Source organism: Oncorhynchus keta, unplaced genomic scaffold, assembly GCF_023373465.1.
Source record: "Oncorhynchus keta strain PuntledgeMale-10-30-2019 unplaced genomic scaffold, Oket_V2 Un_contig_1700_pilon_pilon, whole genome shotgun sequence".
Lineage (NCBI taxonomy): Eukaryota > Metazoa > Chordata > Actinopteri > Salmoniformes > Salmonidae > Oncorhynchus > Oncorhynchus keta.
In genome coordinates, this window is record NW_026280232.1 from 44625 (window position 1) to 112471 (window position 67847).

Here is a 67847-nt window from a genome sequence, read left to right on the forward strand (position 1 = left end):
CACTAAGACAGAGAGACAGTAAGGCTGGGGACAGAGGTCCACTAAGACAGAGAGATGCAGGCTGGGGACAGAGGTCCACTAAGACAGAGAGACAGTAAGGCTGGGGACAGAGGTCCACTAAGACAGAGAGACAGTAAGGCTGGGGACAGAGGTCCACTAAGACAGAGAGATGCAGGCTGGGGACAGAGGTCCACTAAGACAGAGAGACAGTAAGGCTGGGGACAGAGGTCCACTAAGACAGAGAGACAGTAAGGCTGGGGACAGAGGTCCACTAAGACAGAGAGACAGTAAGGCTGGGGACAGAGGTCCACTAAGACAGAGAGACAGTAAGGCTGGGGACAGAGGTCCACTAAGACAGAGAGACAGTAAGGCTGGGGACGGAGGTCCACTAAGACAGAGAGACAGTAAGGCTGGGGACAGAGGTCCACTAAGACAGAGAGACAGTAAGGCTGGGGACAGAGGTCCACTAAGACAGAGAGATGCAGGCTGGGGACAGAGGTCCACTAAGACAGAGAGACAGTAAGGCTGGGGACAGAGGTCCACTAAGACAGAGAGACAGTAAGGCTGGGGACAGAGGTCCACTAAGACAGAGAGACAGTAAGGCTGGGGACAGAGGTCCACTAAGACAGAGAGATGCAGGCTGGGGACAGAGGTCCACTAAGACAGAGAGACAGTAAGGCTGGGGACAGAGGTCCACTAACACAGAGAGACAGTAAGGCTGGGGACAGAGGGTCCACTAAGACAGAGAGACAGTAAGGCTGGGGACAGAGGGTCCACTAAGACAGAGAGACAGTAAGGCTGGGGACAGAGGTCCACTAAGACAGAGAGACAGTAAGGCTGGGGACAGAGGTCCACTAAGACAGAGAGGCAGTAAGGCTGGGGACAGAGGTCCACTAAGACAGAGAGATGCAGGCTGGGGACAGAGGTCCACTAAGACAGAGAGACAGTAAGGCTGGGGACAGAGGTCCACTAAGACAGAGAGACAGTAAGGCTGGGGACAGAGGTCCACTAAGACAGAGAGATGCAGGCTGGGGACAGAGGTCCACTAAGACAGAGAGATGCAGGCTGGGGACAGAGGTCCACTAAGACAGAGAGACAGTAAGGCTGGGGACAGAGGTCCACTAAGACAGAGAGATGCAGGCTGGGGACAGAGGTCCACTAAGACAGAGAGACAGTAAGGCTGGGGACAGAGGTCCACTAAGACAGAGAGACAGTAAGGCTGGGGACAGAGGTCCACTAAGACAGAGAGACAGTAAGGCTGGGGACAGAGGTCCACTAAGACAGAGAGATGCAGGCTGGGGACAGAGGTCCACTAAGACAGAGAGACAGTAAGGCTGGGGACAGAGGTCCACTAAGACAGAGAGACAGTAAGGCTGGGGACAGAGGTCCACTAAGACAGAGAGACAGTAAGGCTGGGGACGGAGGTCCACTAAGACAGAGAGACAGTAAGGCTGGGGACAGAGGTCCACTAAGACAGAGAGACAGTAAGGCTGGGGACAGAGGTCCACTAAGACAGAGAGATGCAGGCTGGGGACAGAGGTCCACTCAGACAGAGAGACAGTAAGGCTGGGGACAGAGGTCCACTAAGACAGAGAGATGCAGGCTGGGGACAGAGGTCTACTAAGACAGAGAGACAGTAATGCTGGGGACAGAGGTCCACTAAGACAGAGAGATGCAGGCTGGGGACAGAGGTCCACTAAGACAAAGAGGCAGTAAGGCTGGGGACAGAGGTCCACTAAGACAGAGAGACAGTAAGGCTGGGGACAGAGGTTCACTAAGACAGAGAGGCAGTAAGGCTGGGGACAGAGGTCCACTAAGACAGAGAGATGCAGGCTGGGGACAGAGGTCCACTAAGACAGAGAGATGCAGGCTGGGGACAGAGGTCCACTAAGACAGAGAGACAGTAAGGCTGGGGACAGAGGTCCACTAAGGCAGAGAGATGCAGGCTGGGGACAGAGGTCCACTAACACAGAGAGATGCAGGCTGGGGACAGAGGTCCACTAAGACAGAGAGACAGTAAGGCTGGGGACAGAGGTTCACTAAGACAGAGAGGCAGTAAGGCTGGGGACAGAGGTCCACTAAGACAGAGAGACAGTAAGGCTGGGGACAGAGGTCCACTAAGACAGAGAGATGCAGGCTGGGGACAGAGGTCCACTAAGACAGAGAGACAGTAAGGCTGGGGACAGAGGTCCACTAAGACAGAGAGACAGTAAGGCTGGGGACAGAGGTCCACTAAGACAGAGAGATGCAGGCTGGGGACAGAGGTCCACTAAGACAGAGAGATGCAGGCTGGGTACAGAGGTCCACTAAGACAGAGAGATGCAGGCTGGGGACAGAGGTACACTAAGACAGAGAGACAGTAAGGCTGGGGACAGAGGTCCACTAAGGCAGACAGATGCAGGCTGGGGACAGAGGTCCACTAACACAGAGAGATGCAGGCTGGGGACAGAGGTCCACTAAGACAGAGAGATGCAGGCTGGGGACAGAGGTCCACTAAGACAGAGAGACAGTAAGGCTGGGGACAGAGGTCCACTAACACAGAGAGATGCAGGCTGGGGACAGAGGTCCACTAAGACAGAGAGACAGTAAGGCTGGGGACAGAGGTCCACTAACACAGAGAGATGCAGGCTGGGGACAGAGGTCCACTAAGACAGAGAGACAGTAAGGCTGGGGACAGAGGTCCACTAAGACAGAGAGACAGTAAGGCTGGGGACAGAGGTCCACTAAGACAGAGAGACAGTAAGGCTGGGGACAGAGGTCCACTAAGACAGAGAGGCAGTAAGGCTGGGGACAGAGGTCCACTAAGACAGAGAGGCAGTAAGGCTGGGGACAGAGGTCCACTAACACAGAGAGATGCAGGCTGGGGACAGAGGTCCACTAAGACAGAGAGACAGTAAGGCTGGGGACAGAGGTCCACTAAGACAGAGAGACAGTAAGGCTGGGGACAGAGGTCCACTAAGACAGAGAGACAGTAAGGCTGGGGACAGAGGTCCACTAACACAGAGAGATGCAGGCTGGGGACAGAGGTCCACTAAGACAGAGAGACAGTAAGGCTGGGGACAGAGGTCCACTAACACAGAGAGATGCAGGCTGGGGACAGAGGTCCACTAAGACAGAGAGACAGTAAGGCTGGGGACAGAGGTCCACTAAGACAGAGAGATGCAGGCTGGGGACAGAGGTCCACTAAGACAGAGAGACAGTAAGGCTGGGGACAGAGGTCCACTAAGACAGAGAGACAGTAAGGCTGGGGACAGAGGTCCACTAAGACAGAGAGACAGTAAGGCTGGGGACAGAGGTCCACTAAGACAGAGAGATGCAGGCTGGGGACAGAGGTCCACTAAGACAGAGAGACAGTAAGGCTGGGGACAGAGGTCCACTAAGACAGAGAGACAGTAAGGCTGGGGACAGAGGTCCACTAAGACAGAGAGACAGTAAGGCTGGGGAGGTCCACTAAGACAGAGAGGGACAGAGGTCCACTAAGACAGAGAGGTCCACTAAGACAGAGAGACAGTAAGGCTGGGGACAGAGGTCCACTAAGACAGAGAGACAGTAAGGCTGGGGACAGGCTGGGGAGGTCCACTAAGACAGAGAGATGCAGGCTGGGGACAGAGGTCCACTAAGACAGAGAGACAGTAAGGCTGGGGACAGAGGTCCACTAAGACAGAGCAGTAAGGCTGGGGACAGAGGTCCACTAAGACAGAGAGACAGTAAGGCTGGGGACAGAGGTCCACTAAGACAGAGAGACAGTAAGGCTGGGGACAGAGGTCCACTAAGACAGAGAGATGCAGGCTGGGGACAGAGGTCCACTAAGACAGAGAGATGCAGGCTGGGGACAGAGGTCCACTAAGACAGAGAGACAGTAAGGCTGGGGACAGAGGTCCACTAAGACAGAGAGCAGGCTGGGGACAGGTCCACTAAGACAGAGAGACAGTAAGGCTGGGGACAGAGGTCCACTAAGACAGAGAGACAGTAAGGCTGGGGACAGAGGTCCACTAAGACAGAGAGACAGTAAGGCTGGGGACAGAGGTCCACTAAGACAGAGAGATGCAGGCTGGGGACAGAGGTCCACTAAGACAGAGAGATGCAGGCTGGGGACAGAGGTCCACTAAGACAGAGAGACAGAATAAGGCTGAAGGGCAGAGATGGTGTCACTAAGACAGAGACAGAAGGCTGGGGACAGAGGTCCACTGGTGTGGGGACAGAGGTAGCAGTGGGGGACAGAGGTCCACTAACACAGGTGAGACAGTAAGGCTGGGGACAGAGGTTCACTAAGACAGAGAGGGTAAGGTGGGGACAGAGGTCCACTAACACAGGGACAGTAAGGCTGGGGACAGAGGTGTAAGACAGAGAGACAGTAAGGCTGGGGACAGAGGTCCACTAAGACAGAGATGGCTGGGGACAGAGGTCCACTAAGACAGAGAGATGCAGGCTGGGGACAGAGGTCCACTAACACAGAGAGACAGTGGCTGCAGGGGACAGAGTGGGGTCCACTAACACAGAGAGATGCAGGCTGGGGACAGAGGTCCACTAAGGCAGAGATGGTGTAGGGGTAGGTGGGGGCAGAGGTCCAGGGGGTAAGACAGAGATGGTGCAGGGGTAGCTGGGGACAGAGGTCCACTAAGACAGGAGACAGAGATGGTGTGGGGTAGACTGAGGTCCACTAAGATGGTGTAGGGGTAGGTGGGGCAGAGGTGCACTACAAGTGGGGGCAGAGATGGTGTAGGGGGTAGACTGGGGACAGATGGTCCAGGAAGACAGTGAGGGCAGAGATGGTGTAGGGGGTAGAGTGGGGGCAGAGATGGTGTAGGGGTAGACTGGGGGCAGAGATGGTGTAGGGGGTAGAGTGGGGGCAGAGATGGTGTAGGGGGTAGAGTGGGGGCAGAGATGGTGTAGGGGGTAGAGTGGGGGCAGAGATGGTGTAGGGGGTAGAGTGGGGCAGAGATGGTGTAGGGGGTAGAGTGGGGGTAGGGGGTAGAGTGGGGGCAGAGATGGTGTAGGGGGTAGAGTGGGGGCAGAGATGGTGTAGGGGGTAGAGTGGGGGCAGAGATGGTGTAGGGTGGTAGAGTGGGGGCAGAGATGGTGTAGGGGGAGAGTGGGGGCAGAGATGGTGTAGGGGGAGAGTGGGGGCAGAGATGGTGTAGGGGAGAGTGGGGGCAGAGATGGTGTAGGGGAGAGTGGGGGCAGAGATGGTGTAGGGGGAGAGTGGGGGCAGAGATGGTGTAGGGGAGAGTGGGGGCAGAGATGGTGTAGGGGCAGAGATGGTGGGGGCAGAGATGGTGTAGGGGGAGAGTGGGGGCAGAGATGGTGTAGGGGTAGAGTGGGGGCAGAGATGGTGTAGGGGGTAGAGTGGGGGCAGAGATGGTGTAGGGGGTAGAGTGGGGGGCAGAGATGGTGTAGGGGTAGAGTGGGGGCAGAGATGGTGTAGGGGGTAGAGTGGGGGCAGAGATGGTGTAGGGTGGTAGAGTGGGGGCAGAGATGGTGTAGGGGGAGAGTGGGGGCAGAGATGGTGTAGGGGGAGAGTGGGGGCAGAGATGGTGTAGGGGGAGAGTGGGGGCAGAGATGTTGTAGGGGGTAGAGTGGGGGCAGAGATGGTGGGGAGAGTGGGGGCAGAGATGGTGTAGGGGGAGAGTGGGGGCAGAGATGGTGTAGGGGAGAGTGGGGGCAGAGATGGTGTAGGGGAGAGTGGGGGCAGAGATGTTGTAGGGGGTAGAGTGGGGGCAGAGATGGTGTAGGGGAGAGTGGGGGCAGAGATGGTGTAGGGGGAGAGTGGGGGCAGAGATGGTGTAGGGAGAAGTGGGGGCAGAGATGGTGTAGGGGAGAGTGGGGGCAGAGATGGTGTAGGGGGGGAGAGTGGGGGCAGAGATGGTGTAGGGGGTAGAGTAGGGGGAGGGGGCAGAGATGGTGTAGGGGGAGAGTGGGGGCAGAGATGGTGTAGGGGGTAGAGTGGGGGCAGAGATGGTGTAGGGGTAGAGTGGGGGCAGAGATGGTGTAGGGGGAGAGTGGGGCAGAGATGGTGTAGCAGGGGGAGAGTGGGGGCAGAGATGGTGTAGGGGAGAGTGGGGGCAGAGATGGTGTAGGGGGAGAGTGGGGGCAGAGATGTTGTAGGGGGAGAGTGGGGGCAGAGATGGTGTAGGGGGAGAGTGGGGGCAGCAGAGATGGTGTAGGGGGTAGAGTGGGGGCAGAGATGTTGTAGGGGGTAGAGTGGGGGCAGAGATGGTGTAGGGGGAGAGTGGGGGCAGAGATGGTGTAGGGGAGAGTGGGGGCAGAGATGGTGTAGGGGATAGAGTGGGGGCAGAGATGGTGTAGGGGTAGAGTGGGGGCAGAGATGTTGTAGGGGGTAAAGAGAGTGGGGGCAGAGATGTTGTAGGGGGTAGACTGGGGGCAGAGATGGTGTAGGGGGTAGAGTGGGGGCAGAGATGGTGTAGGGGGTAGAGTGGGGGCAGAGATGGTGTAGGGGGAGAGTGGGGCAGAGATGGTGCAGGGGGGTAGAGTGGGGCAGAGATGGTGTAGGGGGTAGAGTGGGGGCAGAGATGGTGTAGGGGGTAGAGTGGGGGCAGAGATGGTGTAGGGGGCAGAGTGGGGGCAGAGATGGTGTAGGGGGAAGAGTGGGGGGCAGAGATGGTGTAGGGGGTAGAGTGCAGGGGGCAGAGATGGTGTAGGGGTAGAGTGGGGGCAGAGATGGTGTAGGGGGTAGAGTGGGGGCAGAGATGGTGTAGGGGGGGTAGAGTGGGGGCAGAGATGGTGTAGGGGGGTAGAGTGGGGGCAGAGATGGTGTAGGGGGTAGAGTGGGGGCAGAGATGGTGTAGGGGGGTAGACTGGGGGCAGAGATGGTGTAGGGGGTAGAGTGGGGGCAGAGATGGTGTAGGGGGGTAGAGTGGGGCAGAGATGGTGTAGGGGGTAGACTGGGGGCAGAGATGGTGTAGGGGGTAGAGTGGGGGCAGAGATGGTGTAGGGGTAGAGTGGGGCAGAGATGGTGTAGGGGGGTAGAGTGGGGGCAGAGATGGTGTAGGGGAAGAGTGGGGGCAGAGATGGTGTAGGGGGTAGAGTGGGGGCAGAGATGTTGTAGGGGGTAGAGTGGGGGCAGAGATGGTGTAGGGGAGAGTGGGGGCAGAGATGTTGTAGGGGAGAGTGGGGTAGAGATGGTGTAGGGGGCAGAGTGGGGCAGAGATGGTGTAGGGGGTAGAGTGGGGGCAGAGATGTTGTAGGGGGGAGAGTGGGGGTAGAGATGGTGTAGGGGAGAGAGTGGGGGCAGAGATGGTGTAGGGGTAGAGTGGGGGCAGAGATGGTGTAGGGGAGAGAGTGGGGGCAGAGATGGTGTAGGGGTAGAGTGGGGGCAGAGATGGTGTAGGGGGTAGAGTGGGGGCAGAGATGTTGTAGGGGGAGAGTGGGGGCAGAGATGGTGTAGGGGGGTAGAGTGGGGGCAGAGATGGTGTAGGGGGGTAGAGTGGGGGCAGAGATGGTGTAGGGGGTAGAGTGGGGGCAGAGATGGTGTAGGGGTAGGTGGGGGCAGAGATGGTGTAGGGAGAGAGTGGGGGCAGAGATGGTGTAGGGGGTAGAGTGGGGGCAGAGATGGTGTAGGGGGTAGAGTGGGGGCAGAGATGGTGTAGGGGGTAGAGTGGGGGCAGAGATGGTGTAGGGGGGAGAGTGGGGGCAGAGATGGTGTAGGGGGGAGAGTGGGGGCAGAGATGGTGTAGGGGGTAGAGTGGGGGCAGAGATGGTGTAGGGGGGAGAGTGGGGGCAGAGATGGTGTAGGGGGTAGAGTGGGGGCAGAGATGGTGTAGGGGGGAGAGTGGGGGCAGAGATGGTGTAGGGGGTAGAGTGGGGGCAGAGATGTTGTAGGGGGTAGACTGGGGCAGAGATGGTGTAGGGGGGTAGAGTGGGGGCAGAGATGGTGTAGGGGTAGAGTGGGGGCAGAGATGGTGTAGGGGGTAGAGTGGGGGCAGAGATGGTGTAGGGGGTAGAGTGGGGGCAGAGATGTTGTAGGGGGGAGAGTGGGGGCAGAGATGGTGTAGGGGGTAGAGTGGGGGCAGAGATGGTGTAGGGGGTAGAGTGGGGGCAGAGATGTTGTAGGGGAGAGAGTGGGGGCAGAGATGGTGTAGGGGGTAGAGTGGGGGCAGAGATGGTGTAGGGGAGAGAGTGGGGGCAGAGATGGTGTAGGGGAGAGAGTGGGGGCAGAGATGGTGTAGGGGTAGAGTGGGGGCAGAGATGGTGTAGGGGAGAGTGGGGGCAGAGATGTTGTAGGGGTAGAGTGGGGGCAGAGATGGTGTAGGGGAGAGAGTGGGGGCAGAGATGGTGTAGGGGGTAGAGTGGGGGCAGAGATGGTGTAGGGGAGAGAGTGGGGGCAGAGATGTTGTAGGGGGTAGAGTGGGGGCAGAGATGTTGTAGGGGGGAGAGTGGGGGCAGAGATGGTGTAGGGGGTAGAGTGGGGGCAGAGATGTTGTAGGGGGTAGAGTGGGGGCAGAGATGTTGTAGGGGGTAGAGTGGGGGCAGAGATGTTGTAGGGGGTAGAGTGGGGGCAGAGATGTTGTAGGGGGTAGAGTGGGGGCAGAGATGGTGTAGGGGGTAGAGTGGGGGCAGAGATGTTGTAGGGGGGAGAGTGGGGCAGAGATGGTGTAGGGGTAGAGTGGGGGCAGAGATGTTGTAGGGGGTAGAGTGGGGGCAGAGATGTTGTAGGGGAGAGTGGGGGCAGAGATGGTGTAGGGGGTAGAGTGGGGGCAGAGATGTTGTAGGGGTAGAGTGGGGGCAGAGATGGTGTAGGGGGTAGAGTGGGGGCAGAGATGTTGTAGGGGGTAGAGTGGGGGCAGAGATGGTGTAGGGGGTAGAGTGGGGGCAGAGATGGTGTAGGGGGTAGAGTGGGGGCAGAGATGGTGTAGGGGGTAGAGTGGGGGCAGAGATGGTGTAGGGGGTAGAGTGGGGGCAGAGATGGTGTAGGGGGTAGAGTGGGGGCAGAGATGGTGTAGGGGGTAGAGTGGGGGCAGAGATGGTGTAGGGGGGAGAGTGGGGGCAGAGATGTTGTAGGGGGTAGAGTGGGGGCAGAGATGGTGTAGGGGGTAGAGTGGGGGCAGAGATGGTGTAGGGGGTAGAGTGGGGGCAGAGATGTTGTAGGGGGTAGAGTGGGGGCAGAGATGGTGTAGGGGGGAGAGTGGGGGCAGAGATGTTGTAGGGGGAGAGATGGGTGGCAGAGATGGTGTAGGGGAGAGTGGGGGCAGAGATGTTGTAGGGGGAGAGTGGGGGCAGAGATGGTGTAGGGGGAGAGTGGGGGCAGAGATGTTGTAGGGGGTAGAGTGGGGGCAGAGATGTTGTAGGGGAGAGTGGGGGCAGAGATGGTGTAGGGGTAGAGTGGGGGCAGAGATGTTGTAGGGGGTAGAGTGGGGGCAGAGATGTTGTAGGGGGGTAGAGTGGGGGCAGAGATGGTGTAGGGGGTAGAGTGGGGGCAGAGATGGTGTAGGGGGTAGAGTGGGGGCAGAGATGGTGTAGGGGGTAGAGTGGGGGCAGAGATGGTGTAGGGGGTAGAGTGGGGCAGAGATGGTGTAGGGGTAGAGTGGGGGCAGAGATGGTGTAGGGGGTAGAGTGGGGGCAGAGATGGTGTAGGGAGAGAGTGGGGGCAGAGATGTTGTAGGGGGTAGAGTGGGGGCAGAGATGGTGTAGGGGGTAGAGTGGGGGCAGAGATGGTGTAGGGGGTAGAGTGGGGGCAGAGATGTTGTAGGGGTAGAGTGGGGGCAGAGATGGTGTAGGGGGAGAGTGGGGGCAGAGATGTTGTAGGGGGAGAGTGGGGGCAGAGATGGTGTAGGGGGAGAGTGGGGGCAGAGATGTTGTAGGGGGTAGAGTGGGGGCAGAGATGGTGTAGGGGGTAGAGTGGGGGCAGAGATGTTGTAGGGGGAGAGTGGGGGCAGAGATGGTGTAGGGGTAGAGTGGGGGCAGAGATAGGTGTAGGGGGTAGAGTGGGGGCAGAGATGTTGTAGGGGGAGAGTGGGGGCAGAGATGTTGTAGGGGGAGAGTGGGGGCAGAGATGTTGTAGGGGAGAGTGGGGGCAGAGATGGTGTAGGGGGTAGAGTGGGGGCAGAGATGGTGTAGGGGTAGAGTGGGGGCAGAGATGGTGTAGGGGTAGAGTGGGGGCAGAGATGGTGTAGGGGGTAGAGTGGGGGCAGAGATGGTGTAGGGGGGAGAGTGGGGGCAGAGATGGTGTAGGGGGTAGAGTGGGGGCAGAGATGGTGTAGGGGGTAGAGTGGGGGCAGAGATGGTGTAGGGGAGAGAGTGGGGGCAGAGATGTTGTAGGGGGTAGAGTGGGGGCAGAGATGGTGTAGGGGGTAGAGTGGGGGCAGAGATGGTGTAGGGGGTAGAGTGGGGGCAGAGATGGTGTAGGGGTAGAGTGGGGGCAGAGATGTTGTAGGGGTAGAGTGGGGGCAGAGATGGTGTAGGGGAGAGAGTGGGGGCAGAGATGTTGTAGGGGGGAGAGTGGGGGCAGAGATGGTGTAGGGGGTAGAGTGGGGGCAGAGATGGTGTAGGGGGTAGAGTGGGGGCAGAGATGTTGTAGGGGGTAGAGTGGGGGCAGAGATGGTGTAGGGGGAGAGTGGGGGCAGAGATGTTGTAGGGGGAGAGTGGGGGCAGAGATGGTGTAGGGGGAGAGTGGGGGCAGAGATGTTGTAGGGGGAGAGTGGGGGCAGAGATGGTGTAGGGGGAGAGTGGGGGCAGAGATGTTGTAGGGGGTAGAGTGGGGGCAGAGATGTTGTAGGGGGAGAGTGGGGGCAGAGATGGTGTAGGGGGTAGAGTGGGGGCAGAGATGTTGTAGGGGGTAGAGTGGGGGCAGAGATGTTGTAGGGGGTAGAGTGGGGGCAGAGATGGTGTAGGGGGTAGAGTGGGGGCAGAGATGGTGTAGGGGGTAGAGTGGGGGCAGAGATGGTGTAGGGGGTAGAGTGGGGGCAGAGATGGTGTAGGGGGTAGAGTGGGGGCAGAGATGGTGTAGGGGGGAGAGTGGGGGCAGAGATGGTGTAGGGGGTAGAGTGGGGGCAGAGATGGTGTAGGGGAGAGAGTGGGGGCAGAGATGTTGTAGGGGGTAGAGTGGGGGCAGAGATGGTGTAGGGGGTAGAGTGGGGGCAGAGATGGTGTAGGGGGTAGAGTGGGGGCAGAGATGTTGTAGGGGGAAGAGTGGGGGCAGAGATGGTGTAGGGGGAGAGTGGGGGCAGAGATGTTGTAGGGGAGAGTGGGGGCAGAGATGGTGTAGGGGGAGAGTGGGGGCAGAGATGTTGTAGGGGGTAGAGTGGGGGCAGAGATGGTGTAGGGGTAGAGTGGGGGCAGAGATGTTGTAGGGGGAGAGTGGGGGCAGAGATGGTGTAGGGGGTAGAGTGGGGGCAGAGATAGGTGTAGGGGGTAGAGTGGGGGCAGAGATGTTGTAGAGGGGAGAGTGGGGGCAGAGATGTTGTAGGGGGAGAGTGGGGGCAGAGATGGTGTAGGGGGTAGAGTGGGGGCAGAGATGGTGTAGGGGGTAGAGTGGGGGCAGAGATGGTGTAGGGGGTAGAGTGGGGGCAGAGATGGTGTAGGGGGTAGAGTGGGGGCAGAGATGGTGTAGGGGGTAGAGTGGGGGCAGAGATGGTGTAGGGGGTAGAGTGGGGGCAGAGATGGTGTAGGGGTAGAGTGGGGGCAGAGATGTTGTAGGGGGGAGAGTGGGGGCAGAGATGTTGTAGGGGGAGAGTGGGGGCAGATGGTGTAGGGGTAAAGTGGGGGCAGATGGTGTAGGGGTAAAGTGGGGGCAGAGATGGTGTAGGGGGTAAAGTGGGGGCAGAAGGTGATGTGACTTGAGGAATGGGGGCAGAAGGTGATGTGACTGGAGGAATGGGGGCAGAAGGTGATGTGACTGGAGGAATGGGGGCAGAAGGTGATGTGACTGGAGGAATGGGGGCAGAAGGTGATGTGACTGGAGGAATGGGGGCAGAAGGTGATGTGACTGGAGGAATGGGGGCAGAAGGTGATGTGACTGGAGGAATGGGGGCAGAAGGTGATGTGACTGGAGGAATGGGGGCAGAAGGTGATGTGACTGGAGGAATGGGGGCAGAAGGTGATGTGACTGGAGGAATGGGGGCAGAAGGTGATGTGACTGGAGGAGTGGGGGCAGAAGGTGATGTGACTGGAGGAATGGGGGCAGAAGGTGATGTGACTGGAGGAATGGGGGCAGAAGGTGATGTGACTGGAGGAATGGGGGCAGAAGGTGATGTGACTGGAGGAATGGGGGCAGAAGGTGATGTGACTGGAGGAATGGGGTCAGAAGGTGATGTGACTGGAGGAATGGGGGCAGAAGGTGATGTGACTGGAGGAATGGGGGCAGAAGGTGATGTGACTGGAGGAATGGGGCAGAAGGTGATGTGACTGGAGGAATGGGGTCAGAAGGTGATGTGACTGGAGGAATGGGGGCAGAAGGTGATGTGACTGGAGGAATGGGGCAGAAGGTGATGTGACTGGAGGAATGGGGGCAGAAGGTGATGTGACTGGAGGAATGGGGGCAGAAGGTGATGTGACTGGAGGAATGGGGGCAGAAGGTGATGTGACTGGAGGAATGGGGGCAGAAGGTGATGTGACTGGAGGAATGGGGGCAGAAGGTGATGTGACTGGAGGAATGGGGGCAGAAGGTGTTTTTAAATATTCTGCCTCCTTCCCAATCTCTGCTTCTTCTGAGGGCTCTATCTCTGTAAGTCAGTCAGGGTACAGCAACATCCCAGCCTGTCTGTCAGTCAGAGTACAGCACCATCTCAGCCTGTGAGGGTACAGCACCATCCCAGCCTGTCAGTCAGTCAGTCAGGGTACAGCACCATCCCAGTCAGTCAGGGTACAGCACCATCCCAGTCAGTCAGGGTACAGCACCATCCCAGCCAGTCTGGGTACAGCACCATCCCAGCCAGTCAGGGTACAGCACCATCCCAGCCAGTCTGGGTACAGCACCATCCCAGCCAGTCAGGGTACAGCACCATCCCAGCCAGTCTGGGTACAGCACCATCCCAGCCAGTCTGGGTACAGCACCATCCCAGCCTGTCTGGGTACAGCACAATCCCAGCCTGTCATCCAGTCTGGGTATAGCACCATCCCAGCCTGTCAAGGTACAGCACCATCCCAGCCTGTCAGTCAGTCAGGGTACAGCACCATCCCAGTCTGTCAGTCAGTCAGGGTACAGCACCATCCCAGTCTGTCAAAGTACAGCACCATCCCAGTCTGTCAGGGTACAGCACCATCCCAGCCTGTCAGTCAGTCTGGGTACAGCACCATCCCAGCCTGTCAGTCTGTCAGGTTACAGCACCATCCCAGTCTGTCAGGGTACAGCACCATCCCAGCCTGTCAGTCAGTCTGGGTACAGCACGATCCCAGCCTGTCTGGGTACAGCACCATCCCAGCCTGTCAGTCTGTCAGGGTACAGCACCATCCCAGTCAGTCTGGGTACAGCACCATCCCAGCCAGTTTGGGTACAGCACCATCCCAGCCAGTCTGGGTACAGCACCATCCCAGCCTGTCTGGGTACAGCACCATCCCAGCCTGTCATCCAGTCTGGGTACAGCACCATCCCAGCCTGTCAAGGTACAGCACCATCCCAGCCTGTCAGCCAGTCTGGGTACAGCACCATCCCAGCCTGTCTGGGTACAGCACCATCCCAGCTTGTCAAGGTACAGCACCATCCCAGCCTGTCAAGGTACAGCACCATCCCAGCCTGTCAAGGTACAACACCATCTCAGCCTGTCATCCAGTCTGGGTACAGCACCATCCCAGCCTGTCAGGGTACAGCACCATCCCAGCCTGTCAGTCAGTCAGGGTACAGCACCATCCCAGTCTGTCAGTCAGTCAGGGTACAGCACCATCCCAGTCTGTCAAGGTACAGCACCATCCCAGCCTGTCAGTCAGTCTGGGTACAGCACCATCCCAGCCTGTCAGTCAGTCTGGGTACAGCACCATCCCAGTCTGTCAAGGTACAGCACCATCTCAGCCTGTCATCCAGTCTGGGTACAGCACCATCCCAGCCTGTCAGGGTACAGCACCATCCCAGCCTGTCAGTCAGTCAGGGTACAGCACCATCCCAGTCTGTCAGTCAGTCAGGGTACAGCACCATCCCAGCCTGTCAGGGTACAGCACCATCCCAGCCTGTCAGGGTACAGCACCATCCCAGCCTGTCAGGGTACAGCACCATCCCAGCCTGTCAGGGTACAGCACCATCCCAGCCTGTCAGGGTACAGCACCATCCCAGCCTGTCTGGGTACAGCACCATCCCAGCCTGTCAGGGTACAGCACCATCCCAGCCTGTCAGTCAGTCTGGGTACAGCACGATCCCAGCCTGTCAGTCTGTCAGGGTACAGCACCATCCCAGCCTGTCTGGGTACAGCACCATCCCAGTCTGTCAGGGTACAGCACCATCCCAGCCTGTCAGGGTACAGCACCATCCCAGCCTGTCAGGGTACAGCACGATCCCAGCCTGTCAGCCAGTCTGGGTACAGCACCATCCCAGCCTGTCAGGGTACAGCACCATCCCAGCCTGTCAGTCTGATGGATGGATGGATGGATGGATGAAGGGGATTTAGAGGTAGAGGTCTTTCTGTACTGACATCCACCCACGCTGTGTTCAGAGCACTGAGGCACACTCCCTGTAAACACACACACACACTACTGAGCTGGGTGCGTCTCTATAGTGAAAAGCTCCATAATTGGAGACTTCCTCTTGGGGACGGCTTCTCTACGCATCACTCTGTAATCCACAGGAAATAATCTGAAACATAAATCACACTATCCTGCTCTACTTTTCTCTCTGCTCATTCACCATCTCTCTCTACCTCTCTCATTCACTCTTTCGTTCTCTCTCCAATTCACTCAGCCCCCCCTACGCTATAATTCTCCCTCTCTCTCTCTGATTCACTCAGTCCACCCCCCCTCCCTTACGCTATAATTCTCCCTCTCTCTCTCTCCAATTCACTCACCCCTTCACTTTCTCTCTCTGCAGTCCTGCACGTATGCAGGGATTATCGCCCCCTCTCACCCACACAGCAGGACTGGCCCTAAGCAGAGAGATAAGGGGGGTGTGAGATGGAGGAGAGGACTGTAGTGTATATGATGTGTGTGACCCGTTGGGTTTATCTGTATGTCCTAATGTAGAGATCATCTATCAGAGAGGTGGTGGTGGGCCGTTATCCCAGCGTGACATCACAGCGACATCACACAGGGAACACTTCCTGCCTTCCTCTCCGAAGACACGGAGTGGTTAAACACGCTCTGATCAGAGAGGGTGTGTGTGTTCACGTGTCTGCTGTTCAATCCCACTCGTTGGTTACGACTCGTGCTGTTAACCCAACAGTTCTGTAACGACTTCCTGCCTCTCTATCTGAGGGTCACAATCTCTGAACCAAGGCCTCCGAGTTCTAGTCTGGGTTCTAGTTTTACACTGACAGCAATTGAGTTAGAGCACAAACAGGTCTGGGACCGAGCTATCCATGTTCTGTTTCAGACCTGGGACCGGGCTATCCATGTTCTGTTTCAGACCTGGGACCGGGCTATCCTCGTTCTGTTTCAGACCTGGGACCGGGCTTATCCTCGTTCTGTTTCAGACCTGGGACCGGGCTATCCTCGTTCTGTTTTAGACCTGGGACCGGGCTATCCCCGTTCTGTTTCAGACCTGGGACCGGGCTATCCCCGTTCTGTTTCAGACCTGGGACCGGGCTATCCTCGTTCTGTTTCAGACCTGGGACCGGGCTATCCATGTTCTGTTTCAGACCTGGGACCGGGCTATTCTCGTTCTGTTTCAGACCTGGGACCGGGCTATCCTCGTTCTGTTTCAGACCTGGGACCGGGCTATCCTCGTTCTGTTTCAGACCTGGGACCGGGCTATCCTCGTTCTGGTTCAGACCTGGGACCGGGCTATCTATGTTCTGTTTCAGACCTGTGACCGGGCTATCCATGTTCTGTTTCAGACCTGGGACCGGGCTATTCTCGTTCTGTTTCAGACCTGGGACCGGGCTATCCTCGTTCTGTTTCAGACCTGGGACCTGGCTATCCATGTTCTGTTTCAGACCTGGGACCAGGCTATCCATGTTCTGTTTCAGACCTGGGACCGGGCTATCCGTGTTCTGTTTCAGACCTGGGACCGGGCCACCCCTGTTCTGTTTCAGACCTGGGACCAGGCCACCCCTGTTCTGTTTCAGACCTGGGACCGGGCTATCCTCGTTCTGTTTCAGACCTGGGACCAGGCCACCCCTGTTCTGTTTCAGACCTGGGACCGGGCTATCCTCGTTCTGTTTCAGACCTGGGACCGGGCTATCCTCGTTCTGTTTCAGACCTGGGACCGGGCTATCCTCGTTCTGTTACAGACCTGGGACCGGGCTATCGTCGTTCTGTTTCAGACCTGGGACCAGGCTATCCTCGTTCTGTTACAGACCTGGGACCGGGCTGTCCTCGTTCTGTTTCAGACCTGGGACCGGGCTATTCTCGTTCTGTTTCAGACCTGGGACCGGGCTATCCTCGTTCTGTTTCAGACCTGTGACCGGGCTATCCATGTTCTGTTTCAGACCTGGGACCGGGCTATTCTCGTTCTGTTTCAGACCTGGGACCGGGCTATCCTCGTTCTGTTTCAGACCTGGGACCTGGCTATCCATGTTCTGTTTCAGACCTGGGACCAGGCTATCCATGTTCTGTTTCAGACCTGGGACCGGGCTATCCGTGTTCTGTTTCAGACCTGGGACCGGGCCACCCCTGTTCTGTTTCAGACCTGGGACCAGGCCACCCCTGTTCTGTTTCAGACCTGGGACCGGGCTATCCTCGTTCTGTTTCAGACCTGGGACCAGGCCACCCCTGTTCTGTTTCAGACCTGGGACCGGGCTATCCTCGTTCTGTTTCAGACCTGGGACCGGGCTATCCTCGTTCTGTTTCAGACCTGGGACCGGGCTATCCTCGTTCTGTTACAGACCTGGGACCGGGCTATCGTCGTTCTGTTTCAGACCTGGGACCAGGCTATCCTCGTTCTGTTACAGACCTGGGACCGGGCTGTCCTCGTTCTGTTTCAGACCTGGGACCGGGCTATCCTCGTTCTGTTTCAGACCTGGGACCGGGCTATCCTTGTTCTGTTTCATACCTGGGACCGGGCAATCCTCGTTCTGTTTCAGACCTGGGACCAGGCTATGCTTGTTCTGTTTCAGATCTGGGACCGGGCTATCCTCTTTCTGTTTCAGACCTGGGACCAGGCTATCCTCGTTCTGTTTCAGACCTGGGACCAGGCTATCCTCGTTCTGTTTCAGACCTGGGACCAGGCTATCCTCGTTCTGTTTCAGACCTGGGACCGGGCAATCCTCGTTCTGTTTCAGACTTGGGACCGGGCTGTCCTCGTTCTGTTTCAGTCCAGACCTGGGACCGGGCTATCCTTGTTCTGTTTCAGACCTGGGACCGGGCTATCCTCGTTCTGTTTCAGACCTGGGACCGGGCTATCCTCGTTCTGTTACAGACCTGGGACCGGGCTATCCTCGTTCTGTTTCAGACCTGGGACCGGGCTATCCTCGTTCTGTTACAGACCTGGGACCGGGCTATCCTCGTTCTGTTTCAGACCTGGGACCGGGCTATCCTCGTTCTGTTTCAGACCTGGGACCAGGCTATCCTTTTCTGTTTCAGACCTGGGACCAGGCTATCCATGTTCTGTTTCAGACCTGTGACCGGGCTATCCATGTTCTGTTTCAGACCTGGGACCGGGCTATCCTCGTTCTGTTTCAGACCTGGGACCGGGCTATTCTCGTTCTGTTTCAGACCTGGGACCGGGCTATCCTCGTTCTGTTTCAGACCTGGGACCGAGCAATCCTCGTTCTGTTTCAGACCTGGGACCGGGCTATCCCCGTTCTGTTACAGACCTGGGACCGGGCTGTCCTCGTTCTGTTTCAGACCTGGGACCGGGCTGTCCTCGTTCTGTTACAGACCTGGGACCGGGCTGTCCTCGTTCTGTTTCAGACCTGGGACCGGGCTATCCTCGTTCTGTTACAGACCTGGGACCAGGCTATCCCCGTTCTGTTACAGACCTGGGACCAGGCTATCCTCGTTCTGTTACAGACCTGGGACCAGGCTATCCTCGTTCTGTTACAGACCTGGGACCGGGCTATCCCCGTTCTGTTACAGACCTGGGACCAGGCTATGCTTGTTCTGTTTCAGATCTGGGACCGGGCTATCCTCTTTCTGTTTCAGACCTGGGACCAGGCTATCCTCATTCTGTTTCAGACCTGGGACCAGGCTATCCTCGTTCTGTTTCAGACCTGGGACCAGGCTATCCTCGTTCTGTTTCAGACCTGGGACCAGGCCACCCCTGTTCTGTTTCAGACCTGGGACCGGGCTATCCTCGTTCTGTTTCAGACCTGGGACCAGGCCACCCCTTTTCTGTTTCAGACCTGGGACCGGGCTATTCTCGTTCTGTTTCAGACCTGGGACCAGGCCACCCCTGTTCTGTTTCAGACCTGGGACCGGGCTATCCTCGTTCTGTTTCAGACCTGGGACCGGGCTATCCTCGTTCTGTTTCAGACCTGGGACCTGGCTATCCTCGTTCTGTTTCAGACCTGGGACCGGGCTATCCTCGTTCTGTTTCAGACCTGGGACCGGGCTATCCTCGTTCTGTTTCAGACTTGGGACCGGGCTATACTGTTCTGTTTCAGACCTGGGACCGGGCTATCCTCGTTCTGTTTCAGACCTGGGACCGGGCTATCCTCGTTCTGTTTCAGACCTGGGACCGGGCTATCCATGTTCTGTTTCAGACCTGGGACCGGGCTATTCTCGTTCTGTTTCAGACCTGGGACCGGGCTATCCTCGTTCTGTTTCAGACCTGGGACCGGGCTATCCATGTTCTGTTTCAGACCTGTGACCGGGCTATCCATGTTCTGTTTCAGACCTGGGACCAGGCTATTCTTGTTCTGTTTCAGACCTGGGAACGGGCTATCCTCGTTCTGTTTCAGACCTGGGACCGAGCAATCCTGTTCTGTTTCAGACCTGGGACCGGGCTATCCCCATTCTGTTACAGACCTGGGACCGGGCTGTCCTCGTTCTGTTTCAGACCTGGGACCGGGCTGTCCTCGTTCTGTTACAGACCTGGGACCGGGCTGTCCTCGTTCTGTTACAGACCTGGGACCAGGCTATCCCCGTTCTGTTACAGACCTGGGACCAGGCTATCCTCGTTCTGTTACAGACCTGGGACCAGGCTATCCTCGTTCTGTTACAGACCTGGGACCGGGCTATCCCCGTTCTGTTACAGACCTGGGACCGGGCTATGCTTGTTCTGTTTCAGATCTGGGACCGGGCTATCCTCTTTCTGTTTCAGACCTGGGACCAGGCTATCCTCGTTCTGTTTCAGACCTGGGACCAGGCTATCCTCGTTCTGTTTCAGACCTGGGACCAGGCTATCCTCGTTCTGTTTCAGACCTGGGACCAGGCCACCCCTGTTCTGTTTCAGACCTGGGACCGGGCTATCCTCGTTCTGTTTCAGACCTGGGACCAGGCCACCCCTGTTCTGTTTCAGACCTGGGACCGGGCTATTCTCGTTCTGTTTCAGACCTGGGACCGGGCCACCCCTGTTCTGTTTCAGACCTGGGACCGGGCTATCCTCGTTCTGTTTCAGACCTGGGACCGGGCTATTCTCGTTCTGTTTCAGACCTGGGACCTGGCTATCCTCGTTCTGTTTCAGACCTGGGACCGGGCTATCCTCGTTCTGTTTCAGACCTGGGACCGGGCTATCCTCGTTCTGTTTCAGACCTGGGACCGGGCTATCCTCGTTCTGTTTCAGACCTGGGACCGGGCTATCCTCGTTCTGTTTCAGACCTGGGACCGGGCTATCCTCGTTCTGTTTCAGACCTGGGACCGGGCTATCCTCGTTCTGTTTCAGACCTGGGACCGGGCTATCCTCGTTCTGTTTCAGACCTGGGACCGGGCTATCCATGTTCTGTTTCAGACCTGGGACCGGGCTATTCTCGTTCTGTTTCAGACCTGGGACCGGGCTATCCTCGTTCTGTTTCAGACCTGGGACCGGGCTATCCTCGTTCTGTTTCAGACCTGGGACCGGGCTATCCATGTTCTGTTTCAGACCTGGGACCGGGCTATTCTCGTTCTGTTTCAGACCTGGGACCGGGCTATCCTCGTTCTGTTTCAGACCTGGGACCGGGCTATCCTCGTTCTGTTACAGACCTGGGACCGGGCTATCCCCGTTCTGTTACAGACCTGGGACCAGGCTATCCTCGTTCTGTTACAGACCTGGGACCAGGCTATCCTCGTTCTGTTTCAGACCTGGGACCGGGCTATCCCCGTTCTGTTACAGACCTGGGACCAGGCTATCCTCGTTCTGTTACAGACCTGGGACCAGGCTATCCCCGTTCTGTTACAGACCTGGGACCAGGCTATCCTCGTTCTGTTTCAGACCTGGGACCAGGCTATCCCCGTTCTGTTACAGACCTGGGACCAGGCTATCCTCGTTCTGTTACAGACCTGGGACCAGGCTATCCCCGTTCTGTTACAGACCTTGGACCAGGCTATCCTTGTTCTGTTTCAGACCTGGGACCGGGCCACCCCTGTTCTGTTTCAGACCTGGGACCGGGCTATCCTCGTTCTGTTTCAGACCTGGGACCAGGCTATCCTCGTTCTGTTTCAGACCTGGGACCGGGCTATCCTCGTTCTGTTTCAGACCTGGGACCGGGCTATCTGGGACCGGGCTATCCTCGTTCTGTTTCAGACCTGGGACCGGGCTATCCTCGTTCTGTTTCAGACCTGGGACCGGGCTATCCTCGTTCTGTTTCAGACCTGGGACCGGGCTATCCTCGTTCTGTTTCAGACCTGGGACCGGGCTATCCTCGTTCTGTTTCAGACCTGGGACCGGGCTATCCTCGTTCTGTTTCAGACCTGGGACCGGGCTATCCTCGTTCTGTTTCAGACCTGGGACCGGGCTATCCTCGTTCTGTTTCAGACCTGGGACCGGGCTATCCTCGTTCTGTTTCAGACCTGGGACCGGGCTATCCCTGTTCTGTTTCAGACCTGGGACCGGGCTATCCTCGTTCTGTTTCAGACCTGGGACCGGGCTATCCTCGTTCTGTTTCAGACCTGGGACCGGGCTATCCTCGTTCTGTTTCAGACCTGGGACCGGGCTATCCATGTTCTGTTTCAGACCTGGGACCGGGCTATCCAGACCTGGGACCAGGTTCTGTTTCAGACCTGGGACCGGGCTATCCTCGTTCTGTTTCAGACCTGGGACCGGGCTATACAGACCTCAGTTCTGTTACAGACCTGGGACCAGGCTATCCCCGTTCTGTTACAGACCTGGGACCAGGCTATCCTCGTTCTGTTACAGACCTGGGACCAGGCTATCCCGTTCTGTTCTGTTTCAGACCTGGGACCGGGCTATCCCCGTTCTGTTACAGACCTGGGACCAGGCTATCCTCGTTCTGTTCAGACCTGGGACCAGGCTATCCCTGTTCTGTTCAGACCTGGGACCGGGCTATCCTCGTTCTGTTTCAGACCTGGGACCAGGCTTCAGATCGGGCCCGTTCTGTTCAGACCAGACCTGGGACCAGGCTATCCTCGTTCTGTTACAGACCTGGGACCAGGCTATCCTCGTTCTGTTACACCGGGCTATCCTCGTTCTGTTTCAGACCTGGGACCGGGCTGTTCTGTTTCAGACCCTATTCGTTCTGTTTCAGACCTGGGACCAGGCTATCCTCGTTCTGTTTCAGACCTGGGACCGGGCTATCCTCGTTCTGTTTCAGACCTGGGACCGGGCTATCCTCGTTCTGTTTCAGACCTGGGACCGGGCTATCCTATCCCCTGGGACCAGGTTCTGTTGTTTCAGACCTGGGACCGGGCTATCCTCGTTCTGTTTTGGGACAGACCTGGGACCTGGGAGGCTCAGACCTGGGACCGGGCTTCTGTTTCAGACCTGGGACCGGGTTCTGTTTCAGACCTGGGACCCTGTTTCAGACCTGGGACCTGGGACCTGGCTATCCATGTTCTGTTTCAGACCTGGGACCAGGCTATCCTCGTTCTGTTTCAGACCTGGGACCAGGCTATCCTCGTTCTGTTTCAGACCTGGGACCGGGCTATCCTCGTTCTGTTTCAGACCTGGGACCTGGGGGCTATCCTCGTTCTGTTTCAGACCTGGGACCGGGCTACCTCCTGTTCTGTTCTGTTTCAGACCTGGGACCAGGGCTCAGATCCTCGTTCTGTTTCAGACCTGGGACCGGGCTATCCCTGTTCTGTTTCAGACCTGTTTCTGTTTCAGACCTGGGACCGGGCTATCCTCGTTCTGTTTCAGACCTGGGACCGGGCTATCCTCGTTCTGTTTCAGACCTGGGACCGGGCTATCCTCGTTCTGTTTCAGACCTGGGACCGGGCTATCTATGTTCTGTTTCAGACCTGGGACCGGGCTATCCTCGTTCTGTTTCAGACCTGGGACCAGGCTATCCTCGTTCTGTTTCAGACCTGGGACCGGGCTATCCTCGTTCTGTTTCAGACCTGGGACCGGGCTATCCTCGTTCTGTTACAGACCTGGGACCGGGCTATCCAGACCTGGGACCAGGTTCTGTTCTTTCAGACCTGGGACCAGGCTATCCTCGTTCTGTTTCAGACCTGGGACGGGGCTATCCTCGTTCTGTTTCAGACCTGGGACAGACCTGGGACCGGGCTATCCTCGTTCTGTTTCAGACCTGGGACCGGGCTGTTACAGACCTGGGACCAGGCTATCCTCGTTCTGTTTCAGACCTGGGACCGGGCTACCTGGGACCAGGCTATCCCCGTTCTGTTACAGACCTGGGACCAGGCTATCCTCGTTCTGTTTCAGACCTGGGACCTCCCCGTTCTGTTACAGACCTGGGGGCTATCCTCGTTCTGTTTCAGACCTGGGACCGGGCTGTTATCCTCCGTTCTGTTTCAGACCTGGGACCGGGCTATCCTGTTCTGTTTCAGACCTGGGACCGGGCTATCCTCGTTCTGTTTCAGACCTGGGACCGGGCTATCCCATTCTGTTCTGTTTCAGACCTGGGACCGGGCTATCCTCGTTCTGTTTCAGACCTGGGACCGGGCTATCCTCGTTCTGTTTCAGACCTCTATCCTCGTTCTGTTTCAGACCTGGGACCGGGCTATCCTCGTTCTGTTTCAGACCTGGGACCGGGCTATCCTCGTTCTGTTTCAGACCTGGGACCAGGCTATCCTCGTTCTGTTTCAGACCTGGGACCAGGCTATCCTCGTTCTGTTACAGACCTGGGACCAGGCTATCCTCGTTCTGTTTCAGACCTGTTCAGACCTGGGACCAGGCTATCCTCGTTCTGTTTCAGACCTGGGACCAGGTTTCGGACCTGGGACCGGGCTATCTCGTTCTGTTACAGACCTGGGACCAGGCTATCCTCGTTCTGTTTCAGACCTGGGACCGGGCTATCCCGTTCTGTTACAGACCTGGGACCAGGCTATCCTCGTTCTGTTACAGACCTGGGACCAGGCTATCCCTCGTTCTGTTACAGACCTGGGACCAGGCTATCCTCATTCTGTTACAGACCTCAGGACCTGGGACCAGGCTATCCTCGTTCTGTTACAGACCTGGGACCAGGCTATCCTCGTTCTGTTAGAGACCTGGGACCAGGCTATCCCCGTTCTGTTACAGTTGGACCAGGCTATCCTTGTTCTGTTTCAGACCTGGGACCGGGCCATCCCTGTTCTGTTTCAGACCTGGGACCAGGCCACCCCTGTTCTGTTTCAGACCTGGGACCAGGCCACCCCTGTTCTGTTTCAGACCTGGGACCGGGCTATCCTCGTTCTGTTTCAGACCTGGGACCAGGCTATCCTCGTTCTGTTTCAGACCTGGGACCGGGCTATCCTCATTCTGTTTCAGACCTGGGACCGGGCTATCTGGGACCGGGCTATCATCGTTCTGTTTCAGACCTGGGACCGGGCTATCCTCGTTCTGTTTCAGACCTGGGACCGGGCTATCCTCGTTCTGTTTCGTACCTGGGACCGGGCTATCCTCGTTCTGTTTCGGACCTGGGACCGGGCTATCCATGTTCTGTTTCAGACCTGGGACCAGGCTATCCTCGTTCTGTTTCAGACCTGGGACCAGGCTATCCTCATTCTGTTTCAGACCTGGGACCGGGCTATCCTCGTTCTGTTTCAGACCTGGGACCGGGCTATCCTCGTTCTGTTTCAGACCTGGGACCGGGCTATCCTCGTTCTGTTTCGGACCTGGGACCGGGCTATCCTCGTTCTGTTTCAGACCTGGGACCGGGCTATCCTCGTTCTGTTTCGGACCTGGGACCGGGCTATCCTCGTTCTGTTTCAGACCTGGGACCGGGCTATCCTCGTTCTGTTTCAGACCTGGGACCGGGCTATCCTCGTTCTGTTTCAGACCTGGGACCGGGCTATCCTCGTTCTGTTTCGGACCTGGGACCAGGCTATCCTCGTTCTGTTTCGGACCTGGGACCGAGCTATCCTCGTTCTGTTTCGGACCTGGGACCGGGCTATCCATGTTCTGTTTCAGACCTGGGACCAGGCTATCCTCGTTCTGTTTCAGACCTGGGACCAGGCTATCCTCGTTCTGTTTCAGACCTGGGACCAGGCTATCCTCATTCTGTTTCTCACTTCAGTTTGTTGTTGTCCTTCCAGTCCTAATTTATACTGTCCTAAATGGTCCTCTATTCCCTATGTAGTGCACTACTTTTGACCAGAGCCTGTGCACTATAAAGGGAATAAGGTGCCATTTGGGACGTAGGCCTACCTTACTGTATTATCCTTATCTGATGTAGTAGCTATATATAGCTTACTAGTGGAAAATGTATTTTCTTGGGAACGACAGAGCTGATGGAGAAAACAGGGCTTATGTGGTTCATTATGGTCACAGAATGTAGAAACGAGGGGGAAAAGAGAGAGAACCAGAGAGAAGCTGGACGAGGTTCAACTATGTGTGTGATTACTCAACTGAAACAAAGACATCTGGCCCTGAGCCAATACAGCTGTCAAACAACCCAACCAATCAGACGAGGAGCCCTAGGATCCCTGCCTTGATATGAACTGTTCAGATCATTTCCAGGTTTTTCTTCTCTCCCAAGGAAGCATTTTGTTGTTTTTTGAAAATAGTTTGTTTTGTTCACAAATGAAGTGTTAATTGAATCCAAACGTGGTTTCTGTGACTCTCTCTCTCCGTGCAACAGCAAGATTATCTCTGTCTAACGCTTTTAATAGAACATAATGAATTCCTGGGTTTGGCTTCAACAACTAGTCTAGAAACCCCAGCCCCTCTCCCTGCCTCTAATATATACTATAGTCTAGAAACCCCCAGCCCCTCTCCCTGCCTCTAATATATACTATAGTCTAGAAACCCCCAGCCCCTCTCCCTGCCGCTAATATATACTATAGTCTGAAGAAACCCCAGGCCCTCTCCCTGCCTCTAATATATACTATAGTCTGAATAAACCCCCAGGCCCTCTCCCTGCCTCTAATATATACTATAGTCTGAAGAAACCCCAGGCCCTCTCCCTGCCTCTAATATATACTATAGTCTAGAAACCCCAGCCCCTCTCCCTGCCTCTAATATATACTATAGTCTAGAAACCCCCAGCCCCTCTCCCTGCCTCTAATATATACTATAGTCTAGAAACCCCCAGCCCCTCTCCCTGCCTCTAATATATACTATAGTCTAGAAACCCCCAGCCCCTCTCCCTGCCTCTAATATATACTATAGTCTAGAAACCCCCAGCCCCTCTCCCTGCCTCTAATATATACTATAGTCTAGAAACCCCCAGCCCCTCTCCCTGCCTCTAATATATACTATAGTCTAGAAACCCCCAGCCCCTCTCCCTGCCTCTAATATATACTATAGTCTAGAAACCCCCAGCCCCTCTCCCTGCCTCTAATATATACTATAGTCTAGAAACCCCCAGGCCCTCTCCCTGCCTCTAATATATACTATAGTCTAGAAACCCCCAGCCCCTCTCCCTGCCGCTAATATATACTATAGTCTGAAGAAACCCCCAGGCCCTCTCCTGCCTCTAATATATACTATAGTCTGAAGAAACCCCCAGGCCCTCTCCCTGCCTCTAATATATACTATAGTCTGAAGAAACCCCCAGGCCCTCTCCCTGCCTCTAACATATACTATAGTCTGAAGAAACCCCCAGGCTCTCTCCCTGCCTCTAATATATACTATAGTCTGTAGAAACCTTCAGCCCCTCTCCCTGCCTCTAATATATACTATAGTCTGTAGAACCCTTCAGCCCCTCGCCCTGCCTCTAATATATACTATAGACTGTAGAAACCCTCAGCCCCTCTCCCTGCCTCTAATAGATGCTATAGTCTGTAGAAACCCTCAGCTCCTCTCCCTGTCCCTTACTAAACACTACAGTCTGTAGAAACCCCGGCCCCTCTCCCTGTCTCTAATAGACCCTACAGTCTGAAGAAACCCTCAGCCCCTCTCCCTCTCCCTGTCCCTTACATACCTTAAGGGAACATTTCGGCAGTTGCTGTATGGTTAGTGAGAAAGTCCATATTGCAAATGTACGGTCCCATACTAGACGTCCGAAATCGTTTGTAAAATTCGCGGACAGCGTCGGGCCGAGCGGCAGGGCCGGACCTACCGGGAAGTCATCAAATGAACTTTGTCGGACATTCGGTTTCCGTTTACAAAATAAACAGATTTTGGTCATTTTTCCGCTGTCCCGGAAAATCCCACAAGAGGGCATAAGCAATCATATTGCTATTGGACAAAACATCACGATTCACGACGGGGCCTTATCTCGAAAACGGAAAATATTTTCGAAGCCGAAACTCAGTGAGCGTAGGTTTGGCATAATGGGCAGTTGGCCCCGAACAAGATGGCGTCTTGGCCTCAACGGTTTTTGAGAAATAATTTTTCCACTTCACGTCAAAGTCAAGGAGCCTCCGGTGTCAATAAAAAAAGAACCAGCCATTTATCTATCGTACAATTACAGATTGGTGATGTTCAAAGATAGGTGTTTTTTTTTCAACGGTTACAGATCCAGTTGCAGGGTGTTCTTACGAATCTTTTTAAAGTGTGCTGCGGAGCTCTGCAAGATTTCTGTGATTTTCTATGATTTTCTGAAATAACACACACTCACTAAACCCTCCGTAAATAACTCAGTTCTTAACGTAAAGACTTAAAACTCAGGATTCTGTAAAGGCATACCCCAATCAGGATATGAGTTTATTTATAGCTTCCTGTGCCAACCGGAAGTGCCTTAAATGGTGTCACAGTGGCAGTTTCCAAGGGTTAAAAAGGTCAGATCTTTTCAAAACTTCATATGTGTGATTAGGCAACCCCCATAAACTGTAAATCAGTCATTTCTCCCAACAGATGTCAAAGAAAGGCTCTCTCTCACACACACACACACAGACACAGAAACACACACACAACAAGGATGGAGTGACAAAGTGCGGTGCTTAAAGACACACAAAGCCTACAATGGCATTTCCATATTCTCTAGGCCGTGCCGAGTTCAACAAGATGCCCCGCTTGACCGTAGCTCGCTCGGTCTAAGCACAGCGACCATTAGCAAAGTAGGCCCAAAATGAAGGCTGGCCCTCAATGTCATTTGCTTTTGGGTGACAGAGAGAGAACCGTTAGGGTGAGAAGCACAATTCGACCTCAGGTACGTTCCTAAGGTCCTCCCGATCCGTGCAAGCCTAACCTTGACCGTGTGGCATTAACCCTTAATAGTTAAAAGTAAGTGTTTACTTCAAAGAGTTTGCATTGACTTCTCTCCCCATAGGAATACATTGCCTGCACCCCTAAATTCAACCTGAAGCCTATGTGGGTTATGAATGTCGTATGAACCTGTCTTCGATGACAGTCCATCAGGCCAGTATGAGGTCTACCTGTGTTGATTCTAAGCTTCCTGGACCAACCGGAAGTGGTTAAAGTCAGCCTAAAAGTGTTTATCCATACCCTGCCTGCAGTTTGATAGACATAGTGCATTCAACCCTGTGTAAATCAGTCAGTTCTTAACGTAAGGACTTAAAACTCAGGATTCTGTAAAAGCTTGTAAAAGCTTCCTGTGCCAACCGGAAGTGCCATAATTGGTGTCTCTTGGGGTTAAAAAAGGTCAGATCTTTCCAAAACTTCATATATGTGATTAGGCAACCCCCATGAACTGTAAATCAGTCATTTTTCCCATAAAATTTCAAAGGAAAACTAAATCACACACACACACAGCTTGGAAGTAGGGACCCATTGGGGTGCGTAGAGACATACACTGCCCGCATTAGTTAACCTTGTTGGAACTTTTAAAGAACCGTCAGACCTAGAGTTCCGAAACTTTAGAATCCTGTTCTAGACCTCCGGTCGATAGTGCGTAGTGAGTTACGTGGCTCTAGAAGCTTCTCGGACCGAGAAACAGCCTGGTACATTTGCAATGACTTCAATTCATTTTGACCATTACGAAAATGATGACATTTAGAAAAGTCTCAGAGACACAAGACTAGGTGCATTGCGACTGTCTTGGCCCATATAGACAGACCCCAGCGTTTCTGTCCGATAGCTCATTCAAGGACCCCGTAGCAAGTCATGGAAAAAAAGTGGATTTTCAGCACCAATTAGGGTTTTGCTCGGACACCAAATGACCGATCGAGCCGAAACTTGGGATTCGGGGTCGCCTCAGCTAGGCCTACACATAACATAAGAAATGGACCCGCAGCTAGAACGTAACTACGTGTTTTATGTTTTTTTTATGGCTTGAACCGAAGGCGTTGTGAATTTTGGGTCAGCTCTGAAGTATGTGATAGTTGGCTACTAAACGAGTTGGAAAAAGTGGGTTTAGTGTCAGTTTGTATCAATTTGGTGTCAGAATGATATCTAATTGACTGATGGACGGTGACTTGCTGGTGACTCTTGTCCATTTGCAATATGTTTAAACAGTGAGGTACCATCACCAAAGTGACATTCTGAAATCAACCCTAACGAGCCATTGAGATGAACCAAAATCACTGCCCAGCCATCCCGAGTTCATCGGGCCAGTCAATTTCACATTCCTGCAGGATTTTTATAGCATGACAAATTCATGATGGTACCTGCCCATTGAACCATATTGCAAATGCACAGTGACTTTGCAAAAGTAAGAAAACATAAACAATTGGACATAATGAAATCACCATATTTTTATTTTTGGGTTACCAGTTGCACAACAATGCACGTGCATTTGCAATATGATTCAACAGTGAAAAAACATCACAAAATGGACATGATGAAGTCAACACAACGAGCGATGGAAAGGAACAACTATCACTGCCAGGCCATCCTGTGTTCATCAGGCCAGTCAATTTAGCATTTCTGCAGGATTTTTATAGCATGACAAATTCATGATGGTACATGCCCATTGAACCATATTGCAAATGCACAGTGACTTTGCTAAAGTAAGAAAACATAAACAAATGGACATAATGAAATCACCATATTTTTATTTTTAGGTTACCAGGTGCCCATTTCAAATCACCAGTTGCACGGATGTATAAGGGCGCCCATGGATAGAGGGCCGTAGTAGGGTACTCCCATAGCGGGCATGGACAATAGGAGTCCCGTTAAATGCATTTACAACCATATTTTTTATTTTTGGGTTACCAGGGGCCTATTTTCAATCACCAGTTGCACAACAATGCACGTGCATTTGCAATATGATTCTATAGTGAAAAAACATCACCAAATGGACATGATGAAGCCAACACAACGAGCGATGGAAAGGAGCAACTATCACTCCCAGGCCATCCTGTGTTCATCAGGCCAGTCAATTTAGCATTTCTGCAGGATTTTTGAGCATGTCAAATTTCTTATGGCATTTGGCCCCCCAAAAAAGTGACTTGACTTCCTATGAAATCATATTGAAAATGGACAAAACATATTACTTATGCGCATGATAAAAAAAAAAAAAAAATTAAATGATAATAAAATTGGACAAAAGTGTATTCATACAGTTCTTACACATGTGTAATTGACAAAAAAAAATCGAAAGACTTTCGAAAACGGTCCAGAAAGCACTTTTTTAAGGGGTGATAAGTTTTTGACAAAAAAATTTTCAAAATGTTGCTTTTGGACGTTGACTTGGGTTACATTTCCAATATGAAAAACCATGGTGGAGCGGATTCGCCACCTGTTGGATTTTTAAAGTGTTACATCTGGCAATTGCCATATGGCATTTGCAATACACTTTGCATGAATCAACACCGAATTGGGTGGTAATTGGACATCGTGTATATGGTTTGTCCGATGCCAATGACATGCCATTCATTTTTGTCCAATATAGGGGGGTATTCCCTTACTAGACCCTACTGTCTGTAGAAACCCTCAGCCCCTCTCCCTGTCTCTAATAGACCCTACAGTCTGTAGAAACCCTCAGCCCCTCTCCCTGTCTCGAATAGACACTACAGTCTGTAGAAACCCCCAGCCCCTGTCCCTTACTAGACACTACAGTCTCTAGAAACCCCCAGCCCCTCTCCCTGTCTCTAATAGACACTACAGTCTGTAGAAACCCTCAGCCCCTCTCCCTGCCTCTTACTAGACACTACAGTCTGTAGAAACCCTCAGCCCCTCTCCCTGCCTCTTACTAGATACTACAGTCTGTAGAAACCCCCAGCCCCTCTCCCTGTCCCTAACTTGACACTACAGTCTGTAGAAGCCCTCAGTCCCTCTCCCTGTCTCTTACTAGACACTACAGTCTGTAGAAACCCCCAGCTCCTCTCCCTGTCTCTAATAGATGCTACAGTCTGCAGAAACCCTCAGCCCCTCTCCCTGTCCCTTACTCGACACTACAGTCTGTAGAAGCCCTCAGTCCCTCTCCCTGTCCCTTACTAGACACTACAGTCTGTAGAAACCCCCAGCCCCTCTCCCTGTCTCTAATAGATGCTACAGTCTGTAGAAGCCATCAGTCCCTCTCCTTCTAGACATGAGTCTATAGACCCAACCTCAGTCCCTCTCCCTCCCTGTCTCCTTCTAGACACTAGTCTATAGACCCAACCTCAGTCCCTCTCCCTGTCTCCTTCTAGACACTAGTCTATAGACCCAACCTCAGTCCCTCTCCCTGTCTCCTTCTAGACACTAGTCTATAGACCCAACCTCAGCCCCTCTCCCTCCCTGTCTCCTTCTAGACACTATTCTATAGACCCAACCTCAGTCCCTCTCCCTGTCTCCTTCTAGACACTAGTCTATAGACCCAACCTCAGTCCCTCTCCCTGTCTCCTTCTAGACACTAGTCTATAGACCCAACCTCAGTCCCTCTCCCTGTCTCCTTCTAGACACTAGTCTATAGACCCAACCTCAGTCCCTCTCCCTGTCTCCTTCTAGGCACTAGTCTACAGACCCAACCTCAGCCCCTCTCCCTGTCTCCTTCTAGGCACTAGTCTACAGACCCAACCTCAGTCCCTCTCCCTGTCTCCTTCTAGACACTAGTCTATAGACCCAACCTCAGCCCCTCTCCCTCCCTGTCTCCTTCTAGACACTAGTCTATAGACCCAACCTCAGTCCCTCTCCCTGTCTCCTTCTAGGCACTAGTCTACAGACCCAACCTCAGTCCCTCTCCCTGTCTCCTTCTAGGCACTAGTCTACAGACCCAACCTCAGTCCCTCTCCCTGTCTCCTTCTAGGCACTAGTCTATAGACCCAACCTCAGCCCCTCTCCGTCTCCTTCTAGACACTAGTCTATAGACCCAACCTCAGCCCCTCTCCCTGTCTCCTTCTAGACACTAGTCTATATACCCAACCTTAGCCCCTCTCCCTCCCTGTCTCCTTCTAGACACTAGTCTATAGACCCAACCTCAGTCCCTCTCCCTGTCTCCTAGACACTAATGTCTCTAAACCCAACTAGGGTTTAATATTTTCCAGAGAATCTACCAATAAAAGTTATTTTTGGGCTTCCCTGTTCAAACCTGAAGCGCTATTTAAAAGCATATAATACAGGGAAAAATAATTAGACATGATTATATTAAATGGAGACAAATACTCATTAATCTAATGGTTGCATGTTGTATTTATTACAATGTAATAAAGATCTTCCATAGCGACCATACTATTCTGTTGGTGTAGCCTGGTTTAACAGGCCTATGGAGCCCTGCTGTCCTACTGGGTAAACGTGATTACAGTCTAGTGAAATTCACTGTTGATTAACCTTTAACCTTTGACTAAAAGATGCAGCCTGGTCCTTTTCTCTCCTCTTGTACCCGGCTACTGGGGGAATATGGGAAGTTCATCATGAAAAACACATTGTTTCTGAGCTCCTATAGTGAATTGTATGTAGGCCAAATCTAATTGTAGCAGACTGGTTGTCGAGACCCAGCCAAACAGATGTATAATAGCATTTCACACATTTAGGCCACAGGCAATGTAATATAATCTGGTCTAACCTTGAAACAAGAGAACAAACAAGTCCTTTTTATAGGCCACACCTGTTTAACTCCCATTTTTCCTGCATTGACTCATAAAAAGCACAATGCTTCCCAGACTCTGATCTTCCTCACAAATTGGCCACTTCTGACCTCCCACAGAGGGGGCCTGGACTCAGGCAGTCTGTCTGTCTCTTACGGAGGGGGCCTGGACCAAGGCAGTCTGTCTGTCTCTTACGGAGGGGGCCTGAACTCAGGCAGTCTGTCTGTCTCTTACGGAGGGGGCCTGGACTCAGGCAGTCTGTCTGTCTCTTACGGAGGGGGCCTGGACTCAGGCAGTCTGTCTGTCTCTTACGGAGGGGCCTGGACTCAGGCAGTCTGTCTGTCTCTTACGGAGGGGGCCTGGACTCAGGCAGTCTTTCTGTCTCTTACGGAGGGGCCTGGACTCAGGCAGTCTGTCTGTCTCTCACGGAGGGGCCTGGACTCAGGCAGTCTGTCTGTCTCTTACGGAGGGGGCCTGGACTCAGGCAGTCTGTCTGTCTCTTACGGAGGGGGCCTGGACTCAGGCAGTCTGTCTGTCTCTTACGGAGGGGCCTGGACTCAGGCAGTCTGTCTGTCTCTTACGGAGGGGGCCTGGACTCAGGCAGTCTGTCTGTCTCTTACGGAGGGGGCCTGGACTCAGGCAGTCTTTCTGTCTCTTACGGGGGTGGGGCCTGGACTCATTTGTACCTTGTAGGCCCATCGAAGGCTTGGCAATCTCCAACAACAGATAAAAGGCTGTGATGACATGATGACAGTCTGTAGGTAAAAGGCTGTCATGACAGTCTGTAGGTAAAAGGCTGTGATGACAGTCTGTGGTAAAAGGCTGTCATGACAGTCTGTAGGTAAAAGGCTGTGATGACAGTCTGCAGGTAAAGGCTGTGATGACAGTCTGTAGGTAAAAGGCTGTGATGACAGTCTGCAGGTAAAAGGCTGTGATGACAGTCTGCAGGTAAAAGGCTGTGATGACAGTCTGCAGGTAACAGGCTGTGATGACATGATGACAGTCTGTAGGTAAAAGGCTGTCATGACAGTCTGTAGGTAAAAAGGCTGTCATGACAGTCTGTAGGTAACAGGCTGTGATGACATGATGACAGTCTGTAGGTAAAAGGCTGTGATGACATGATGACAGTCTGTAGGTAAAAGGCTGTGATGACAGTCTGTAGGTAAAAGGCTGTGATGACATGATGACAGTCTGTAGGTAAAAGGCTGTGATGACAGTCTGTAGGTAAAAGGCTGTGATGACATGATGACAGTCTGTAGGTAAAAGGCTGTGATGACATGATGACAGTCTGTAGGTAAAGGCTGTGATGACAGTCTGTAGGTAAAAGGCTGTGATGACATGATGACAGTCTGTAGGTAAAAGGCTGTGATGACATGATGACAGTCTGTAGGTAAAAGGCTGTGATGACAGTCTGTAGGTAAAAGGCTGTGATGACAGTCTGTAGGTAAAAGGCTGTGATGACATGATGACAGTCTGTAGGTAAAAGGCTGTGATGACAGTCTGTAGGTAAAAGGCTGTGATGACAGTCTGCAGGTAAAAGGCTGTGATGACATGATGACAGTCTGTAGGTAAAAGGCTGTGATGACAGTCTGTAGGTAAAAGGCTGTGATGACAGTCTGTAGGTAAAAGGCTGTGATGACATGATGACAGTCTGTAGGTAAAAGGCTGTGGTGACATGATGACAGTCTGTAGGTAAAAGGCTGTGATGACAGTCTGCAGGTAAAAGGCTGTGATGACAGTCTGCAGGTAAAAGGCTGTGATGACAGTCTGCAGGTAAAAGGCTGTGATGACATGATGACAGTCTGTAGGTAAAAGGCTGTGATGACATGTTAACAGTCTGTAGGTAAAAGGCTGTGATGACATGATGACAGTCTGTAGGTTAAAGGCTGTGGTGACATGATGACAGTCTGTAGGTAAAAGGCTGTGATGACAGTCTGTAGGTAAAAGGCTGTGATGACATGATGACAGTCTGTAGGTAAAAGGCTGTGATGACAGTCTGTAGGTAAAAGGCTGTGATGACATGATGACAGTCTGTAGGTTAAAGGCTGTGGTGACATGATGACAGTCTGTAGGTAAAGGCTGTGATGACAGTCTGTAGGTAAAAGGCTGTCATGACAGTCTGTAGGTAAAAGGCTGTCATGACAGTCTGTAGGTAAAAGGCTGTGATGACAGTCTGTAGGTAAAGGCTGTGATGACAGTCTGTAGGTAAAAGGCTGTGATGACAGTGTCTGTAGGTAAAAGGCTGATGACATGATGACAGTCTGCAGGTAAAGGCTGTGATGACATGATGACAGTCTGTAGGTAAAAGGCTGTGATGACAGTCTGTAGGTAAAAGGCTGTGATGACAGTCTGTAGGTAAAAGGCTGTGATGACATGATGACAGTCTGCAGGTAAAAGGCTGTGATGACATGATGACAGTCTGTAGGTAAAGGCTGTGATGACAGTCTGCAGGTAAAGGCTGTGATGACATGATGACAGTCTGCAGGTAAAAGGCTGTGATGACATGATGACAGTCTGCAGGTAAAAGGCTGTGATGACAGTCTGCAGGTAAAAGGCTGTGATGACATGATGACAGTCTGTAGGTAAAAGGCTGTGATGACATGATGACAGTCTGTAGGTAAAAGGCTGTGATGACAGTCTGTAGGTAAAAGGCTGTGATGACATGATGACAGTCTGTAGGTAAAGGATGTGATGACAGTCTGTAGGTAAAAGGCTGTGATGACAGTCTGCAGGTAAAGGCTGTGATGACAGTCTGCAGGTAAAAGGCTGTGATGACAGTCTGTAGGTAAAGGCTGTGATGACAGTCTGTAGGTAAAAGGCTGTGATGACATGATGACAGTCTGTAGGTAAAAGGCTGTGATGACAGTCTGTAGGTAAAGGCTGTCATGACAGTCTGTAGGTAAAAGGCTGTGATGACAGTCTGTAGGTAAAGGCTGTGATGACAGTCTGTAGGTAAAAGGCTGTGACGACATGATGACAGTCTGTAGGTTAAAGGCTGTGATGACATGATGACAGTCTGCAGGTAAAATGCTGTGGTGACAGTCTGTAGGTTAAAGGCTGTGATGACATGATGACAGTCTGTAGGTAAAAGGCTGTGATGACATGATGACAGTCTGTAGGTAAAAGGCTGTGATGACAGTCTGTAGGTAAAAGGCTGTGATGACATGATGACAGTCTGTAGGTAAAGGCTGTGATGACAGTCTGTAGGTAAAGGCTGTGATGACATGATGACAGTCTGTAGGTAAAAGGCTGTGATGACAGTCTGTAGGTAAAGGCTGTGATGACAGTCTGTAGGTAAAGGCTGTGGTGACATGATGACAGTCTGTAGGTAAAAGGCTGTGGTGACATGATGACAGTCTGTAGGTAAAAGGCTGTGATGACATGATGACAGTCTGTAGGTAAAAGGCTGTGATGACATGATGACAGTCTGTAGGTAAAGGCTGTGATGACATGATGACAGTCTGTAGGTAAAAGGCTGTGATGACATGATGACAGTCTGTAGGTAAAAGGCTGTGATGACATGATGACAGTCTGCAGGTAAAAGGCTGTGGTGACAGTCTGTAGGTTAAAGGCTGTGATGACATGATGACAGTCTGTAGGTAAAAGGCTGTGATGACAGTCTGTAGGTAAAAGGCTGTGATGACAGTCTGTAGGTAAAAGGCTGTGGTGACATGATGACAGTCTGTAGGTAAAGGCTGTGGTGACATGATGACAGTCTGTAGGTAAAAGGCTGTGATGACATGATGACAGTCTGTAGGTAAAAGGCTGTGATGACATGATGACAGTCTGTAGGTAAAAGGCTGTGATGACATGATGACAGTCTGTAGGTAAAAGGCTGTGACGACATGATGACAGTCTGTAGGTTAAAGGCTGTGATGACATGATGACAGTCTGCAGGTAAAAGGCTGTGATGACAGTCTGCAGGTAAAAGGCTGTGATGACATGATGACAGTCTGCAGGTAAGAGGCTGTGATGACAGTCTGCAGGTAAAAGGCTGTGATGACAGTCTGTAGGTAAAAGGCTGTGATGACAGTCTGTAGGTAAAAGGCTGTGATGACATGATGACAGTCTGCAGGTAAAAGGCTGTGATGACAGTCTGCAGGTAAAAGGCTGTGATGACATGATGACAGTCTGCAGGTAAAAGGCTGTGATGACAGTCTGTAGGTAAAGGCTGTGATGACAGTCTGTAGGTAAAAGGCTGTGATGACAGTCTGCAGGTAAAAGGCTGTGATGACAGTCTGTAGGTAAAAGGCTGTGGTGACATGATGACAGTCTGTAGGTAAAAGGCTGTGATGACAGTCTGTAGGTAAAAGGCTGTGATGACAGTCTGTAGGTAAAAGGCTGTGATGACAGTCTGCAGGTAAAAGGCTGTGATGACAGTCTGTAGGTAAAAGGCTGTGGTGACATGATGACAGTCTGTAGGTAAAAGGCTGTGATGACATGATGACAGTCTGCAGGTAAAAGGCTGTGATGACATGATGACAGTCTGTAGGTAAAAGGCTGTGATGACAGTCTGTAGGTAAAAGGCTGTGATGACAGTCTGTAGGTAAAAGGCTGTGATGACATGATGACAGTCTGTAGGTAAAAGGCTGTGGTGACAGTCTGTAGGTAAAAGGCTGTGATGACATGATGACAGTCTGTAGGTAAAAGGCTGTGGTGACAGTCTGTAGGTAAAAGGCTGTGATGACATGATGACAGTCTGCAGGTAAAAGGCTGTGATGACAGTCTGTAGGTAAAAGGCTGTGATGACAGTCTGTAGGTAAAGGCTGTGATGACAGTCTGTAGGTAAAAGGCTGTGATGACAGTCTGTAGGTAAAAGGCTGTGATGACAGTCTGCAGGTAAAGGCTGTGATGACATGATGACAGTCTGTAGGTAAAGGCTGTGATGACAGTCTGTAGGTAAAAGGCTGTGATGACATGATGACAGTCTGCAGGTAAAAGGCTGTGATGACATGATGACAGTCTGTAGGTAAAAGGCTGTGATGAAAGTCGTAAAAGGCTGTGATGACAGTCTGTAGGTAAAGGCTGTGATGACAGTCTGTAGGTAAAAGGCTGTGATGACAGTCTGTAGGTAAAGGCTGTGACGACATGATGACAGTCTGTAGATAAAAGGCTGTGGTGACAGTCTGTAGGTAAAAGGCTGTGATGACAGTCTGCAGGTAAAAGGCTGTGATGACATGATGACAGTCTGCAGGTAAAAGGCTGTGATGACAGTCTGCAGGTAAAAGGCTGTGATGACATGATGACAGTCTGTAGGTAAAAGGCTGTGATGACAGTCTGCAGGTAAAAGGCTGTGATGACAGTCTGTAGGTAAAAGGCTGTGATGACAGTCTGTAGGTAAAAGGCTGTGATGACATGATGACAGTCTGCAGGTAAAAGGCTGTGATGACAGTCTGCAGGTAAAGGCTGTGATGACATGATGACAGTCTGTAGGTAAAAGGCTGTGATGACAGTCTGTAGGTAAAGGCTGTGATGACAGTCTGTAGGTAAAAGGCTGTGATGACAGTCTGCAGGTAAAGGCTGTGATGACATGATGACAGTCTGTAGGTAAAAGGCTGTGGTGACATGATGACAGTCTGTAGGTAAAAGGCTGTGATGACAGTCTGTAGGTAAAAGGCTGTGATGACATGATGACAGTCTGTAGGTAAAAGGCTGTGATGACAGTCTGTAGGTAAAGGCTGTGATGACAGTCTGTAGGTAAAAGGCTGTGATGACATGATGACAGTCTGTAGGTAAAAGGCTGTGATGACATGATGACAGTCTGTAGGTAAAAGGCTGTGATGACATGATGACAGTCTACAGGTAAAAGGCTGTGATGACAGTCTGTAGGTAAAAGGCTGTGATGACAGTCTGTAGGTAAAAGGCTGTGATGACATGATGACAGTCTGTAGGTAAAAGGCTGTGATGACATGATGACAGTCTGTAGGTAAAAGGCTGTGATGACATGATGACAGTCTGCAGGTAAAAGGCTGTGATGACAGTCTGTAGGTAAAAGGCTGTGATGACATGATGACAGTCTGTAGGTAAAAGGCTGTGATGACATGATGACAGTCTGTAGGTAAAAGGCTGTGATGACAGTCTGTAGGTAAAAGGCTGTGATGACAGTCTGTAGGTAAAAGGCTGTGATGACAGTCTGCAGGTAAAAGGCTGTGATGACAGTCTGTAGGTAAAAGGCTGTGATGACATGATGACAGTCTGTAGGTAAAAGGCTGTGATGACATGATGACAGTCTGTAGGTAAAAGGCTGTGATGACAGTCTGTAGGTAAAAGGCTGTGATGACATGATGACAGTCTGTAGGTAAAAGGCTGTGATGACATGATGACAGTCTGTAGGTAAAGGCTGTGATGACAGTCTGTAGGTAAAGGCTGTGATGACAGTCTGTAGGTAAAAGGCTGTGATGACAGTCTGCAGGTAAAAGGCTGTGATGACAGTCTGCAGGTAAAAGGCTGTGATGACATGATGACAGTCTGTAGGTAAAAGGCTGTGGTGACATGATGACAGTCTGTAGGTAAAGGCTGTGATGACAGTCTGTAGGTAAAAGGCTGTGATGACATGATGACAGTCTGTAGGTAAAAGGCTGTGATGACAGTCTGTAGGTAAAAGGCTGTGATGACAGTCTGTAGGTAAAAGGCTGTGATGACATGATGACAGTCTGTAGGTAAAAGGCTGTGATGACATGATGACAGTTTACAGGTAAAAGGCTGTGATGACAGTCTGTAGGTAAAGGCTGTGATGACAGTCTGTAGGTAAAAGGCTGTGATGACATGATGACAGTCTGTAGGTAAAAGGCTGTGATGACATGATGACAGTCTGTAGGTAAAAGGCTGTGATGACATGATGACAGTCTGTAGGTAAAAGGCTGTGATGACAGTCTGTAGGTAAAAGGCTGTGATGACATGATGACAGTCTGTAGGTAAAAGGCTGTGATGACATGATGACAGTCTGTAGGTAAAAGGCTGTGATGACATGATGACAGTCTGTAGGTAAAAGGCTGTGATGACATGATGACAGTCTGCAGGTAAAAGGCTAGTGTTAATTGGGTCCATGTGGTCTGTTAGGGTTGTTTCTCCTGGTCCAGACAGAGAGGCTGTAGTGTTAATTGGGTCCATGTGGTCTGTTAGGGTTGTTTCTCCTGGTCCAGACAGAGAGGCTGTAGTGTTAATTGGGTCCATGTGGTCTGTTAGGGTTGTTTCTCCTGGTCCAGACAGAGAGGCTGTTGTGTTAATTGGGTCCATGTGGTCTGTTAGGGTTATGGTTGTTTGTCCTGGTCTGTTAGGGTTGTTTCTCCTGGTCCAGACAGAGAGGCTGTTGTGTTAATTTGGTCCATGTGGTCTGTTAGGGTTAGGGTTGTTTCTCCTGGTCCAGACAGAGAGGCTGTAGTGTCATTTGGGTCCATGTGGTCTGTTAGGGTTGGGGTTGTTTCTCCTGGTCCAGACAGAGAGGCTGTAGTGTCATTTGGGTCCATGTGGTCTGTTAGGGTTGGGGTTGTTTCTCCTGGTTCAGACAGAGAGGCTGTATTGTTAATTGGGTCCATGTGGTCTGTTAGGGTTGGGGTTGTTTCTCCTGGTTCAGACAGAGGCTGTATTGTTAATTGGGTCCATGTGGTCTGTTAGGGTTGTTTCTCCTGGTCCAGACAGAGAGGCTGTAGTGTTAATTGGGTCCATGTGGTCTGTTAGGGTTGTTTCTCTGGTCCAGACAGAGAGGCTGTAGTGATTGGGTCCATGTGGTCTGTTAGGGTTGGGGTTGTTTCTCCTGGTTCAGACAGAGAGGCTGTAGTGTTAATTGGGTCCATGTGGTCTGTTAGGGTTGGGGTTGTTTCTCCTGGTCCAGACAGAGAGGCTGTAGTGTTAATTGGGTCCATGTGGTCTGTTAGGGTTAGGGTTGTTTCTCCTGGTCCAGACAGAGAGGCTGTAGTGATTGGGTCCATGTGGTCTGTTAGGGTTAGGGTTGTTTCTCCTGGTCCAGACAGAGGCTGTGAGTGTCATTTGGGTCCATGTGGTCTGTTAGGGTTGGGGTTGTTTCTCCTGGTCCAGACAGAGAGGCTGTAGTGTTAATTGGGTCCATGTGGTCTGTTAGGGTTAGGGTTGTTTCTCCTGGTTCAGACAGAGAGGCTGTGAGTGTCATTTGGGTCCATGTGGTCTGTTAGGGTTGGGGTTGTTTCTCCTGGTCCAGACAGAGAGGCTGTAGTGTCATTTGGGTCCATGTGGTCTGTTAGGGTTGGGGTTGTTTCTCCTGGTCCAGACAGAGAGGCTGAGTGTCATTTGGGTCCATGTGGTCTGTTAGGTTAGGTTGTTTCTCCTGGTCCAGACAGAGAGGCTGTAGTGTCATTTGGGTCCATGTGGTCTGTTAGGGTTGGGGTTGTTTCTCCTGGTCCAGACAGAGAGGCTGTAGTGTTAATTGGGTCCATGTGGTCTGTTAGGGTTGGGGTTGTTTCTCCTGGTTCAGACAGAGAGGCTGTAGTGTTAATTGGGTCCATGTGGTCTGTTAGGGTTGGGGTTGTTTCTCCTGGTTCAGACAGAGAGGCTGTAGTGTTAATTGGGTCCATGTGGTCTGTTAGGGTTGGGGTTGTTTCTCCTGGTCCAGACAGAGAGGCTGTAGTGTTAATTGGGTCCATGTGGTCTGTTAGGGTTGGGGTTGTTTCTCCTGGTCCAGACAAGAGGCTGTAGTGTTAATTGGGTCCATGTGGTCTGTTAGGTTAGGTTGTTTCTCCTGGTCCAGACAGAGAGGCTGTAGTGTTAATTGGGTCCATGTGGTCTGTTAGGGTTGTTTCTCCTGGTCCAGACAGAGAGGCTGTAGTGTTAATTGGGTCCATGTGGTCTGTTGGGTTGTTTCTCCTGGTCCAGACAGAGAGGCTGTAGTGTTAATTGGGTCCATGTGGTCTGTTAGGGTTGGGGTTGTTTCTCCTGGTTCAGACAGAGAGGCTGTAGTGTCATTTGGGTCCATGTGGTCTGTTAGGGTTGGGGTTGTTTCTCCTGGTCCAGACAGAGAGGCTGTAGTGTCATTTGGGTCCATGTGGTCTGTTAGGGTTGGGGTTGTTTCTCCTGGTCCAGACAGAGAGGCTGTAGTGTTAATTGGGTCCATGTGGTCTGTTAGGGTTGGGGTTGTTTCTCCTGGTTCAGAAGAGGCTGTAGTGTTAATTGGGTCCATGTGGTCTGTTAGGGTTGGGGTTGTTTCTCCTGGTTCAGACAGAGAGGCTGTAGTGTTAATTGGGTCCATGTGGTCTGTTAGGGTTGGGGTTGTTTCTCCTGGTCCAGACAGAGAGGCTGTAGTGTTAATTGGGTCCATGTGGTCTGTTAGGGTTGGGGTTGTTTCTCCTGGTCCAGACAGAGAGGCTGTAGTGTTAATTGGGTCCATGTGGTCTGTTAGGGTTGTTTCTCCTGGTCCAGACAGAGAGGCTGTAGTGTTAATTGGGTCCATGTGGTCTGTTGGGTTGTTTCTCCTGGTCCAGACAGAGAGGCTGTAGTGTTAATTGGGTCCATGTGGTCTGTTAGGGTTGTTTCTCCTGGTCCAGACAGAGAGGCTGTAGTGTTAATTGGGTCCATGTGGTCTGTTAGGTTGTTTCTCCTGGTCCAGACAGAGAGGCTGTAGTGTTAATTGGGTCCATGTGGTCTGTTAGGGTTGTTTCTCCTGGTCCAGACAGAGGCTGTAGTGTTAATTGGGTCCATGTGGTCTGTTAGGGTTGGGGTTGTTTCTCCTGGTTCAGACAGAGAGGCTGTATTGTTGGGTCCATGTGGTCTGTTAGGTTGTTTCTCCTGGTCCAGACAGAGAGGACAGTGTTAATTGGGTCCATGTGGTCTGTTAGGGTTGTTTCTCTGGTCCAGACAGAGAGGCTGTAGTGTTAATTGGGTCCATGTGGTCTGTTAGGGTTGGGGTTGTTTCTCCTGGTTCAGACAGAGAGGCTGTATTGTTAATTGGGTCCATGTGGTCTGTTAGGGTTGTTTCTCCTGGTCCAGACAGAGAGGCTGTAGTGTTAATTGGGTCCATGTGGTCTGTTAGGGTTAGGGTTGTTTCTCCTGGTCCAGACAGAGAGGCTGTAGTGTCATTTGGGTCCATGTGGTCTGTTAGGGTTGGGGTTGTTTCTCCTGGTCCAGACAGAGAGGCTGTAGTGTTAATTGGGTCCATGTGGTCTGTTAGGGTTAGGGTTGTTTCTCCTGGTTCAGACAGAGAGGCTGTAGTGTCATTTGGGTCCATGTGGTCTGTTAGGGTTGGGGTTGTTTCTCCTGGTCCAGACAGAGAGGCTGTAGTGTCATTTGGGTCCATGTGGTCTGTTAGGGTTGGGGTTGTTTCTCCTGGTCCAGACAGAGAGGCTGTAGTGTCATTTGGGTCCATGTGGTCTGTTAGGGTTGGGGTTGTTTCTCCTGGTCCAGACAGAGAGGCTGTAGTGTTAATTGGGTCCATGTGGTCTGTTAGGGTTGGGGTTGTTTCTCCTGGTTCAGACAGAGAGGCTGTAGTGTTAATTGGGTCCATGTGGTCTGTTAGGGTTGGGGTTGTTTCTCCTGGTTCAGACAGAGAGGCTGTAGTGTTAATTGGGTCCATGTGGTCTGTTAGGGTTGGGGTTGTTTCTCCTGGTCCAGACAGAGAGGCTGTAGTGTTAATTGGGTCCATGTGGTCTGTTAGGGTTGGGGTTGTTTCTCCTGGTCCAGACAGAGAGGCTGTAGTGTTAATTGGGTCCATGTGGTCTGTTAGGGTTGGGGTTGTTTCTCCTGGTCCAGACAGAGAGGCTGTAGTGTCATTTGGGTCCATGTGGTCTGTTAGGGTTAGGGTTGTTTCTCCTGGTCCAGACAGAGAGGCTGTAGTGTCATTTGGGTCCATGTGGTCTGTTAGGTTGGGGTTGTTTCTCCTGGTCCAGACAGAGAGGCTGTAGTGTTAATTGGGTCCATGTGGTCTGTTAGGGTTGGGGTTGTTTCTCCTGGTTCAGACAGAGAGGCTGTAGTGTTAATTGGGTCCATGTGGTCTGTTAGGGTTGGGGTTGTTTCTCCTGGTCCAGACAGAGAGGCTGTAGTGTTAATTGGGTCCATGTGGTCTGTTAGGTTGGGGTTGTTTCTCCTGGTCCAGACAGAGGCTGTAGTGTTAATTGGGTCCATGTGGTCTGTTAGGGTTAGGGTTGTTTCTCCTGGTCCAGACAGTAGGCTGTAGTGTTAATTGGGTCCATGTGGTCTGTTAGGGTTGTTTCTCCTGGTCCAGACAGAGAGGCTGTAGTGTTAATTGGGTCCATGTGGTCTGTTGGGTTGTTTCTCCTGGTCCAGACAGAGAGGCTAAGTGTTAATTGGGTCCATGTGGTCTGTTAGGGTTGGGGTTGTTTCTCCTGGTCCAGACAGAGAGGCTGTAGTGTTAATTGGGTCCATGGTCTGTTAGGGTTGTTTCTCCTGGTCCAGACAGAGAGGCTGTAGTGTTAATTGGGTCCATGTGGTCTGTTAGGGTTGTTTCTCCTGGTCCAGACAGAGAGGCTGTAGTGTTAATTGGGTCCATGTGGTCTGTTAGGGTTGGGGTTGTTTCTCCTGGTTCAGACAGAGAGGCTGTATTGTTAATTGGGTCCATGTGGTCTGTTAGGGTTGTTTCTCCTGGTCCAGACAGAGAGGCTGTAGTGTTAATTGGGTCCATGTGGTCTGTTAGGGTTAGGGTTGTTTCTCCTGGTCCAGACAGAGAGGCTGTAGTGTCATTTGGGTCCATGTGGTCTGTTAGGTTGGGGTTGTTTCTCCTGGTCCAGACAGAGAGGCTGTAGTGTTAATTGGGTCCATGTGGTCTGTTAGGGTTAGCGTTGTTTCTCCTGGTTCAGACAGAGAGGCTGTAGTGTCATTTGGGTCCATGTGGTCTGTTAGGGTTGGGGTTGTTTCTCCTGGTCCAGACAGAGAGGCTGTAGTGTCATTTGGGTCCATGTGGTCTGTTAGGGTTGGGGTTGTTTCTCCTGGTCCAGACAGAGAGGCTGTAGTGTCATTTGGGTCCATGTGGTCTGTTAGGGTGGGGTTGTTTCTCCTGGTCCAGACAAGAGGCTGTAGTGTTAATTGGGTCCATGTGGTCTGTTAGGGTTAGTTGTTTCTCCTGGTTCAGACAGAGAGGCTGTAGTGTTAATTGGGTCCATGTGGTCTGTTAGGGTTGGGGTTGTTTCTCCTGGTTCAGACAGAGAGGCTGTAGTGTTAATTGGGCATGTGGTCTGTTAGGTTGGGGTTGTTTCTCCTGGTCCAGACAGAGAGGCTGTAGTGTTAATTGGGTCCATGTGGTCTGTTGGGTTGGGGTTGTTTCTCCTGGTCCAGACAGAGGCTGTAGTGTCATTTGGGTCCATGTGGTCTGTTAGGGTTAGGGTTGTTTCTCCTGGTCCAGACAGAGAGGCTGTAGTGTCATTTGGGTCCATGTGGTCTGTTAGGGTTGGGGTTGTTTCTCCTGGTCCAGACAGAGAGGCTGTAGTGTTAATTGGGTCCATGTGGTCTGTTAGGGTTGGGGTTGTTTCTCCTGGTCCAGACAGAGAGGCTGTAGTGTTAATTGGGTCCATGTGGTCTGTTAGGGTTGGGGTTGTTTCTCCTGGTCCAGACAGAGAGGCTGTAGTGTTAATTGGGTCCATGTGGTCTGTTAGGGTTAGGGTTGGGGTTAACCTGGTCTGTTATAAGAGCTGTGACTCATGGCTGTCCCGCCAGCAGCCAGCCCCTGCTACAAATAGCATCCTATTCCCTATGGGCCCTGGTCAAAAGTAGTGCACTACATAGAGAATAGTTTGCCTTTTGGGACCAGCCCCGATACACATCCAGCCCCTCTATAACAATTCTCCCATTGTCCACCAGCATCCCCTGATAGACTGGTGGTGGTGGTGGTGGTGGTGGTGGTGGTGGTGGTGGTGGTGGTGGTGGTGGTGGTGGTGATGGTGGTGGTGGTGGTGGTAGTGGTGGTGGTAGTGGTGGTGGTGGTGGTGGTGGTACGCACACTGAGGAACACTGATGTAAAACACCACAAGACGCGCTGAGGGGACACCAGTCCCTTCCTCCTCACTTTCACCTCACCTCAAAATGGCACCCTATTCCCTTAGTAGTGCACAACTTTTATGCAGGGCCCATAGGGATCTATATATGGTAGTGTAGAACACAGTAATGTACGGAGACAGTAGTGTAGAACACAGTGATGTACAGAGACAGTAGTGTAAAACATAGTCATGTATGGAGACAGTAGTGTAGAACACAGTAATGTACAGAGACAGTAGTGTAGAACACAGTAATGTATGGAGACAGTAATGTAGAACACAGCAATGTATGGAGACAGTAGTGTAGAACACAGCAAATGTATGGAGACAGTAATGTAGAACACAGCAATGTATGGAGACAGTAGTGTAGAACACAGCAATGTACAGAGACAGTAGTGTAGAACACAGTAATGTACGGAGACAGTAATATATGGAGACAGTAGAGTAGAACACAGCAATGTATGGAGACAGTAGTGTAGAACACAGCAATGTATGGAGACAGTAGTGTAGAACACAGTAATGTATGGAGACAGTAGTGTAGAACACAGCAATGTATGGAGACAGTAGTGTAGAACACAGTAATGTATGGAGACAGTAGTGTAGAACACAGTAATGTATGGAGACAGTAGTGTAGAACACTGTGATGTACAGAGACAGTAGTGTAGAACACAGTAATGTACGGAGACAGTAATATATGGAGACAGTAGAGTAGAACACAGCAATATATGGAGACAGTAGAGTAGAACACAGCAATGTATGGAGACAGTAGTGTAGAACACAGCAATGTATGGAGACAGTAGTGTAGAACACAGCAATGTATGGAGACAGTAGTGTAGAACACAGTAATGTATGGAGACAGTAGTGTAGAACACAGTAATGTATGGAGACAGTAGTGTAGAACACAGTAATGTATGGAGACAGTAGTGTAGAACACAGTAATGTACGGAGACAGTAATATATGGAGACAATGTCTGGTCTGGGTGTAGTCTCTCTTCCCTGTAGATATCTGCATCCCTCGGTGCCACTATGTCTCTCTATGTGAGACTGTCTAGGAGTCTTGTTAAATGTTTGAGAAACAGCTGGAGACAGCTCTCCCATGAGACTCCTGATGCCTCTCTGTTACCATCTCCTCTCCAGAGTCAGGTCTTTACGGCATATTTACTGGATGGGACTGGCTAGGGGCCACTCAGGGTTGTGGGAATATGTAAGGGTGTGTGTGTTTGTGTGACTAGCTAGAAGCTGTCTCTGGGAGTCTGACTGGCTAGGAGATCTGTAGAGCTGTGTGTGACTGGCTAGGAGCTCTGTATGGGCTGTGTGTGACTGGCTAGGAGCTGTCTCGGGCTGTGTGTGACTGGCTAGGAGCTATCTCGGGCTGTGTGTGACTGGCTAGTGAGCTGTCTCGGGCTGTGTGTGACTGGCTAGGAGCTGTCTCGGGCTGTGTGTGACTGGCTAGGAGCTGTCTCGGGCTGTGTGCGTCAGATTAGAAACAGATTAATGGTTTAATTAGATCTCAGTAAAGAATCTTCCAGAACAGAACAGACGGACTGGCAAGGTTAGTGAGATGAAGAGGTCCTCAGAAAGAGGACAGGGTGGTAGTAGTTCTACCCATCAGTCAGACAGGGCGGTAGTAGTTCTACCCATCAGTCAGACAGGGTGGAAGTAGTTCTACCCATCAGTCAGACAGGGTGGTAGTAGTTCTACCCATCAGTCAGACAGGGTGGAAGTAGTTCTACCCATCAGTCAGACAGGGTGGAGGTAGTTCTACTCATCAGTCAGACAGGGTGGAGGTAGTTCTACCCATCAGTCAGACAGGGTCGTAGTAGTTCTACCCATCAGTCAGACAGGGTCGTAGTAGTTCTACCCATCAGTCAGACAGGGTCGTAGTAGTTCTACCCATCAGTCAGACAGGGTGGTAGTAGTTCTACCCATCAGTCAGACAGGGTGGAAGTAGTTCTACCCATCAGTCAGACAGGGTGGAGGTAGTTCTACCCATCAGTCAGACAGGGTCGTAGTAGTTCTACCCATCAGTCAGACAGGGTGGAAGTAGTTCTACCCATCAGTCAGACAGGGTGGAGGTAGTTCTACCCATCAGTCAGACAGGGTCGTAGTAGTTCTACCCATCAGTCAGACAGGGTGGTAGTAGTTCTACCCATCAGTCAGACAGGGTGGAGGTAGTTCTACCCATCAGTCAGACAGGGTGGTAGTAGTTCTACCCATCAGTCAGACAGGGTGGAAGTAGTTCTACCCATCAGTCAGAGAGGGTGGTAGTAGTTCTACCCATCAGTCAGACAGGGTCGTAGTAGTTCTACCCATCAGTCAGAGAGGGTGGTAGTAGTTCTACCCATCAGTCAGACAGGGTCGTAGAAGTTCTACCCATCAGTAAGAGAGGGTGGTAGTAGTTCTACCCATCAGTCAGACAGGGTCATAGTAGTTCTACCCATCAGTCAGACAGGGTGGAAGTAGTTCTACCCATCAGTCAGACTGGGTGGTAGTAGTTCTATCCATCAGTCAGACAGGGTGGTAGTAGTTCTACCCATCAGTCAGACAGGGTGGAAGTAGTTCTACCCATCAGTCAGACAGGGTGGAAGTAGTTCTACCCATCAGTCAGACAGGGTGGTAGTAGTTCTATCCATCAGTCAGACAGGGTGGTAGTAGTTCTACCCATCAGTCAGACAGGGTGGAGGTAGTTCTACCCATCAGTCAGACAGGGTGGTAGTAGTTCTACCCATCAGTCAGACAGGGTCGTAGTAGTTCTACCCATCAGTCAGACAGGGCGGTAGAAGTTCTACCCATCAGTCAGACAGGGCCGTAGTAGTTCTACCCATCAGTCAGACAGGGCAGTAGTAGTTCTACCCATCAGTCAGACAGGGTGGAAGTAGTTCTACCCATCAGTCAGAGAGGGTGGTAGTAGTTCTACCCATCAGTCAGACAGGGTCGTAGTAGTTCTACCCATCAGTCAGACAGGGTCGTAGTAGTTCTACCCATCAGTCAGACAGGGTGGTAGTAGTTCTACCCATCAGTCAGACAGGGTGGTAGTAGTTCTACCCATCAGTCAGACAGGGTGGAAGTAGTTCTACCCATCAGTCAGACAGGGTGGTAGTAGTTCTACCCATCAGTCAGACAGGGTCGTAGTAGTTCTACCCATCAGTCAGACAGGGTGGTAGTAGTTCTACCCATCAGTCAGACAGGGTGGAGGTAGTTCTACCCATCAGTCAGACAGGGTGGTAGTAGTTCTACCCATCAGTCAGACAGGGTGGTAGTAGTTCTACCCATCAGTCAGACAGGGTGGTAGTAGTTCTACCCATCAGTCAGACAGGGTCGTAGTAGTTCTACCCATCAGTCAGAGAGGGTGGTAGTAGTTCTACCCATCAGTCAGACAGGGTCATAGTAGTTCTACCCATCAGTCAGACAGGGTGGAAGTAGTTCTACCCATCAGTCAGACAGGGTGGTAGTAGTTCTACCCATCAGTCAGACTGGGTGGTAGTAGTTCTATCCATCAGTCAGACAGGGTGGAAGTAGTTCTACCCATCAGTCAGACAGGGTGGAAGTAGTTCTACCCATCAGTCAGACAGGGTGGAAGTAGTTCTACCCATCAGTCAGACAGGGTGGTAGTAGTTCTACCCATCAGTCAGACAGGGTGGTAGTAGTTCTACCCATCAGTCAGACAGGGTGGTAGTAGTTCTACCCATCAGTCAGACAGGGTGGAAGTAGTTCTACCCATCAGTCAGACAGGGTGGTAGTAGTTCTACCCATCAGTCAGACAGGGTGGAGGTAGTTCTACCCATCAGTCAGACAGGGTGGTAGTAGTTCTACCCATCAGTCAGACAGGGTCGTAGTAGTTCTACCCATCAGTCAGACAGGGCGGTAGAAGTTCTACCCATCAGTCAGACAGGGCGGTAGTAGTTCTACCCATCAGTCAGACAGGGTCGTAGTAGTTCTACCCATCAGTCAGAGAGGGTGGTAGTAGTTCTACCCATCAGTCAGACAGGGTCGTAGAAGTTCTACCCATCAGTCAGAGAGGGTGGTAGTAGTTCTACCCATCAGTCAGACAGGGTCATAGTAGTTCTACCCATCAGTCAGACAGGGTGGAAGTAGTTCTACCCATCAGTCAGACAGGGTGGTAGTAGTTCTACCCATCAGTCAGACAGGGTGGTAGTAGTTCTACCCATCAGTCAGACAGGGTGGTAGTAGTTCTACCCATCAGTCAGACAGGGTGGAAGTAGTTCTACCCATCAGTCAGACAGGGTGGAAGTAGTTCTACCCATCAGTCAGACAGGGTGGTAGTAGTTCTACCCATCAGTCAGACAGGGTGGTAGTAGTTCTACTCATCAGTCAGACAGGGTGGTAGTAGTTCTACCCATCAGTCAGACAGGGTCGTAGTAGTTCTACCCATCAGTCAGACAGGGTGGAAGTAGTTCTACCCATCAGTCAGAGAGGGTGGTAGTAGTTCTACCCATCAGTCAGACAGGGTCGTAGTAGTTCTACCCATCAGTCAGACAGGGTGGTAGTAGTTCTACCCATCAGTCAGACAGGGTCGTAGAAGTTCTACCCATCAGTCAGAGAGGGTGGTAGTAGTTCTACCCATCAGTCAGACAGGGTCATAGTAGTTCTACCCATCAGTCAGACAGGGTGGAAGTAGTTCTACCCATCAGTCAGACAGGGTGGTAGTAGTTCTACCCATCAGTCAGACTGGGTGGTAGTAGTTCTATCCATCAGTCAGACAGGGTGGTAGTAGTTCTACCCATCAGTCAGACAGGGTGGAAGTAGTTCTACCCATCAGTCAGACAGGGTGGAAGTAGTTCTACCCATCAGTCAGACAGGGTGGAAGTAGTTCTACCCATCAGTCAGACAGGGTGGAGGTAGTTCTACCCATCAGTCAGACAGGGTGGTAGTAGTTCTACCCATCAGTCAGACAGGGTCGTAGTAGTTCTACCCATCAGTCAGACAGGGTCGTAGTAGTTCTACCCATCAGTCAGACAGGGCGGTAGTAGTTCTACCCATCAGTCAGACAGGGTGGTAGAAGTTCTACCCATCAGTCAGACAGGGTGGTAGTAGTTCTACCCATCAGTCAGACAGGGTGGTAGTAGTTCTACCCATCAGTCAGACAGGGTGGTAGTAGTTCTACCCATCAGTCAGACAGGGTGGTAGTAGTTCTACCCATCAGTCAGACAGGGTGGTAGTAGTTCTACCCATCAGTCAGACAGGGTGGTAGTAGTTCTACCCATCAGTCAGACAGGGTGGTAGTAGTTCTACCCATCAGTCAGACAGGGTGGTAGTAGTTCTACCCATCAGTCAGACAGGGTGGAGGTAGTTCTACCCATCAGTCAGACAGGGTGGTAGTAGTTCTACCCATCAGTCAGACAGAGTGGTAGTAGTTCTACCCATCAGTCAGACAGGGTCGTAGTAGTTCTAGCCATCAGTCAGACAGGGTGGTAGTAGTTCTACCCATCAGTCAGACAGGGTGGAGGTAGTTCTACCCATCAGTCAGAGAGGGTGGTAGTAGTTCTACCCATCAGTCAGACAGGGTCGTAGTAGTTCTACCCATCAGTCAGACAGGGTGGTAGTAGTTCTACCCATCAGTCAGACAGGGTCGTAGAAGTTCTACCCATCAGTCAGACAGGGTGGTAGTAGTTCTACCCATCAGTCAGACAGGGTGGTAGTAGTTCTACCCATCAGTCAGACAGGGTGGAAGTAGTTCTACCCATCAGTCAGACAGGGTGGTAGTAGTTCTAGCCATTAGTCAGACAGGGTGGAGGTGGTTCTACCCATGTTTAGGTGCTGCTGCTAACTGCCAAATTAACGCTTTTTACTTCATAATTACGGTTTTATATTTGTATTTTTTCCACTCGCTCAACTTTTTCACTCCGGATGCTTTATCTGGACGTGGTTCTACAGGACCTCCACCAGCCAACCAGTAGTAACATTAACATGATGCTTTATCTGGACGTGGTTCTACAGGACCTCCACCAGCCAACCAGTAGTAACATTAACATGATGCTTTATCTGGACGTGGTTCATCAGGACCTCCACCAGCCAACCAGTAGTAACATTAACATGATGCTTTATCTGGACGTGGTTCATCAGGACCTCCACCAGCCAACCAGTAGTAACATTAACATGATGCTTTATCTGGACGTGGTTCATCAGGACCTCCACCAGCCAACCAGTAGTAACATTAACATGATGCTTTATCTGGACGTGGTTCTCCAGGACCTCCACCAGCCGACCAGTAGTAACATTAACATGATGCTTTATCTGGACGTGGTTCTACAGGACCTCCACCAGCCAACCAGTAGTAACATTAACATGATGCTTTATCTGGACATGGTTCATCAGACCTCCACCAGCCAACCAGTAGTAACATTAACATGAGGGTTCATCAGGACCTCCACCAGCCAACCAGTAGTAACATTAACATGATGCTTTATCTGGACGTGGTTCTCAGGACCTCCACCAGCCAACCAGTAGTAACATTAACATGATGCTTTATCTGGACGTGGTTCATCAGGACCTCCACCAGCCAACCAGTAGTAACATTAACATGATGCTTTATCTGGACGTGGTTCTCCAGGACCTCCACCAGCCAACCAGTAGTAACATTAACATGATGCTTTATCTGGACGTGGTTCATCAGGACCTCCACCAGCCAACCAGTAGTAACATTAACATGATGCTTTATCTGGACGTGGTTCATCAGGACCTCCACCAGCCAACCAGTAGTAACATTAACATGATGCTTTATCTGGACGTGGTTCTACAGGACCTCCACCAGCCAACCAGTAGTAACATTAACATGATGCTTTATCTGGACGTGGTTCTCCAGGACCTCCACCAGCCAACCAGTAGTAACATTAACATGATGCTTTATCTGGACGTGGTTCATCAGGACCTCCACCAGCCAACCAGTAGTAACATTAACATGATGCTTTATCTGGACGTGGTTCATCAGGACCTCCACCAGCCAACCAGTAGTAACATTAACATGATGCTTTATCTGGACGTGGTTCTACAGGACCTCCACCAGCCAACCAGTAGTAACATTAACATGATGCTTTATCTGGACGTGGTTCATCAGGACCTCCACCAGCCAACCAGTAGTAACATTAACATGATGCTTTATCTGGACGTGGTTCTCCAGGACCTCCACCAGCCAACCAGTAGTAACATTAACATGATGCTTTATCTGGACGTGGTTCTCCAGGACCTCCACCAGCCAACCAGTAGTAACATTAACATGATGCTTTATCTGGACGTGGTTCTACAGGACCTCCACCAGCCAACCAGTAGTAACATTAACATGATGCTTTATCTGGACGTGGTTCTACAGGACCTCCACCAGCCAACCAGTAGTAACATTAACATGATGCTTTATCTGGACGTGGTTCTACAGGACCTCCACCAGCCAACCAGTAGTAACATTAACATGATGCTTTATCTGGACGTGGTTCATCAGGACCTCCACCAGCCAACCAGTAGTAACATTAACATGATGCTTTATCTGGACGTGGTTCATCAGGACCTCCACCAGCCAACCAGTAGTAACATTAACATGATGCTTTATCTGGACGTGGTTCTCAGGACCTCCACCAGCCAACCAGTAGTAACATTAACATGATGCTTTATCTGGACGTGGTTCATCAGGACCTCCACCAGCCAACCAGTAGTAACATTAACATGATGCTTTATCTGGACGTGGTTCATCAGGACCTCCACCAGCCAACCAGTAGTAACATTAACATGATGCTTTATCTGGACGTGGTTCTCCAGGACCTCCACCAGCCAACCAGTAGTAACATTAACATGATGCTTTATCTGGACGTGGTTCTCAGGACCTCCACCAGCCAACCAGTAGTAACATTAACATGATGCTTTATCTGGACGTGGTTCACAGGACCTCCACCAGCCAACCAGTAGTAACATTAACATGATGCTTTATCTGGACGTGGTTCATCAGGACCTCCACCAGCCAACCAGTAGTAACATTAACATGATGCTTTATCTGGACGTGGTTCTCAGGACCTCCACCAGCCAACCAGTAGTAACATTAACATGATGCTTTATCTGGACGTGGTTCTACAGGACCTCCACCAGCCAACCAGTAGTAACATTAACATGATGCTTTATCTGGACGTGGTTCTACAGGACCTCCACCAGCCAACCAGTAGTAACATTAACATGATGCTTTATCTGGACGTGGTTCATCAGGACCTCCACCAGCCAACCAGTAGTAACATTAACATGATGCTTTATCTGGACGTGGTTCTACAGGACCTCCACCAGCCAACCAGTAGTAACATTAACATGATGCTTTATCTGGACGTGGTTCATCAGGACCTCCACCAGCCAACCAGTAGTAACATTAACATGATGCTTTATCTGGACGTGGTTCATCAGGACCTCCACCAGCCAACCAGTAGTAACATTAACATGATGCTTTATCTGGACGTGGTTCATCAGGACCTCCACCAGCCAACCAGTAGTAACATTAACATGATGCTTTATCTGGACGTGGTTCATCAGGACCTCCACCAGCCAACCAGTAGTAACATTAACATGATGCTTTATCTGGACGTGGTTCATCAGGACCTCCACCAGCCAACCAGTAGTAACATTAACATGATGCTTTATCTGGACCTGGTTCATCAGGACCTCCACCAGCCAACCAGTAGTAACATTAACATGATGCTTTATCTGGACCTGGTTCATCAGGACCTCCACCAGCCAACCAGTAGTAACATTAACATGATGCTTTATCTGGACGTGGTTCATCAGGACCTCCACCAGCCAACCAGTAGTAACATTAACATGATGCTTTATCTGGACGTGGTTCTCCAGGACCTCCACCAGCCAACCAGTAGTAACATTAACATGATGCTTTATCTGGACGTGGTTCATCAGGACCTCCACCAGCCGACCAGTAGTAACATTAACATGATGCTTTATCTGGACCTGGTTCATCAGGATCTCCACCAGCCAACCAGTAGTAACATTAACATGATGCTTTATCTGGACGTGGTTCTACAGGATCTCCACCAGCCAACCAGTAGTAACATTAACATGATGCTTTATCTGGACGTGGTTCATCAGAACCTCCACCAGCCAACCAGTAGTAACATTAACATGATGCTTTATCTGGACGTGGTTCTCCAGGACCTCCACCAGCCAACCAGTAGTAACATTAACATGATGCTTTATCTGGACATGGTTCATCAGGACCTCCACCAGCCAACCAGTAGTAACATTAACATGATGCTTTATCTGGACGTGGTTCATCAGGACCTCCACCAGCCAACCAGTAGTAACATTAACATGATGCTTTATCTGGACGTGGTTCTACAGGACCTCCACCAGCCAACCAGTAGTAACATTAACATGATGCTTTATCTGGACGTGGTTCTCCAGGACCTCCACCAGCCAACCAGTAGTAACATTAACATGATGCTTTATCTGGACGTGGTTCTCCAGGACCTCCACCAGCCAACCAGTAGTAACATTAACATGATGCTTTATCTGGACGTGGTTCTACAGGACCTCCACCAGCCAACCAGTAGTAACATTAACATGATGCTTTATCTGGACGTGGTTCATCAGGACCTCCACCAGCCAACCAGTAGTAACATTAACATGATGCTTTATCTGGACGTGGTTCTCAGGACCTCCACCAGCCAACCAGTAGTAACATTAACATGATGCTTTATCTGGACGTGGTTCTACAGGACCTCCACCAGCCAACCAGTAGTAACATTAACATGATGCTTTATCTGGACGTGGTTCTACAGGACCTCCACCAGCCAACCAGTAGTAACATTAACATGATGCTTTATCTGGACGTGGTTCATCAGGACCTCCACCAGCCAACCAGTAGTAACATTAACATGATGCTTTATCTGGACGTGGTTCTACAGGACCTCCACCAGCCAACCAGTAGTAACATTAACATGATGCTTTATCTGGACGTGGTTCATCAGGACCTCCACCAGCCAACCAGTAGTAACATTAACATGATGCTTTATCTGGACGTGGTTCATCAGGACCTCCACCAGCCAACCAGTAGTAACATTAACATGATGCTTTATCTGGACGTGGTTCTACAGGACCTCCACCAGCCAACCAGTAGTAACATTAACATGATGCTTTATCTGGACGTGGTTCATCAGGACCTCCACCAGCCAACCAGTAGTAACATTAACATGATGCTTTATCTGGACGTGGTTCATCAGGACCTCCACCAGCCAACCAGTAGTAACATTAACATGATGCTTTATCTGGACGTGGTTCATCAGGACCTCCACCAGCCAACCAGTAGTAACATTAACATGATGCTTTATCACGTGGTTCATCAGGACCTCCACCAGCCAACCAGTAGTAACATTAACATGATGCTTTATCTGGACATGGTTCATCAGGACCTCCACCAGCCAACCAGTAGTAACATTAACATGATGCTTTATCTGGACCTGGTTCATCAGGACCTCCACCAGCCAACCAGTAGTAACATTAACATGATGCTTTATCTGGACGTGGTTCTACAGGACCTCCACCAGCCAACCAGTAGTAACATTAACATGATGCTTTATCTGGACGTGGTTCATCAGGACCTCCACCAGCCAACCAGTAGTAACATTAACATGATGCTTTATCTGGACGTGGTTCTCCAGGACCTCCACCAGCCAACCAGTAGTAACATTAACATGATGCTTTATCTGGACGTGGTTCTCCAGGACCTCCACCAGCCAACCAGTAGTAACATTAACATGATGCTTTATCTGGACGTGGTTCATCAGGACCTCCACCAGCCAACCAGTAGTAACATTAACATGATGCTTTATCTGGACGTGGTTCATCAGGACCTCCACCAGCCAACCAGTAGTAACATTAACATGATGCTTTATCTGGACGTGGTTATCAGGACCTCCACCAGCCAACCAGTAGTAACATTAACATGATGCTTTATCTGGACGTGGTTCTCCAGGACCTCCACCAGCCAACCAGTAGTAACATTAACATGATGCTTTATCTGGACGTGGTTCTCCAGGACCTCCACCAGCCAACCAGTAGTAACATTAACATGATGCTTTATCTGGACGTGGTTCATCAGGACCTCCACCAGCCAACCAGTAGTAACATTAACATGATGCTTTATCTGGACGTGGTTCTACAGGACCTCCACCAGCCAACCAGTAGTAACATTAACATGATGCTTTATCTGGACGTGGTTCATCAGGACCTCCACCAGCCAACCAGTAGTAACATTAACATGATGCTTTATCTGGACGTGGTTCATCAGGACCTCCACCAGCCAACCAGTAGTAACATTAACATGATGCTTTATCTGGACGTGGTTCTCCAGGACCTCCACCAGCCAACCAGTAGTAACATTAACATGATGCTTTATCTGGACGTGGTTCTACAGGACCTCCACCAGCCAACCAGTAGTAACATTAACATGATGCTTTATCTGGACGTGGTTCATCAGGACCTCCACCAGCCAACCAGTAGTAACATTAACATGATGCTTTATCTGGACGTGGTTCTACAGGACCTCCACCAGCCAACCAGTAGTAACATTAACATGATGCTTTATCTGGACGTGGTTCATCAGGACCTCCACCAGCCAACCAGTAGTAACATTAACATGATGCTTTATCTGGACGTGGTTCTACAGGACCTCCACCAGCCAACCAGTAGTAACATTAACATGATGCTTTATCTGGACCTGGTTCATCAGGACCTCCACCAGCCAACCAGTAGTAACATTAACATGATGCTTTATCTGGACGTGGTTCATCAGGACCTCCACCAGCCAACCAGTAGTAACATTAACATGATGCTTTATCTGGACGTGGTTCTCCAGGACCTCCACCAGCCAACCAGTAGTAACATTAACATGATGCTTTATCTGGACGTGGTTCTCCAGGACCTCCACCAGCCAACCAGTAGTAACATTAACATGATGCTTTATCTGGACGTGGTTCATCAGGACCTCCACCAGCCAACCAGTAGTAACATTAACATGATGCTTTATCTGGACGTGGTTCATCAGGACCTCCACCAGCCAACCAGTAGTAACATTAACATGATGCTTTATCTGGACGTGGTTCTCAGGACCTCCACCAGCCAACCAGTAGTAACATTAACATGATGCTTTATCTGGACGTGGTTCATCAGGACCTCCACCAGCCAACCAGTAGTAACATTAACATGATGCTTTATCTGGACGTGGTTCATCAGGACCTCCACCAGCCAACCAGTAGTAACATTAACATGATGCTTTATCTGGACGTGGTTCTACAGGACCTCCACCAGCCAACCAGTAGTAACATTAACATGATGCTTTATCTGGACGTGGTTCATCAGGACCTCCACCAGCCAACCAGTAGTAACATTAACATGATGCTTTATCTGGACGTGGTTCATCAGGACCTCCACCAGCCAACCAGTAGTAACATTAACATGATGCTTTATCTGGACGTGGTTCATCAGGACCTCCACCAGCCAACCAGTAGTAACATTAACATGATGCTTTATCCGTGGTTCATCAGGACCTCCACCAGCCAACCAGTAGTAACATTAACATGATGCTTTATCTGGACGTGGTTCTACAGGACCTCCACCAGCCAACCAGTAGTAACATTAACATGATGCTTTATCTGGACGTGGTTCATCAGGACCTCCACCAGCCAACCAGTAGTAACATTAACATGATGCTTTATCTGGACGTGGTTCATCAGGACCTCCACCAGCCAACCAGTAGTAACATTAACATGATGCTTTATCTGGACGTGGTTCTACAGGACCTCCACCAGCCAACCAGTAGTAACATTAACATGATGCTTTATCTGGACGTGGTTCTACAGGACCTCCACCAGCCAACCAGTAGTAACATTAACATGATGCTTTATCTGGACGTGGTTCATCAGGACCTCCACCAGCCAACCAGTAGTAACATTAACATGATGCTTTATCTGGACGTGGTTCTACAGGACCTCCACCAGCCAACCAGTAGTAACATTAACATGATGCTTTATCTGGACGTGGTTCTACAGGACCTCCACCAGCCAACCAGTAGTAACATTAACATGATGCTTTATCTGGACGTGGTTCATCAGGACCTCCACCAGCCAACCAGTAGTAACATTAACATGATGCTTTATCTGGACGTGGTTCTACAGGACCTCCACCAGCCAACCAGTAGTAACATTAACATGATGCTTTATCTGGACGTGGTTCATCAGGACCTCCACCAGCCAACCAGTAGTAACATTAACATGATGCTTTATCTGGACGTGGTTCATCAGGACCTCCACCAGCCAACCAGTAGTAACATTAACATGATGCTTTATCTGGACGTGGTTCTCCAGGACCTCCACCAGCCAACCAGTAGTAACATTAACATGATGCTTTATCTGGACGTGGTTCATCAGGACCTCCACCAGCCAACCAGTAGTAACATTAACATGATGCTTTATCTGGACGTGGTTCTCCAGGACCTCCACCAGCCAACCAGTAGTAACATTAACATGATGCTTTATCTGGACGTGGTTCATCAGGACCTCCACCAGCCAACCAGTAGTAACATTAACATGATGCTTTATCTGGACGTGGTTCTCCAGGACCTCCACCAGCCAACCAGTAGTAACATTAACATGATGCTTTATCTGGACGTGGTTCATCAGGACCTCCACCAGCCAACCAGTAGTAACATTAACATGATGCTTTATCTGGACGTGGTTCATCAGGACCTCCACCAGCCAACCAGTAGTAACATTAACATGATGCTTTATCTGGACGTGGTTCATCAGGACCTCCACCAGCCAACCAGTAGTAACATTAACATGATGCTTTATCTGGACGTGGTTCATCAGGACCTCCACCAGCCAACCAGTAGTAACATTAACATGATGCTTTATCTGGACGTGGTTCATCAGGACCTCCACCAGCCAACCAGTAGTAACATTAACATGATGCTTTATCTGGACGTGGTTCTACAGGACCTCCACCAGCCAACCAGTAGTAACATTAACATGATGCTTTATCTGGACGTGGTTCATCAGGACCTCCACCAGCCAACCAGTAGTAACATTAACATGATGCTTTATCTGGACGTGGTTCATCAGGACCTCCACCAGCCAACCAGTAGTAACATTAACATGATGCTTTATCTGGACGTGGTTCACCAGGACCTCCACCAGCCAACCAGTAGTAACATTAACATGATGCTTTATCTGGACGTGGTTCATCAGGACCTCCACCAGCCAACCAGTAGTAACATTAACATGATGCTTTATCTGGACGTGGTTCATCAGGACCTCCACCAGCCAACCAGTAGTAACATTAACATGATGCTTTATCTGGACGTGGTTCATCAGGACCTCCACCAGCCAACCAGTAGTAACATTAACATGATGCTTTATCTGGACGTGGTTCATCAGGACCTCCACCAGCCAACCAGTAGTAACATTAACATGATGCTTTATCTGGACGTGGTTCATCAGGACCTCCACCAGCCAACCAGTAGTAACATTAACATGATGCTTTATCTGGACGTGGTTCTACAGGACCTCCACCAGCCAACCAGTAGTAACATTAACATGATGCTTTATCTGGACGTGGTTCTACAGGACCTCCACCAGCCAACCAGTAGTAACATTAACATGATGCTTTATCTGGACGTGGTTCATCAGGACCTCCACCAGCCAACCAGTAGTAACATTAACATGATGCTTTATCTGGACGTGGTTCTACAGGACCTCCACCAGCCAACCAGTAGTAACATTAACATGATGCTTTATCTGGACGGGTTCTACAGGACCTCCACCAGCCAACCAGTAGTAACATTAACATGATGCTTTATCTGGACGTGGTTCATCAGGACCTCCACCAGCCAACCAGTAGTAACATTAACATGATGCTTTATCTGGACGTGGTTCTACAGGACCTCCACCAGCCAACCAGTATTAACATTAACATGATGCTTTATCTGGACGTGGTTCATCAGGACCTCCACCAGCCAACCAGTAGTAACATTAACATGATGCTTTATCTGGACGTGGTTCATCAGGACCTCCACCAGCCAACCAGTAGTAACATTAACATGATGCTTTATCTGGACGTGGTTCTCCAGACCTCCACCAGCCAACCAGTAGTAACATTAACATGATGCTTTATCTGGACGTGGTTCATCAGGACCTCCACCAGCCAACCAGTAGTAACATTAACATGATGCTTTATCTGGACGTGGTTCTCAGGACCTCCACCAGCCAACCAGTAGTAACATTAACATGATGCTTTATCTGGACGTGGTTCATCAGGACCTCCACCAGCCAACCAGTAGTAACATTAACATGATGCTTTATCTGGACGTGGTTCTCCAGGACCTCCACCAGCCAACCAGTAGTAACATTAACATGATGCTTTATCTGGACGTGGTTCATCAGGACCTCCACCAGCCAACCAGTAGTAACATTAACATGATGCTTTATCTGGACGTGGTTCATCAGGACCTCCACCAGCCAACCAGTAGTAACATTAACATGATGCTTTATCTGGACGTGGTTCATCAGGACCTCCACCAGCCAACCAGTAGTAACATTAACATGATGCTTTATCTGGACGTGGTTCATCAGGACCTCCACCAGCCAACCAGTAGTAACATTAACATGATGCTTTATCTGGACGTGGTTCATCAGGACCTCCACCAGCCAACCAGTAGTAACATTAACATGATGCTTTATCTGGACGTGGTTCTACAGGACCTCCACCAGCCAACCAGTAGTAACATTAACATGATGCTTTATCTGGACGTGGTTCATCAGGACCTCCACCAGCCAACCAGTAGTAACATTAACATGATGCTTTATCTGGACGTGGTTCATCAGGACCTCCACCAGCCAACCAGTAGTAACATTAACATGATGCTTTATCTGGACGTGGTTCACCAGGACCTCCACCAGCCAACCAGTAGTAACATTAACATGATGCTTTATCTGACGTGGTTCATCAGGACCTCCACCAGCCAACCAGTAGTAACATTAACATGATGCTTTATCTGGACGTGGTTCATCAGGACCTCCACCAGCCAACCAGTAGTAACATTAACATGATGCTTTATCTGGACGTGGTTCATCAGGACCTCCACCAGCCAACCAGTAGTAACATTAACATGATGCTTTATCTGGACGTGGTTCATCAGGACCTCCACCAGCCAACCAGTAGTAACATTAACATGATGCTTTATCTGGACATGGTTCATCAGGACCTCCACCAGCCAACCAGTAGTAACATTAACATGATGCTTTATCTGGACGTGGTTCTACAGGACCTCCACCAGCCAACCAGTAGTAACATTAACATGATGCTTTATCTGGACGTGGTTCTACAGGACCTCCACCAGCCAACCAGTAGTAACATTAACATGATGCTTTATCTGGACGTGGTTCATCAGGACCTCCACCAGCCGACCAGTAGTAACATTAACATGATGCTTTATCTGGACGTGGTTCATCAGGACCTCCACCAGCCAACCAGTAGTAACATTAACATGATGCTTTATCTGGACGTGGTTCATCAGGACCTCCACCAGCCAACCAGTAGTAACATTAACATGATGCTTTATCTGGACATGGTTCATCAGGACCTCCACCAGCCAACCAGTAGTAACATTAACATGATGCTTTATCTAGACGTGGTTCTACAGGACCTCCACTAGCCAACCAGTAGTAACATTAACATGATGCTTTATCTGGACGTGGTTCATCAGGACCTCCACCAGCCAACCAGTAGTAACATTAACATGATGCTTTATCTGGACGTGGTTCTACAGGACCTCCACCAGCCAACCAGTAGTAACATTAACATGATGCTTTATCTAGACGTGGTTCTACAGGACCTCCACTAGCCAACCAGTAGTAACATTAACATGATGCTTTATCTGGACGTGGTTCATCAGGACCTCCACCAGCCAACCAGTAGTAACATTAACATGATGCTTTATCTGGACGTGGTTCTCAGGACCTCCACCAGCCAACCAGTAGTAACATTAACATGATGCTTTATCTGGACGTGGTTCTACAGGACCTCCACCAGCCAACCAGTAGTAACATTAACATGATGCTTTATCTGGACGTGGTTCTACAGACCTCCACCAGCCAACCAGTAGTAACATTAACATGATGCTTTATCTGGACGTGGTTCATCAGGACCTCCACCAGCCAACCAGTAGTAACATTAACATGATGCTTTATCTGGACGTGGTTCATCAGGACCTCCACCAGCCAACCAGTAGTAACATTAACATGATGCTTTATCTGGACGTGGTTCATCAGGACCTCCACCAGCCAACCAGTAGTAACATTAACATGATGCTTTATCTGGACGTGGTTCATCAGGACCTCCACCAGCCAACCAGTAGTAACATTAACATGATGCTTTATCTGGACGTGGTTCATCAGGACCTCCACCAGCCAACCAGTAGTAACATTAACATGATGCTTTATCTGGACGTGGTTCATCAGACCTCCACCAGCCAACCAGTAGTAACATTAACATGATGCTTTATCTGACGTGGTTCTACAGGACCTCCACCAGCCAACCAGTAGTAACATTAACATGATGCTTTATCTGGCCGTGGTTCATCAGGACCTCCACCAGCCAACCAGTAGTAACATTAATATGATGCTTTATCTGGACGTGGTTCATCAGACCTCCACCAGCCAACCAGTAGTAACATTAACATGATGCTTTATCTGACGTGGTTCATCAGGACCTCCACCAGCCAACCAGTAGTAACATTAACATGATGCTTTATCTGGACGTGGTTCTCCAGGACCTCCACCAGCCAACCAGTAGTAACATTAACATGATGCTTTATCTGACCTGGTTCTATAGACCTCCACCAGCAGTAACATTAATATGATGCTTTATCTGGACGTGGTTCATCAGGACCTCCACCAGCCAACCAGTAGTAACATTAACATGATGCTTTATCTGGACGTGGTTCTACAGGACCTCCACCAGCCAACCAGTAGTAACATTAACATGATGCTTTATCTGGACGTGGTTCATCAGGACCTCCATCAGCCAACCAGTATTAACATTAACATGATGCTTTATCTGGACGGGTTCTCCAGGACCTCCACCAGCCGAAGCTAAGTAGTAACATTAACATGATGCTTTATCTGGACGTGGTTCTACAGGACCTCCACCAGCCAACCAGTAGTAACATTAACATGATGCTTTATCTGGACGTGGTTCTACAGACCTCCACCAGCCAACCAGTAGTAACATTAACATGATGCTTTATCTGGACGGGTTCATCAGGACCTCCATCAGCCAACCAGTATTAACATTAACATGATGCTTTATCTGGACGTGGTTCTCCAGGACCTCCACCAGCCAAGCTAAGTAGTAACATTAACATGATGCTTTATCTGGACCTGGTTCTCCAGGACCTCCACCAGCCAACCAGTAGTAACATTAACATGATGCTTTATCTGACGTGGTTCATCAGGACCTCCACCAGCCAACCAGTAGTAACATTAACATGATGCTTTATCTGACGTGGTTCTACAGGACCTCCACCAGCCAACCAGTAGTAACATTAACATGATGCTTTATCTGGACGTGGTTCATCAGACCTCCACCAGCCAACCAGTAGTAACATTAACATGATGCTTTATCTGACGTGGTTCTACAGGACCTCCACCAGCCAACCAGTAGTAACATTAACATGATGCTTTATCTGGACGTGGTTCATCAGGACCTCCACCAGCCAACCAGTAGTAACATTAACATGATGCTTTATCTGGACGTGGTTCTACAGGACCTCCACCAGCCAACCAGTAGTAACATTAACATGATGCTTTATCTGGACGTGGTTCATCAGGACCTCCACCAGCCAACCAGTATTAACATTAACATGATGCTTTATCTGGACGTGGTTCATCAGGACCTCCACCAGCCAACCAGTAGTAACATTAACATGATGCTTTATCTGACGTGGTTCTACAGACCTCCACCAGCCAACCAGTAGTAACATTAACATGATGCTTTATCTGGACGTGGTTCATCAGGACCTCCATCAGCCAACCAGTATTAACATTAACATGATGCTTTATCTGGACGTGGTTCTCCAGGACCTCCACCAGCCGAAGCTAAGTAGTAACATTAACATGATGCTTTATCTGGACGTGGTTCTACAGGACCTCCACCAGCCAACCAGTAGTAACATTAACATGATGCTTTATCTGGACCTGGTTCTCCAGGACCTCCACCAGCCAACCAGTAGTAACATTAACATGATGCTTTATCTGGACGTGGTTCATCAGACCTCCACCAGCCAACCAGTAGTAACATTAACATGATGCTTTATCTGGACGTGGTTCTACAGGACCTCCACCAGCCAACCAGTAGTAACATTAACATGATGTTTTATCTGGACGTGGTTCATCAGGACCTCCACCAGCCAACCAGTAGTAACATTAACATGATGCTTTATCTGGACGTGGTTCTACAGGACCTCCACCAGCCAACCAGTAGTAACATTAACATGATGCTTTATCTGGACGTGGTTCATCAGGACCTCCACCAGCCAACCAGTAGTAACATTAACATGATGCTTTATCTGGACGTGGTTCTACAGGACCTCCACCAGCCAACCAGTAGTAACATTAACATGATGCTTTATCTGGACGTGGTTCATCAGGACCTCCACCAGCCAACCAGTATTAACATTAACATGATGCTTTATCTGGACGTGGTTCATCAGGACCTCCATCAGACCTCCACCAGCCAACCAGTAGTAACATTAATATGATGCTTTATCTGGACCTGGTTCTACAGGACCTCCACCAGCCAACCAGTAGTAACATTAACATGATGCTTTATCTGGACGCAGTTCATCAGGACCTCCACCAGCCAACCAGTAGTAACATTAACATGTAACATTAACATTAATGTTACTACTGGCTGGCTGGTGGAGGTCCTGATGAACAGGGCTCGGCAGCCGAGCGGAAATGGAGGAAAATCCCCGCCTCCCTGCGGACCTGGCATCCTTTCACTCCCTCCTCTACATTTTCCTCCTCTGTCTCTGCTGCAAAGCCACTTTCTACCACTCTAAATTCCAAGCATCTGCCTCTAACCCTAGGGAAGCTCTTTGCCACCTTCTCCTCCCTCCTGAATCCTCCTCCCTCCTCCTCTCTGCAGATGACTTCGTCAACCATTTTGAAAAGAAGGTCGATGACATCCGATCCTCGTTTGCTAAGTCAAACGACACTGCTGGTTCTGCCCACACTGCCCTACCCTATGCTCTGACCTCTTTCTCCCCTTCTCTCCAGATGAAATCTCGTTGCCTTGTGACGGCCGGCCCCCAACAACCTGCCCGCTTGACCCTATCCCCTCCTCTCTTCTCCAGACCATTTCCGGAGACCTTCTCCCCACCTCACCTCGCTCATCAACTCATCCCTGACCGCTGGCTACGTCCCTCCCGTCTTCAAGAGAGCGAGAGTTGCACCCCTTCTGAAAAACCTACACTCGATCCTCCGATGTCAACAACTACAGACCAGTATCCCTTCTCTCTTTCTCTCCAAAACCTTGAGCGTGCCGTCCTGGCCAGCTCTACCGCTATCTCTCTCAGAATGACCTTCTTGATCCAAATCAGTCAGGTTTCAAGACTAGTCATTCAACTGAGACTGCTCTTCTCTGTATCACGGAGGCGCTCCGCACTGCTAAAGCTAACTCTCTCTCTGCTCATCCTTCTAGACCTATCGGCTGCCCTTCGAGTACTGTGAACCATCAGATCCTCCTCTCCACCCTCCTCCCGAGTTGGGCACCCCGGCGCGGCCCACGCTTGATTGCGTCCTACCTGACAGGTCGCTCCTACCAGGTGGCGTGGCGAGAATCTGTCTCCTCACCACGCTCACCACTGGTGTCCCCAGGGCTCTGTTCTAGGCCCTCTTATTCTCGCTATACACCAAGTCACTTGGCTCTGTCATAACCTCACATGGTCTCTCCTATCATTGCTATGCAGACGACACACACTAATCTTCCTTTCCCCCTCTGATGACCAGGTGGCGACCGCATCTCTGCATGTCTGGCAGACATATCAGTGTGGGATGACGGATCACCACTCAAGCTGAACCTCAGCAAGACGGAGCTCCTCTTCCTCCGGGAAGGACTGCCCGTTCCATGATCTCGCCATCACGGTTGACAACTCCATTGTGTCCTCCTCCCAGAGCGCTAAGAACCTTGGCGATCCTGGACAACACCCTGACGTTCTCAACTAACATCAAGGCGGTGTCCCGTTCCTGTAGGTTCATGCTCTACAACATCCGCAGAGTACGACCCTGCCTCACACAGGAAGCGGCGCAGGTCCTAATCCAGGCACTTGTCATCTCCCGTCTTGATTACTGCAACTCGCTGTTGGCTGGGCTCCCTGCCTGTGCCATTAAACCCCTACAACTCATCCAGAACGCCGCAGCCCGTCTGGTGTTCAACCTTCCTGTTCTCCCTCACGTCACCCCCGCTCCTCCGCTCTCTCCACTGGCTTCCAGTTGAAGTCAGATCCGCCACAAGACCATGGTGCTCGCCACGGAGCTGTGAGGGGAACGGCACCTCAGTACCTCCAGGCTCTGATCAGGCCCTACACTCCAAACAAGGGCACTGTGTTCATCCACCTCTGGCCTGCTCGCTCCCTACCACTGAGGAAGTACAGTTCCCGCTCAGCCCAGTCAAAACTGCTCGCTGCTCTGGCCCCCCAATGGTGGAACAAACTCCCTCACGACGCCAGGACAGCGGAGTCAATCACCACCTTCCGGGAGACACCTGAAACCCCACCTTCAAGGAATACCTAGGATAGGGTAAGTAAGGGTAAGTAATCCTTCTCACCCCCTTCTTCTCACCCCCCCAACAAGATTTAGATGCAAGTGGCTGTTCCACTGGTTGTCATAAGGTGTATGCACTAATTTGTAAGTCGCTCTGGATAAGAGCCTGCTAAATGACTTAAATGTAAATGTAACATGATGCTTTATCTGACGTGGTTCATCAGGACCTCCACCAGCCAACCAGTAGTAACATTAACATGATGCTTTATCTGGACGTGGTCTCTGCCAGACCTCCACCAGCCAACCAGTAGTAACATTAACATGATGCTTTATCTGGATGTGGTTCAGACCTCCACCAGCCAACCAGTAGTAACATTAACATGATGCTTTATCTGGACGTGGTTCTACAGGACCTCCACCAGCCAACCAGTAGTAACATTAACATGATGCTTTATCTGGATGTGGTTCATCAGGACCTCCACCAGCCAACCAGTAGTAACATTAACATGATGCTTTATCTGGACGTGGTTCTACAGGACCTCCACCAGCCAACCAGTAGTAACATTAACATGATGCTTTATCTGGACGTGGTTCATCAGGACCTCCACCAGCCAACCAGTAGTAACATTAACATGATGCTTTATCTGGACGTGGTTCTCCAGGACCTCCACCAGCCAACCAGTAGTAACATTAACATGATGCTTTATCTGGACGTGGTTCT

The 67847-nt window shown here is 50.9% G+C and overlaps 2 long non-coding RNA genes across 2 annotated transcripts; both read left to right on the top strand.

Moving 5' to 3' along the window:
* Nucleotides 1–34846: 34846 nt before the first annotated feature.
* Nucleotides 34847–37021, top strand: LOC127919554 (uncharacterized). The gene is made up of 3 exons (XR_008103289.1): nucleotides 34847–34978; nucleotides 36784–36880; nucleotides 36970–37021. It is a non-coding gene; the product is annotated as an uncharacterized LOC127919554 (long non-coding RNA).
* Nucleotides 37022–39541: 2520 nt separating this feature from the next.
* LOC127919553 (uncharacterized) lies at nucleotides 39542–41169 on the top strand. The gene is made up of 3 exons (XR_008103288.1): nucleotides 39542–39610; nucleotides 40651–40713; nucleotides 41062–41169. It is a non-coding gene; the product is annotated as an uncharacterized LOC127919553 (long non-coding RNA).
* Nucleotides 41170–67847: the final 26678 nt, after the last annotated feature.